General features: G+C 50.8%; 2 protein-coding genes and 1 long non-coding RNA gene across 4 annotated transcripts; 2 read left to right on the forward strand and 1 right to left on the reverse strand.

The window, feature by feature from the left end:
- Positions 1 to 15,478: 15,478 nt before the first annotated feature.
- Positions 15,479 to 25,555, forward strand: FMOD (fibromodulin). 2 transcript variants are annotated; one of them, XM_016214837.2, is made up of 4 exons: positions 15,479 to 15,688; positions 17,002 to 17,031; positions 18,333 to 19,320; positions 23,790 to 25,555. In XM_016214837.2, exons 3-4 carry the CDS (start codon positions 18,342 to 18,344, stop codon positions 23,939 to 23,941), a joined length of 1,131 nt encoding a protein of 376 aa, XP_016070323.1. In that variant the 5' UTR covers positions 15,479 to 15,688; positions 17,002 to 17,031; positions 18,333 to 18,341; the 3' UTR covers positions 23,942 to 25,555. The 2 variants fall into 2 exon arrangements, with proteins under 2 accessions (XP_016070323.1, XP_016070317.1); XM_016214831.2 differs by lacking the exon at positions 17,002 to 17,031.
- Positions 25,556 to 48,674: 23,119 nt separating this feature from the next.
- Positions 48,675 to 52,343, reverse strand: BTG2 (BTG anti-proliferation factor 2). The gene is made up of 2 exons (XM_016215711.2): positions 52,105 to 52,343; positions 48,675 to 51,100 (listed from the first exon to the last, which is right to left on the reverse strand). Exons 1-2 carry the CDS (start codon positions 52,256 to 52,258, stop codon positions 50,766 to 50,768), a joined length of 489 nt encoding a protein of 162 aa, XP_016071197.1. The 5' UTR covers positions 52,259 to 52,343; the 3' UTR covers positions 48,675 to 50,765.
- Positions 52,344 to 54,067: 1,724 nt separating this feature from the next.
- LOC148090946 (uncharacterized) lies at positions 54,068 to 57,009 on the forward strand. Its single transcript, XR_015716101.1, has 3 exons — positions 54,068 to 54,198; positions 55,925 to 56,161; positions 56,232 to 57,009. It is a non-coding gene; the product is annotated as an uncharacterized LOC148090946 (long non-coding RNA).
- Positions 57,010 to 70,141: the final 13,132 nt, after the last annotated feature.

Below are 70,141 nucleotides of genomic sequence, written 5' to 3' on the forward strand. Positions count from 1 at the left end.
GGTGTCTTTGGAAGGTCAGCTGGAGTTGGAGTGGGTGTGGGCCACAGGAACACTCAGGGCAAGCCACACTGGGGCCATGTTGGTAGGTTGGTTGGAGGTGGAGCAGGCAAAGGCCAAGGAAAGTTCTGGGGGCGAACTATGCTGGGGACATCTTGGCAGGCTGACTGGAGCTGTAGTTGGAGTGGGCTTGGTCTGCAGGGATTCCTGAGGACAAATCATGCCAGGGCCACTTTGAAAAGTTGGTTGGAGATATAGTTGGAAAGGGCTCAGGCCAAGGGGAGTCCCAGGGGCAAGCTATGCTGGTGCTGGGAGCAGTGGCTGGAGAGTGTGTAGGACACAATGAATCCTAGGAGCAAGCCGAAGAACTAGTGTGGGTCTGGGGCCCGGGGTACACTGGGATGACGTTGGCCAGCCTGCTAGAGCACCTGGACTGTGCTCCTGCCTATGAGTCCAAGGTGGAAGAGGAGTGCAACAAATTGTGCTCTCCAATCCCTCTGACACCAGAGAAAGTTCCCATAGTTCCCCTCCCATTTGGTAGATGCTGTAGGGCTAGTAAATACATTTCCTTCCCGTACACTCTAGATGCCCTGCTTTTTCACTGAGCTGCAGGGCAGGCAAACCTGCTTACAAGCTCTTCAGTGATCCCTCCCTACTGCAGGTTGGTGTGTTGTGGGCGCAGTTCCCATGGTACCATGTCTCCATCTGTCCTATTCATTTATGTGTGGTCTCTCTCTTTCGTTCGTTGTGCAAAAGCTGTTCAGTCAGCCCTCAGTTCTTCTTCAGGGGGGATTGCTCTGTCTGTAGGTGTAGTTTCAATGTGTTTGTGGGAGGAGATGAGTTCAGGGTCTTCCTACACCACCATCTTGGACTGAACTCCTGGGAACTTCTCATGAATGCAAATTCTCTCTCTATCCCAGACTAGCTGAATTAGAGATTCTGGAGATAAGGCCCAGCAACCTGTGTTTTGACAACTCTCCAGGTGATTCTGACGCACACAAAAGTCTGAGAACCAGATGATTGTAAGATAGATTCAGGTTTGGGAGCCATTAACCCAAGGGTATTTCCAGAATACTGATTCCCACTGTGGGTCCTTTGGGCACATCCAGGGCAGCCCAAGTGGTGGGGAGTGAACACTGGACATCTTTAGTCTTCTCTAGGGGACAAGCCTGTTGAAAGAGAGGAGCTGAAATAGACAACTTCTCAACACTGTTGCTATATGTGGCAGCAGTTTCTGCTAAGCCAGCCAAAACCATTTCTGAAAGGTTCTATTCAAAGTTGTTAGATGAGCAAACACGACTGCTTTTCTCCCCCCTCCTGCACCTGGAGTTGTAACCAGAAATCTTGGCAGCTATGGTTGTGGCCCCAGGAAGTCACTGGGGCTAAAGAAGATCAATCCCCACCTGCTGGGGAGCTGGACTTCTGGGAAGGAGATGGCCAGTGGGCTCAACAGAGGGAATGTTTCCCAGAAATTGGGCCAATTCCTTGAAGTGGGAAAACCAATCCCTTGTCTGCATCCCCGGCATAGTGTTTACATTTAGAAGGTGCCTGAAGGGTGGGCTGTGCTGAACACTCACCAGATGGTCTCTGGGGGTTTCTCTGTCTGAGGAAGACACATGGACAGGCCGACCACCCACAAACAGTCTAACATTGAAACCAAGATGGAAACTTATATCATGGCCAGGTCAGGGCACTTTGGGGCTGGAGCTGTGGCCCTCTATTGCTGCAGACAGAGCGGAGGTTTGAATTTGTCCTGTCCTTGGTGGCACACATTACACGACCAAGGCAGTGCTCTGTGCTGAACTGGCCACTGCACAGAGGGAGTTACACAGCTGTGTACCCTGTCTCAGGGGCCTAGCACATTTAATCATCCACAGGGCAGTGCAAGTCCTAGTCCTGGTTTCAACTACAGTTTATTTTCTTCTCCTACTTTCCTTTGATTCATTCTGAGCCCAGGGATCAACCCTCTGGTATTTTTAAAATCCCCACCCTCCCCCACAACCCACAGTATGGTTGTTGACTTTGTGCTAAATTTGAACCCCCAAAGGAGCAGCATACACTCCATCACCACTAATGTTTTAGAAAACCATTCTTACCAACAGTGGGACTGAGTCACCTTCATGCTCTTTCCCAGACTCAATCTCCTTATCTGCAAAATAGGGATGACATTGTCAACCGCACAATGCCCTCCCCTGACATTATAGGCATTTGACAAAGTCTAACGTCCACTTACTTTCTCCTTTAGACTGGAGAAGCCAGTGCCCAGGACCACAAAATGGTAGAGGTGGAGCCGAGCTCAGAGTCTCTGTCTCTCCACCCAGAATTTCATCTTAGTGAATTGAATTGTGTGCCCCCAAAAGATACGCTGACATCCTAACCCCTGCTACCTGTGAATGTGGCCTTAGTTGAAAACGGGGTCTTTGTAGATATAATGAAGTTAAAATACAGTTGTATTAGAGTAGAGTGGGCCATAAATCTGATGACTCATATCTTTATAAAGAAAAGAGAGGGAGGTTTAAACAGAGACACACAACATAGAAGGCCATGTAGCGATGGAGGCAGAGTGGGGGTGATGCAGCCACATCCCAAGAGATGCCAAGGGTTGCTTGGAGCCACCAAAAGGTGGGCAGAAGCAAGGAAGTGTTCGTCCCTAGAACCCTCAGAGGAACGGTGGCCCTGCCTTGATTTTAGACTTCTAGTCTATAGAACTGTGGGAAAATAACATTTCTGTTGTTTTAAACCACCTAGCTTGTGATAATTTGTTCCAGGAGCCTTAGGAAATTCATATCCCCATCCTGTCCCACAGCCCAGAGCATGGCTGTTCACCTTTCCTTGGCTGGCCTGGGTCCCATCAGCCGCCTCTGCTCTCTTGCTGATCTTTACTTTTCTCTGGATCTCCCTAAAATAAAGTGATATTTTACATGTAGATCGTGCTTTATAGTTTACAGGTCATCGACAATATCCAAGTTTTCACTCAACTCTCACAGCCACCCTGAGTTTTGTTTAACCCCAATTTATAGAGGTGGAAACAGGTCTAGAGAGTTAAATTGAGTATCCTATGATCTCATGACAAATAGTGGAAGAGCCAAGACTGAATTCAAATATTCTGACTCTTAAGCCAGGGTTCTTTTTCTTTATATTTTTTATTATAAAATATAATAACACACATACATAAAAATGCACAAAATACAAAGGTATAGCTCAAGGAAAGCAATACCCACATAACCACCATGAAGGAATAGAACAATGCCAACCTCCCAGGTTCTCCTCTGCCAACACTCCCCCTTTCCCTTTACCCCAAGGTGACACTGTTGCCAGACCAGTGATCTTCTCACTGGACTGCAAATTCCATTCCGACTTTTGTGTCATTAAGAATCAATGGAGGCTTCATTAAAAAGACAGAAAACTGGGTACTAGGAAGTCCTCCAAATCTCAGGAGCTCTCTGAAGCTAGGGCTGCCTAAGGCTCTCCTCCATCCTTCCCTTTAAAGGAAAAAAACAACAACAACAACTCGCAGCTGGTCTTGATGTTTTCGGAACCATAAAAGTTGGGAGTGGCTGCCACTTTTTTGAAGCAGGAAAACCACAGACTTTTAACAAGAAAGGAGCAAGCAGAAGAAGGCAGAAGGGAAGGCCCAAGGGCTGGGATCATCATGGGTTAAAGAAACAAAGCAATAATCACCAAGTCCCCCCGGGAAAGCCTGTCTGCCACTTCTCCTCCCTCTTCCCATCAGGTCAGAGTCATGCTCGGAGACAGGGGTGAACCACATGGCTTCTTGAATCCTTCCAGCCCGAGTTTGCTGGCCCTCTCTTCTCCAGCAACCTGTGTTCCTGTTCTTGATATTATGGGGTAGGGTGGCAGCAGGGGAGAAAAAGAGAATAGGGGCTAGTCAGAAAGCTCCAGCCAGGAATTTGAGCTGTCTCTTCCTGCCCAACTCTGGAAAGTCACTCACTTCCTCTGGGCTACGGGTCCGGCCTAAGTCCTAGGGCATGAGTCAAGTTCTGCTGGGGTGATAGTGAGTTAACACTAATGCAGATGTGAAGTGTTCAGTTGGGCTCCCAGGTGAGAAGAGACAAGCAGATGGATCTTTCCATAGTGGGACAGACTCTGGGTTATAACCCCCCCCCAAGGGTCAGTGCAGCTATTTCTGTAGGTGGACATCAAGGCAGGAAAACCAGGGGCTCTGGAGGGACAACAGGAGGTCAGGGTGAGTGACAGCTCAGCCAGCTGTTAGTTACAATCAGCGCCACTCTACCTGCTGTCAGGGCTGCTGCTGTGTGGTCAAGACCTTAGGAGAAGATAGGACAGTGCAGAGGGCTGGGAGAGCCGAGTGGAAGCGCTCTCTGTTCAGTTGTCTGTCTCTTAATCTTGGGCCAGGGCAGGCCCCTGAGCCCCAGGGGAAATTCATGCTATTAGAATTGTTTTCTGGGGAAAAGCTGTAGCTTGAGTTCTTGAAATCTATTCCAAGAAGATTGGCTTTATGTACTAGAAATTGGAAGCCCTCAATTTAGTTCTGATTCTACTGCCTATAGTGTGCCTGCGCAAGTCACTTCCACTCTCTGAGCCTCAGTTTCTGCAACTGATAATAACATTTTAAAATTTATCAAGCACATATTATGTGCTAGGTAATGAACTAGATGCTTAATATGTGTTCTATCTAATATTGTCCCTGTCTATAACACCCTGTGAGGATCAAATAAAAAATGTATTTCCTCGAAAAGTAAAACATAGAGTTACCATATGGCTCAGCAATTCCACCCCCAGGTATATGACCAAAAGAATTGAAAGTAGGTACTCGAACAAAATGTTCATGGATGTTCATAACAACATATTCACAATAGTCAAAAGGTGGAAACAACCCAAATGCCATCTATGGATGAGTAGATAAACAAATTGTGATTTATACATCCAATGGGATATTTCTTTCCCATAAAAAACGATGAAATCTTGATACATGCTACAATTTGGATAAACCCAAAGACATCCTAAGCAAAAGAAGCCAGAGAAACAGAATCACATATTGCATGATTTTTTAATATGAAATATTCAGAATAGGTAAATCCATAGAGATAGAAAGCAGGTTAGTGTTTGCCAGGGACTAGGGGGGAGGAAAGAATAAGGAATGGTTAATGCGTGAGGGGTATTCTTCTGGGGTGACAAAGATCTTCTGAAACAGAGTGGTGGTGGCTGCGCAACATTGTGGGTGCGCTAAGAGACACCGACTGTACTCTTTAAACGGCTAACTGTATATCATGGGAATTTCATCTCAATAAAATACCTGTGCATGTCTTTGCGATGTGAAGAATCACCGGTGCATGGGACTCCTGGCCAGCTTGCTCCTCTAAAATGGGAAGGAATAGGGCGGCCTGCCTTGACTTCCCTCTAGCTTACTGCAGCCACATTCCACACGTACGGTTGGCTTCAGCTCCCTGGGCCCGTGTGGCTGCATGTGTTCCCTTGCATAGCTGATGTGCCCGCAGGCCGAGCAGCAGTTCGCATGTGGAGCACTGTCCCTCTGTAGTGAGTGCGGGGAGCTCCTAATTTACCCCCCTCCGGGAGTAATGGGTAAATACCTCGCGTGCCTGTTAACGCTGAGCCTCTCGTGCACAGCAGTGCCCATCGAGACTAAGGAAGGGTGAGGTCAGAGCGAGCAGCAGGCCGGCCAAGTGGGAGGCTGTGGGGCAGCTGCCACATGCAACATGCAGGCAAGATTTCCCTTTAGCTAACAAATGACGCACCACACTCACTCGGGCCTCCTCCCAAGATGATCTCCAAGCACTTAAAGGGTATTATTTTCCTTGAGGGGGGCCCCTGGACAGGCAAGGGCCAGGATGGAAGCGGGAGCCTGTGGGGCTGGATGTGCACCACGGGGAAAGGAGACGGGTGGCTGAATCGTTACTGCTCTGGCACTCGGGGTTGGTACTCAGGCCTCCTTCACTGCTGGGCCTGGGTTTATTACTTTGCATGAAGATCCCACTAAGCTGGGTAGAGAGAGCACCTAAGAGTCTTAGGTGTTATGAGCTCCCCAGGAAAAGGCTACTTTCTTACCCTGTCAAGAGCTGGAGGGACCACCAGCTCTCCATCCATCCCCTGCTCTAACCTCCAGGACACACAGGGGTTTAGCGGGCCCCCTGGTTACCAACCTTGGATGAGCTGCCTTACTGCCCCTGAGGCTACCTACAAAATGATCCTAGATGAGTGGAGCCGGGTGGCGTCCCTGAAACTTAAAGAAGTGACTTCATGCCACTGGGCTTCTCTGCCCTGGTTGGGTTGGCACAGCAGTTACCACACACACTGCCAGGGGCCCTGCCAGCTGCACTCAAGGTCCCCACTACCTGGTGGCCAAGACCACTCAGCTCCCGGATGCCGCAGGCCTTAGGTAATGGCTCCTTAGTGTTTCCTTGCATTTCCCCCAGACTTGGGAAGCCCTGGGACTTCAGGAGAAGCTGCTGGCAGCCCCAAGGACAGCTCCTAACCCATGGCTGCCATGTGGTTGGCCCTTCGTCCAGGTACAAACAACAATCCGAATGAGGTTTTGTGGGAAGGGAGAGGGGCCAGCATAAGCCAGGCAAACTGCTTGCACCCATTGCCCTGCCCAATGTGCGCATGTGTACACACACACACACACACACACACACACACACACACTCACACACACACACACTCACTTCCACAAGAGGCAAAATATCAGTACTCATCAAAGAGGGGTGAATACTGAGGAGAGGGGGTTTGTCAGAAGGGAGTCCTCTGTAGCTGGAGAAGCATCCAGCTTAAAAAGGAAAAAAGAAACAAAATCCAACTTTCCTTTACCCCCAACCAGCTAGTGCTCTCTTCCCATCCCCCTTGCTACATTAAATTAGAAGAGGGTCTCACATGCACGGGGGATGATGCTAATTAGAGCATCAACTTTGTGCCTGAACCCCAGTCACTTTCTCCTGACAACATCCTCACATGGCTCAGAGCCTCCTCCAGGTCCCGGCCCTGCTGCAGACACGGGCCTCCAAGAACAACAACACTACTAGGCAAGAACATCTCCCAGCTACTAACCTTGCAGTTCTTCATTCCCTTTCAGCTAATGGCTCTTGTTCATGTCAAATTCCACTAACTGGTGACACCGGCTCCTCTCCTCCAAAAAATCCACAGTAGCCTACTAAGGACCGAGGTTTCCTAACTCAGGGGCCCCCTCTTGCTCCTGACCCTCACAGCAGCTCCTCCCCTCCTCTCTTCCTCTTCGTGTCTGGGGCTCTCTTCTTTCCTGTTGAGACAAGGTAAATGCTACATGTCTGGCAGCTGTCACCTCCATGCAACTGATTACGCCTTCGCTGAACACCTACGATGACCTGGGGAAGCTGCTCTTCAGCAATGTCAGCGTAAACCAGGGCCAAAGTCAAAGAAAACTAGGCAAGAACACAGAAAAAGAGAGAAAGCATGAAAAGACACATTGCCTCTGTCTTCTTCAACTTGGTTTTCATGGAAGCCCCGCCCTTAGGAAGAAGAGACGGGGAGGTCAGGTCTGGGCAGCAGGTCAGGTGACATCCCACAACCCCGGACTCCCGTGAAGACTCGGAAACAGATCGTCTGTGGTTGGGCTTCCTGGGAGAGCTTTTCCCAACTAGCATTCCTAGCTGGCTCCTTCAGACAAGCATGGGTTGTAACATAGGTCTCAGAGCAAAGGCTGAGTGCCTTTGGTGCTGCTCTCATCTGCCTTTGATGACGGGGGAGCCTTAGCAGCCGGACAAACGTGAATGATGAAGGGTTAATGCTGCCTATGAGAAGCCTGGGAAACCTCCTTCAGTGTATTTCCCTAAAAGGGATCACTGACAACAACGACTCCAGGTGACCCTCAGGCAGGTGGTGCAGTTGAAAGAGCCCTGACTTTGGTCTCCAGTTTACTTCATTCGTTAGTTCCTTTGTTCATCTATTCATCTATTTATCCATCCACCCATCCATCCACCCATCCACCCATCCACCCACCCATCCATCCATCCACCCACCCACCCACTCATCCATGCATCCATCCATCCATCCATCCATCCATCCATCCATCCATCCATCCATCCATCCATCCATTCTTTCATCCATCCATCCATCTATCCATCCATCCACCCATCCATCCATCCATCCATCCATCCATCCATCCATCCATCCATCCATCCATCCATTCTTTCATCCATCCATCCATCTATCCATCCACCCATCCATCCATCCATACTGTATGTCAGATGCTGGGCTTGTGTTTAAAACTTAGATCATCTCTTAAACCTCAGTCTATCTTATGTGTTAAACTGAGATAATTGTAGCTGTGCTTCAGGTTTTATGAAGATTGGATGAAATGATGTCTGTGGAGGACCCAGCCCAGAGCTTTAAAAACTGTAAATTTCCCTCTGTTTCCTTCTTCCAGTTCTCCATAAAGAAGCCCTCCCACTTCTAATCCTGTGCCCCATGGCCCAGCTATCCCCTCGAACCAGAGCACATTTGCTCCTGGAAGATGCCGTTTTGTTGAAGTTGGTAAAATAGGGAGCTGCAGGAAGGTGGGGCAATGGATTAGGAGAGGGGGGCAGGGCTGGATGTGGCCAGACAGAAATGCCTCAGGAGCAACGTTTGGGAACTCCTCCTGAGGCTGGCTGCTGGCAGGGGGGTGGGGGAGGAAGCAAATTCTCTCACAAGGGTGTGTTTCGTAGAGCGGCTGGGGATCTAAGAAACCTCCATAGCCAGGTAGGGGGAGGGGATGAATCTTTCTGTACCTTTCTGTATCTTGATTGAAGATGAAAACAATTTCTGTTCTTGCAAATCCCCTTAGGAATACAGCCTCATGGGGATTGGAAAAGGAATTTGTTTCTTTATAAAGCTTACTAAGCAGCCTGGCTGGGAGCCACTTGGCAACCAGGTTCTCTAGCAGGAAAGTGTGGAAAAGCAACAGTGCCCTCCCCCCGCCCCCACCACCAATGCTACAGCAACAGGCATAGGGGGCTGGCTCTGAGGGCTCCTGCCTCGGGTGACCCCGCAGCAAGGGTGCGAGGGTGCATCTTGAGATGCTCAGGGGTGGCTCCCCCAGACATCCCTCCCTGACAGAGGGGTTTGCCGGCCTAAGTGAATGGCTTGCACCTTGCTGTTCAAGTGGGGGTCGCAGGGTTCGCAAAGGCCCAGGGAAGCGTGGTGTATCTGGAGCACCATTGCTACCCAAGGAGCTTTTGTGGGGAGGGGGGTAAGCCAGGGATTTCTATCGAAATAAATGTGAATGCTTTATGGAACAAAATGCAAAATTCATATATTTTTATATCAAATGTGAGATGTAAGCTTGAGTAGGCTACTTTGGATTCTGCTCCAGGGGGAGGGTACATGTTCACCCTTCTCTCCTTTTCTGGGTTCTTCATAAAGAAAAGTTTGAAAAGCCCCCTTTTTTGGAGCTAGATGTTTTCCTGATGACCTCTGTTTTAAAGGTCATCATGTCCACCTCTTTGTTTTCAGATAGCACTCTCAAACCTGGCTACACACTAAAATCATCAATCAATCAATAAAAAGATGACAGGACCCATCGGCAGAGATTCGGTTTCATTTATCTGGTGTTGGGCCTGGGCCTGCGCCTGAGTCTTTCCAAAGTCTTCCTGGTGGTTTTCATGTGCAGCCAGGGCTGAGAACCACTCCTCTAAACGAGGGCTGTACTGTCAGAGTTCTAGGCCCTTTGAGCCTGCTAATTCCCCAGCTCTGTTTTTTCCTATGAGTGTCAGGTAGTCTGTTTTCTTTCCAAGCTGCCACCACCCACATTCCTACTAAAATCATCTTCCCTCCCACCTTCCCATAGAAAAGGACATAGATCCTTCTTTGTAGCCCACCAACCAGTTCTTGAACACCCAAGGTGAGGGGAGAAAGTGACATTTTATAAGTGCCTCCCACGTGCCAGGTGTTATGCTAGATACTTACAAATGCTTTAAAGCTACCCAATGAACTAGGTGTTAACCATCCCATTCTACAGACAAGAAATCTGAGGACCAAAGAAACCAAAGAACATGCTCTAGATTTCTAGGATTCAAAACCATTCTGTCTCAAAATCCAGGCCTGTTCCGGGTCACCAATGACAGTACATTGCCTTTCCTTTTTTTCTTTTTGTTAATCTTCACCCGAGGGTATTTTTTTCCCATTGATTTTTAGAGAGAGTGGAACGAGGGAGGGAGGGAGGGAGGGAGAGAGGGAGAGAACATTGATGTGAGAGAGACACATCAACTGGTCGCCTCCAGCACATGCCCAACCGGGGCCCGGGATCAAACTGCAACCCAGGGATGTTCCCTTGACTGGAAATCAAACCCGTGACCCTTCAGTGTACTGCCCGACTCTCTAACCACTGAACCACACTGGCCGGGGCTACATTGTTAAACTATTGCTTTACTACAGGGACACAGAGGTGAGCAGACAACACAATGAACTTGGGTTCAAAACATCTCACACATTACTGGATCTATCCCTGGTCTTTCCCAAACTCTTCCAGAACTGGATCCATGAGCTTAGACCTTTCGGTGGCTCCTGGGCAAGCCACTAGTTCTTACTTTGAGGAACCAGCCCTGACCTACCCCAGATAAGAGCTAAGCTCTCTCCTCAGCCCGAGGGGATTCAGAATGGTTCTACTGGTTGGGTAGTGGTCTTGTTCTACCCTCTCCCCACCCCAAACCTGATTCTTAAACCCTGTCTGACAGGAGCAGGAGCACCTTCTCTTGAGAGCTGTTTTTTCTTGGCTCCTAGATCCTGACCTTTCCATGACCCCCTGGGTAAATAACACATTTCCCTACCTATCTCCCAAATATATTTTCCATGTCTGTAGAGGATTCAGCACTGGGATTGCAGTCACCTCTCTTGCACTTCTTGGGTGATTTGGTAATCTCAGCCAATAAAAGTCCCATCTCTACCCTTGACTAGTTTATCTCTGATTGGTTTAAGTTACTAATGTAAATTTACTACCCTCTTGTAAAATCATCTTCTTCACCTTTAATTTATTCAACTAATGTTCAGAAAAAGCCTAACGCATGCCAAGCACTTGGCCAGCATTGTGCTAACTAATGGAGACACAATGACATTGCGTCTCTCCTCAGGGAGCTTACTCTCCTAAATAACCAAAGGTGGCTGCCATTTATTGAAGAGCCACTATTCCTTATCTCATTTAGTCCTACCAATGTCTCGTGAGGTCAGGGTTCTTGCCTCACTTTACAAATAAGGATGCTGAGTCTCAACGGTGATTAAATGATTAGCCCAAAATCATGGAGATAACAATGGTAGAGCTGGAATTTGAGCATACATCTGTGTTCCAGCCATGCTTTCTCATTTACCCTGGCAGTTCTATATAGCATAATAGTTAAAAACTCAGACTCTAGAACAGACTTAACGTTTAGAATCCCAGCTCTGCCACTTAATTGCTATGCAATCTTGAACAAATGAACTAGGCTTTCTAAACTCTTATTTCTCATCTTTAAAAATAAGATATGGAAAATACTTATCTCATAGGTTGTGGTGAGAATCTCAGAACTTGGAACATGAAATCTTCTTCCTATTGCATTTGAAAGAAAAGAAGGCTTCATCTCAGCTCCAGCATCTTTGTCTTATCCTTATGGGAAGAGGAAACTACCTATGGTGAGGACTTCTAATGACCCCTCCATGCCAAGGCAATAAGGAAAGCATCTACCTTGGAAAATTTGGGACACCATTGTTGGGTGCCAGTGTAGCCAAGACTTTCCACTGAAACATCAGACTAGTAAAAAAATCCCTCTCTGGCATCAAGAGTTTTCAGGGTGAGCAGCAGTGCAGCCTGGATTGTATCACCACGATCATCTTCCTACTGACCTCTTTACATTCAATCAAGAAATCTCTTCGGATGAATTTTTACTCTTACCCTCCATTCCCTGGTTGTTTGGGATCAGAGGCTGTGATATAAAAACAGGGGCTGTTGGGTATTATGCGGGATGAAGAGGAAGGGGTTGGCCCCGCAAGAGCATTCCTGTATCTTTGTTGGTGGAAAATGGAATCAGAAGGCACTTCGTCGCTTCTGGACAGGATGGGTCCAATGTGAGAGACAATCAGCTTTGCCTAGTACTTTTTGGGTAGGGAGAAAATAGCAGTGGCCTGTACCACTGGAAAGTCTAATTGGCCTGAAGGCCTGAGGGCTTTTCTGGCCTGGCTGATGGTGGTTCCACCCAGCATTGGGTACTGAATACAAGCATACCCTGTGGGGAGCCAAACATACAATTCATTGCTTAACTTTTTACTAAGCACCAAGCATTATATGCCCAGCTGGGGACCGGGGCTCCAGATATGAATGGCATAACCTCTCTCTTTAATTTGCTTCCAGTCTAATGACTTCGTAGAGCTGGCTTGAAACCTCGCAGAAAGCACCAGTGTCCTAAATGAACCTCCTTCATATGTAGACTCCTTTGGCAACCTGCGAGATGTCAGTATGTCCTACTTGGTTTCCCATATGGAAGCAAAGCTTTGAGGGCCTAGGTTCGGAAAGCAGGCAAAAAGAGCAGCAGAGGTCAAATGGAAGAACTTTTTAAAAGTGGAAGGTTCCCTGGAACTCAGACTCCTGACCTGATCCTAAGCTTCACTTTCTTACTCCTAAGCCTACCTAGAAATAGGACAGATGACAAAGACCGGGTGAAAATCTCATTGCTTTAGAAATGGTTAATAAACCACATGGAAATACTGTCTTCGATAGAGCTTATTTGGAACCCAGTCAATATTTGTTCCCATGAATTTCATTGTTAGTAAATGCAGTATTATTCAGCCTGCTGGAATTTTTAAAAAATAAACATCTGTACTGAGTGGGTGGATTTGCCAGAATGATGTAGGCCCATCTTAGAAGTGTGTCTCAGACCTAGTTGCCAGAACTGGTGCTTTCTATTGAAAAGTGACTGTTTTCTGGACTCAAAATTGACGATAAAGTTATCTATGCATTGTTTACAGCCATCTTCAAGTTAAGGTCACTCGGCCTCACGCATGAGCTCAGAGTGTGCTGCAATTACATAAGCTTTATTTTGAGCAGGCATTATACTGAAGCCTCCTTTGTGTCCCCAACACTTAGGACCATTCCAGGTACAAGTATAGATCATCATATTTATTAAATTGAAATGAAATATGTGTGGGGTCAGGAAGAAAAGTCCTGTATCCCATCCCCTCTCACCTTTACACTCACCTGGTCTTTAGTCATCAGTCCTATTTCAAGGTAGGCTTGGGAATAAGAAAGGAAAGATTGGGATCTGGTCAGGAGGCTGAGTTCCAGGGGACCTTCCACTGTTAAAACTGACCTCAGTTTCAAGCAGACTGGCTCCATATTAGTTAGCCCAGGTCACCACACACACACACCCTCCTCTGACCTTTTGCTGTGGGAAAGTGCATGGGCTTTGGAGTCATGAGCTCTAGTTTCAAATTCTTGTTTCACCACTTTCTAGCTAGTCATTTTACATCTCTGAACCCCTATTTCCAATGCAAAGTACCTGCTGTGATCATTAAATGAGATAACGTAAGCAAACCACCTACTTTATAGTAAGTGGTCAGCAAAGGCCCGTTCATTATGTTTAATCTCTTTAAAGTCCTAAGAAGATTGAGTCCCTGACAAGGAGTTTTCTAACAGCTCAAACCTTTTGGAGTAACCACAAGTGCTATCTGCCTGGCACCTCTAAATTCCTCAAGTTCTAATTTGAGGCTTTCCCAATTTTTTAAAAATAAGGACTATTTCAAATTTGACCCTGTGCACTGTTAATAGAAATGTAGAATGGTGCATCTACTGTGGAAAACAGTACAGTGGTTTAAAAAATTAAAAATAGAATTGCCATATGATCCAGCAATTCCACTTCTGAGCATATATCTTAAATAATTAAAAGTAGAGTCTCTAAGAGATATTTGTACACCCATGTTCACTGCAGCATTAGTAACAATAGTGAAGAGGTGGAAGCAAACCAAATGTCCATCAACAGGTAAATGAATTTTTTAAATGTGGTATATTTATACAATAAGATAGTGTAAGAAGGAAATTCTGACATATGCTACAACATGGATGAAACTTGAGAGCATTAAGCTAAATGAAATAAAACAGACACAAAAATATAAATACTATATGATTGAACATATATGAGCAATCTAGAGTAGTTAAATTAATAGAAACAGAAAGTAGAATGGTGATTGTCAGGGACTGGGAGTGGGAGGTGGGTGAGAAATGGGGAATTTTTGTTTAGTGCATATAGAGTTTCAGTTTTGAAAAATGAAAAAGTTCTGGAGACTAGTGACACAGCAATGCAAATATATTTAACACCTCTGAACTGTACACTCAAAATGGTTAAGAGGGTAAGTTTTATGTTATATGTAATTTAACACAATTAAAAAATTTTTTGAAAGGAGTTGTTTCTTGGATGTGAGGTCATTAGTTGATGAGAGCATTTAAGACACGTGATCTAAATTCTAAGATTCCAAAATGTTATCTTCCAACCCCCAAACTCCAAATTCAGACTCATATACCTGTATGAGTACATCTCCACTGGAATGCCTAACAGGTAACTCAGCACATCCAAAGCATACTTTGGTTTTCCACCCAAGTCTGTTCCTCCCCATCTTTCCAATGTCGGGAAATAGAGCTACCACCCACCCAGAGGCTCAAACTGAAAATCTAGGACTCATTCTTGACTTCCCTGACTCCTCCTGTCAGGTTCATCTTCAGGACTTGTCAGTGCCTTGTCTAGAAATACATTAGCCTTCTTCCACTGCACTGGGCCAATCTGCCCTCACCTCTTAAGGAGGCTGCGCTGGCGCCTCCTGCTTCCACCTTGTCTCCCTTTCCCTACATGGCAGTCTTTCTCATGTGCCTTTAGAAACGTGAATCAGACCCCGTTGCTTCTCATGAGTGGTTTAAATGACAACATGTCTTTTTTAAAATAAAAACTAAACCCATCCCATGGCCTAAAAGCCCCTTCCTGGTCTAGCTCCTGCTTGCTCCTCTGGCCTCATCTTCCCCTTGCTCGGGGCGTCCACACCTGTAAAATGGGTACAGCAGCAACCAGCTCTCCCACATAGTGAACATCAGCTGTGCGCTAGGCCAGGCACCTCACACACAGCATTTCATATTGTCCTGGTTCAACCCAACAAGGTAAGTGCGAGGAGCCCCAAGATTAAATGAAAGTGTCTGGCGCTAGCACACAGCAAGCTGGAGCCAGGGAGGGTGAACACTAGCTCTGCGGGGGGAGGGAGACACGCAGGTTGCTGAAAGAGTTAATTAAGATGCCTCTTCCCAATTCCCGGCCCTCTCATCCCGGCATCTGCCCTTGTGGGTTTAATGAAAAATCCAGGCACTTCGCAAGAGCCTGTACAAATAACTTCTAGGGCGCCACTAACTCATTCAGCAGAAAGACCCAGGGCTGCCAATGCTTCAGGGAAGACAGTGAGTGGAAAGAGGTGGGTTTTTAGCGGCGGGCAGCAGAATTTGCGCGGTCGGATGTGAGCTCCGCCCCTGCAGCAGAGCTGAGAAAGCCAGGATCCCGGCTCCTCGGCCCCTCTCTTCACAATATTTGATTAGGAATTTGGGGGCGGGACCCTGGCCTGGCACAGGCCCGGACACTCTCAGTAGACACCTCACTCCTTCTTTCTCTCACAGACACTTCCTTCAACGCAAGGAGTCCACAGACAGAGGGACGCGGTGACTCTCTGAAAGGTTCAACTCCAGGTAAGTGTGGTCATTTTACTTGTTGCTGTGTCTTGTTCCATAAAGAAAAGAAAGGAAAGGAGCTGGGGAGCGGGAGGGGGCTGCAGGGAGGACTCGATCCTCCCTCTCCCTCTCTGGGCCATGACCCCAGGATGCCTGAGGGAGCCAAGGGGAAGTAGAAAGAAGGGGTTCCAACATACTGCTTTTGTCCTGCAGCTCCTTTCTGATCATTGGGGGGACCTCCGGTTCTCAGGCACGAGAAAGCAAAAGGAAGCCAGCTCTGCCCTGCTACTCACAAATGCCACCCCTTTGCCCTGTCCCCCCAGTCTCTCATAGAGAGCGGTTGTGGACCTAAACGCTGCTGTGGGAGGAGGGCAGTTTTGTGTATTGTGTCTGAGTGTCTGAGTGTGTGTGTGTGTGTGTGTGTGTGTGTGTGTGTGTGTTGCTGAGGTGAAAGGGAGAGAGAGAAGTGTTGGGAGTTGACCATGTCTAGGGAACTGTAAAGTGGGGGTCCAGTCCAGGAAGGGGGTGGCTTCTGGCTTGAGCTCCTCCACTCTGATAGGAGGGAGGGATGGTTCTCTAGAGAGGAGAAATGAAAGAACAGCAGCAGCTCCTGAGTAGGCTTCCCCAGTTCACAGAGTGGTAGTCCTGGGAACTTTCCACCTCACAGAACTCTGAGCACAAGAGGGTCTCCAGCATTAGGAGGTAATTTCAGAGTAGACAATGCTGGAGCAACATTGCTAAGAGATGGGGCTAGGACAAGAGGAGGCATGAGGTCCCCACCAACCCTGTCAGCAGTCAGGGCTCCTAAGGGGAGGCCAAAGTGGGCAGGATGCAAGCCCCTGGAAAGCTGAGTCTTGAAGAGGAAGATGGCTCTTGTCTGCCAAGGTACCCAGTCTGGAAGGAGAAATGGAGACAGAGGCTCACTGTGCCAGCCTCCAGACAGCCACCTTGGTCCTGCAGCAGCCCAGAGCTGTGCATGGAAAAATGCGCTGTTGGCAGTGGGCCGCTCCATCAGTCTTCACTCCTGGCCAGAGCCAGGGTCCAGCCAGCGTGCCCAGGCAATGGGCAATTGGGTTGGCTTCTCAGAAACACTGTGCACTCTTTGTCTGAGGCTTCAGGCTGCTTGAGAGTGAGCCAGGGTGGGTGCCTTTCCTCTGCAGCCCAGAGGCTGATGGAATGAAGCTGGCCTAAGAGAACTGCTTTCAGGGAACAAAGAGGTCTGGGAGGGGTGATGACCACAAAGTGACTATATTGTCACAGTCAGGGTCCTCCCCATCAGTTCATTGAATTTGATGCTGGCTTTTAGACTTCTTTCTTTCTCCTGTCCACAGTTGCCAACCTCAGCAAGGCCCAAATGCAAGGTGAGAAACATATATGACTTTTCCAGGACCAAAAAATTTCTAAGGCTTCCCTATCCAAGGGTGACACTCGAACCTCTGGACAGTGCCCATTGCTCACAGGGGTATGCAGCACTTTGGCTGTAGGTATTCAGAGCAGAGTACTCAGGCCTGATATGTCACCCTCTGGCCCCTCATCTCCCATACCTTCACCTTCCCTCTCAGATGATACTAAGCCCACATTTCTCTCCAGGCCTCCTGTTCTCATCTCACTAGCACATAAGCTCAAAGGCAACGGGCTGATGCCAGTGTGGGGGTCTTGATATGGAGCTTGTAATCCAGATGTCTCCACAGGGAGCTTGGGATGAGAGGGGGGCACCAGAACTCCATTCTAAAGTCACGTTCCCTTGGGCCCATCTGAGAGTCTTCAATTCCTATTCCTTTTTGGTGTTCCTCAATTCATTTATCTTGGCCCCATGTGGCTCTTGCGTAATGTCCCTGGTGGAGCATGAAGAGAGCTGATACTTCTCTAGACAGCACAGAGGACAGCCAGTGGACTGACTCAGACTCTATGCACTCAGTGCCATTCCTGGGGCTAGTGTCCCCATTCTGGAGGGGATCTGTAACTGTCATATAAAAACCCACTGCCTGCCAAGTTGCATGTGTAGCCACAAACGGCTAACCCAAGAGTATTCTCACCCAGTAGACTATTCTAGATGCTGGCACTTTAGAGGGTAGTTCAAGCTTCATGGTGGCTGCAGAGGGATTACACCCCTCCCCAAAGACTCAAAATCAGAAACCCTCAGCCTGCCCAAGAGACCAAAACATCTTTCAGAAGTAGTTCAGATCTTCCCCTTTGAGGTCTCAAGCCACTCTGGAGGTTTCCCAAAGACGTGGAAAGAGCCACAGGGCTTTTTCCTTAGACTCTCGGAAAGTATTTTCCCTGGGGAGTCCAAGTTGGATGTGAATTCAGACTGAAGAGCTCCCACCCCGCAAGGATTGCTATGGGCTCTCCAGCTGCCCCAACAGAACCTTCAGTTTGCAATGCATCTGTCCGTCCAAAAAAATGCAGCACCCCCTATTCAAGTTTCTTCTGATCTCAAAGACTCTGCTTCTGTGACTCTATGACCAGGGGAAATTTTACCTAGCTCCTCTCAGATAGCCAAGGTCCAGCTGGGATGAGGCATGGAGGAAGTGAGAGCAAGGCTCCTATTTTCAGGTGTTTGGCACTAAATTAGATCTGCCCAAAGCCTAAGGCTCACCCACTCTGCCTCCTTAGAGTCTCACTTATGCCTGCTTGCTCTGTTCTCTCTTCCTTTCTGCAGAGAGACAAAATGCAGTGGGCCTCTGTCTTGCTGCTGGCAGGGCTCTGCTCCCTCTCCTGGGCCCAGTATGATGAAGACCCCCACTGGTGGTTCCACTACCTCCGCAGCCAGCAATCCACCTACTACGATCCCTATGAACCTTACCCTTATGAGCCCTATGAGCCTTACCCCTATGGGGTGGAGGAAGGTCCAGCCTATGCCTATGGCTCTCCACCCCCATCAGATCCCCGAGATTGCCCCCAGGAGTGTGACTGCCCACCTAACTTTCCCACGGCCATGTACTGCGACAACCGCAACCTGAAATATCTGCCCTTCGTGCCCTCCCGCATGAAGTATGTCTACTTCCAGAACAACCAGATCTCTTCCATCCAGGAAGGAGTCTTCGACAATGCCACCGGGCTGCTCTGGATTGCTCTCCACGGCAACCAGATCAGCAGCGAGAAGGTGGGCAAGAAGGTGTTCTCTAAGCTGAGGCACCTGGAGAGGCTGTACCTGGACCATAACAACCTGACCCGGATGCCCGGCCCACTGCCTCGATCCCTGAGGGAACTCCATCTTGACCACAACCAGATCTCGCGGGTCCCCAACAATGCCCTGGAGGGGCTGGAGAACCTCACAGCTTTGTACCTTCAACACAACGAGATCCAGGAAGTGGGCAGTGCGCTGAGGGGCCTCAGGTCTTTGATCTTGCTGGACCTGAGTTACAACCACCTTCGGAGGGTGCCTGATGGACTGCCCTCAGCCCTTGAGCAGCTGTATCTGGAGCACAACAACGTCTACTCAGTCCCAGACAGCTACTTCCGGGGGTCACCCAAACTGTTGTATGTGCGGTTGTCCCACAACAGTCTCACCAACAATGGCCTGGCCTCCAACACCTTCAATTCCAGCAGCATCCTTGAGCTTGACCTCTCCTACAACCAGCTGCAGAAGATCCCCCCAGTCAACACCAATCTGGAGAACCTCTACCTCCAAGGCAATAGGATCAATGGTGAGACCTTGGCAAGGGGCATGGGGAGTGGCTGTCCATTTCATTGGAAAGACCCTATTCTGAGGGCTAGTGGCAACACAAAAGAAATAGTAGTAGGGTAGCTAGAGAGCACAAATAAAGCAACCTGAAAACCAAGCCTTGCACTTACGCTAAACAGCAGGGTCAATAAAATTCAGTGGGGGTGGGCTGGTAAGAAGACCTCCCAGAAGTAAGTTTCAGTCTAGGTCTTGAGAGATAAGTAAGTGGGCATGGGCTAGAGGAGCTCAGGACAAAGCCATTCTGGGAAGACGAATTGCCACTAACAAATGAACCAGTCATGGAACAGGTCTCCTGTAGGGGACAGCCAGGAAATTCATGTCTGAAAGGAAGGGGTCATGTACTGAGGAGCAGTGAGATATGAGTCTGGAAAGGTTCGGGAGGGGGTTTAAGTAGAACTTCTAGGACCCCTTCTGGGAGGAAGGCGGGTTAAGAAACCGGGGCATCTGCACCTACTCGCTGGCCCAGAAGAGGATGAGCTCTGTTCCCACACGACCTATTCCTGCCTCTGCAGCTGGCCTTGTGCTGGGGGTTTGCTTGTTTTCAAACATAACAGCTCTTGGACAAGAATGTGCAGCCTCTCGGAGCTGAACTCAGTACTTGTTCTAGTCAGTTCTCCCCCGAGTTCGAGGAGTCCCTGGACAGGGCAGAGGTCCCCCTTGAATAACATGAGCCTGACCACCCCAAAGCCCTGGAGTGGTGGCCAAGGACACCAGGCTTCTTGTTTTCCAAGCACTTCTCTGCAGATGCCTAAAGGAACCAAAAGAGCTGCCTCTCTGCCTCTAAGAACTAACATATTCATTTCAGATTGGATTGTCTAGTTGCTTTTCAGCTCCTGCTCAGAGTCTTTCGTTCAGAATGTGCTTACATTACTCTGGGCCTCTGACATCCTAATCCTCGCTGGGAGGTCCTGAACCAGCATCTAACCTCCCTCCCTCTGTCAGCAAAGCCCCCCTCTCCCTAGGGAGAGAAAAACTCATTAATGACCACTAACAGAGGGCTTTGAAGTCGAGCCTGCTGAGAGCCAGCAGCACCTATAGGGACTGAGTAGTCACCCTGTTTCTCTTTTTCTCCCTGTGCTCAGGGAATAGATCAGTCATTTGGCAAGATGTTAATGAGCTAGACAGCCCTCCGAGAGACAGAGGTACCAGTCCCAGAGGTTGACAGTGGGGCTAGAAAGGTGACAGGGTGTCTGGTCCTCCAGTTTGAAATGCAAGACACCATCATGTGCAATGCAAACTGTTTTGTCTTTAAAGTTTCTTTTCTCGTTCCAAGTGGGACAGCTCTCAGACGTCTCTAAGACGTTGCCTGCCTCAAAGGGTTTGGCATTTACCCATAGCTGTCCATCATTCCACTAGCTCTCCATCGTCTCACCCAGAAGTCACCACTACTTACCTGCCACCCGTTCTGAACCCAGGAGGACTGTCACATCAGAAATGTCATATTCTATGCTGCATTTCATCAGAGTTTGACCTTGAAAATGTGACAGCAAAGCGCAGCTGGCGTGGGAGAGAACCCATTTGTTACTGCCTAACTGTGCAATCAGAGAAACCTGGGGTGGAAGTGGCTCATCACAGCATCTGTCATCACTCTGCCCTCATGGAGAACCACATCTGCTGCTCAAATATTAGGTGGCCCACCCTTCCCAAAAGCTCTGACAAAGACACAATTACTTTAGTAAAGCGTCCCAAGGTCTTGCAAGAAAGTTCTCCCTTAAGTCAAAAAACCTAAAAATTTTCCGTGTCTACCCTAAATCCCTTCCTACAATTTCAGCCAAATCCTTTGTCCCATTATCAGTCTCTCTCCTAGTCTTCTCTTTGGCAAAATAATACCAGTTCCTTATTTTTCTTAATTAGTGAATTAATGCATGGAAAGTCCTTGGTGCCTGGCCTGGCACATAGTTGAAAAAGTAATGCACAATTACTATTATTATTGGCTTTTCTTCTCACTGCCACTTTGAAGTCAACAGACATAGTTCTGTTTTATTTTACCTTGTGCATTGCAAAGATGGGGAAACTGAGACACAGAGAAGAAAAAACAGTCTCTCCCGGTCACCCAGACTATGTAATATTGCACCCTGAACCCCTGCTCTAATTGTCCAAGGGCCTGGAGCAGCCGCCTCTGGCTGAGGATGGGAGGAGTATCTCTCCCACTCAGATCACCAGCAGGGAAGACAGTTGCCCAAGCTCAGCCCCTCTCCTAGGGCGAATGACAGAAAGGTCCCTGCACAGGCAGGCAGGGGCCAGGGGTGGGGGGTGCAGGCGGGATTGAGGCAGCCGCCTGTGGAAGGAGCCGACAGAAGGGCGGGAACTAAAGGGTGTGCGAGGAAAGGCCTGACCTCGCCCGCCTCTTCCTTCTCCCACTAGCATCTCCCTCAGACTTTCCAGCCTGGCAACGGCAAGGGAACACAACTCGGACTGTATTCAGTAGCTTTGGGATCCAGTGGAGCGGGGCGGGTTCAGCGGGAGGAATTTGGAAAGACTTATGTCAGTTTTTAATCTGGGCTGGAAAGTGTCCTCAGAGTCTCCAAGCAGAAGAGCCCTGTGCTGTGAATGAGCTTGGAGAAGAAACACAGGGGGGCGCACAGTACCCAACACATGGGTAGAATCTACATACACTGTGTGGCCAGCAGCCCCCCAAGTACCCCCATATTTATTATGGGCAGATTTGGGATCCAGGATTTGAACAGATGGTCTGAGGGCTCCAGATTCAATCCTAGGACCTCCAGCGTAGCCCCAAATAGGGTTGGAAACGATACTTACACGGGGCCACTCTACATCTCCCCAGCCCCCCACCCCACCCCACCCCATTGCTTCCGTGCCGACACCGTGCACCCAGCCCCCGGCCTTTGCTCTGCCCCCGACCTGCCCACTCAGAGGCCACTTGGTCTATTACCCAGAGCACTTAGATTTTCTCTCCCTAGTGCTTTGCTCTATTACCCAAAGCACTTCAGATGTCTCACCTCCCCACTGCGCCCAGAGTCTCATTACGCTTTGGCGAGGGTTTTCCCGCTTCCGTTTACAGTGCAAGTTAACTGGCTGCAGCCTCACCTCATCTCCTCTGGGTCAGTTCTTAACAGGCTGAAAACTAGTGTTTGTGCTAATTTAAAAGCACGCTCTTCGCCTGCCTGGGAGCTCTCTATACCGTCTTCCTCGCCGCCTCCTTTTGCACCGCATAACCGCGCCCTCCCCCGCGCCCTCCCCCGCGCCCTCCCCCGCGCCCTCCCCCGCGCCCTCCCCCGCGCCCTCCCCCGCGCCCTCCCCCGCGCCCTCCCCCGCGGCCCCTGGGAACCCCTCCCTGCGCTCCCGCAGCCCGGCAGCTGCCCGCACGGCTCCCGACCCCCGCAAGCTGACAGCGCCCCTGGTGGACGCAAAAGGCGGGCTCCGGGTGGGCTGGCGGCTGCAGCCCCGAGCGCGCCGCGGGGTTCCCCCCCCCGCCCGCCAGGCCCCGCCTCGACGGTCGCTGGGGGAGCCCCGGGGGCCTCGGAGCTTTTCAGTGGTGGCTTTTGTTGTCCCTGCAGGATTTTTAACTGAGCTCTTGCTTTTCTCCTTTCAGGCGCCTGGCCAGTAGACTCTAGACAGAGGTGGTTGATTTGTCTTAAGAGGGCAACCAGAGGGATGGGGGCGGGGGCAAGGCAGCAGAAGGATTTGTTAAAACCAAACAACTGCCGTACCTATTAGGGTTACGTGGCTTGGCAGGAAAGCTTCAAAAGGGGGAAAGTCTTTTGAGATTTTTAAAGAAGAGATAAACCGTAATCATTAGAAGTGCAGGAGCAGGGGGGTTGTGTGCTTGACTTTGGAGGTTCACGGCAGCCTCCTTCGTCCGTGAATTGTCCTCTCCGTGAGCCTCGGAGCCCTGCTCACTCCCCGGCGGTGCTGGGAATGGAGGGGCACAGCCCCCCAAGCTCGGGCACGCAGACACAGTCTCTCCGCCCAGGAGTTCTCACTTTCGTTCCCTGCCACTTTCTCTGTCTGCAAAGTGGCCGGAGATAGTCCAGATGGAAGTCCCTCCATTTCCCTTGACTTCCATCTCAAAGCAGTTTGCAAGGCCCTCTGGGAAGCTCCCCACACCTCTGAGCTGCTAGGGTTGGCCTTTGAGCTCCGTCTGCCCCCCCCCACCCCCCCCCGCGCACGGATGGGAAGAGACCAGGTCCTGGCTGGAAGAACAGTCACGGGCGTCGCAGGGTCTGCAGAGCACAGGCCAGGCTGGGGACGGGGCAGGAGGCGGAGCAGACGGCGGAGATCCAGGCCGCCCTGGTCGCGCCCCCTAGGGGTGCGAGTCGGTATGACGCCCAATCCTGGAGAACGCTTGGGGCGCTCAGCCAGGTTCCAGCCCGGGCACCGAGCAGTTTCACAGGCTGCCTGGCCTCGCTGTGGATCCGGGTCCCGGATCCGGGCTCCTCCCACCCACTGCCGCCCCTCTTGTCCCCACAGAGTTCTCCATCAGCAGCTTCTGCACCGTGGTGGACGTCATGAACTTCTCAAAGCTGCAGGTGCTGCGCCTGGACGGCAACGAGATCCAGCGGAACGCGATGCCCGAGGACGCGCCGCTCTGCCTGCGCCAGGCCAGCCTCATCGAGATCTGAGCGGCCTCGCCCTGGGCGCGGGGCCCAGGGCCCCTCGCCCCACTGCATTTGGCTTGATGGTTTGGTTTGGCTTTTGCTGGAAGGTCTGGGACAGACCATGTGACAGAACTCCACGCGCCCCCTGTAGCCTTCTTCCCTGTGGGCAGGGTCGGGTGGGAGGAGGGACACGGCCCAGCTCTAGTTTCCAGGACAGAAGTGGCGGCAGAGGGAGTAATCCCCGACAGTCCCAACGTCAGAACTCTCACTGCCCTTAGGTTCTTCCCGCTGATCTGGTGTCATGAACTTTAAAAGTTGCTTGGTCACAGTACACAGCCTGCTTTCCCACCGAGCCCGGACTCTGAGCAGCGCTGGGCAGCGCGCCCATGTCCGGGGCTGGTCATGCCGCTCCCCTGGGCTGGCGCGCATTGCTGCTCAGAATATACCTCTAGTCCACCTGCCTCCTCCTAACTGCCCCCAGCCACTCAGCTTGCTGCACAGCCAGCTCTTCTATGCCTGAGGCAGAGACAGGAGGCCCCAAGGCACTCGGGCACCTGCCACCAGAGAACCCACACTGGTGTCTGAAATTGGAGGTCACCAAGAGTCACCCCTATGCCTCCCTAACCTCACTCCTTGAAAGCCACCAGAGGAGGTCACCAGTATGATGACAATATTCAGGGCCTGATGTGGGAGGAGACAACCAACCTTAGGCTTAGATCAATGGATGGGGCTGTACCTTAGCAGCCGGGCAGTTTTTCGAAGGTAGATCAGACTTCAAAAGAGGGGAGTCAGACTAGGCTGCACTGATGGGGCTCCCCAGTAGTTCTGTTCCTGCCCTGCACTTTCCACATTGGCAGCAGCTCCCTACTTGGGTCTTTATCCTCAAAGGGGAGACCATGTGGTTCTCAGAGCATTAGAGAGGTAGTTTGGCTCTTGCTCCTCTTATCCAAGCAGGAAGATCTCCATCCTGATGGGAGAGACAGACTCCAACTAGCCCTGGACTTGCCTGCTAGCTCAAGGAGGAGGCTGTGGTTCTCCTGCATTAATTGATTTGTGCCAAGGCCACAGTTCTGTAGTACCAGCTCTGGCTGGAGATGCTCACTGGGCCCATGAAGCCCAGGCCAGGCAGCCAACTCTTTCCTGTGCTGAGCATAAAACCCTCTGCTTTCGCATCTCTGAGCTACACCCTCATTACTGAGGATGCCTGTTGCTTTATAGCTTGGCTGGAGAGCATTGACTTCTCCCCATTTCTGAAAGGTAATGTTGCCTGGGGCCTAACATTCCTTCTCTTTGGGGCATCATGGGGATGGAGCCATCTGGGAAGCCCAGGGAGAGAGAGAGAGCCCTAGCTTGGCCCTTGCCCAGATGCCATTGTGTCCTTGATGCTGTGTGTGTTTCTCAAGAAGCGAAGGGGGGATCTTTGGACTATGTTCGTGGCTCCAGACCCTGAAATCCACAAAAGCCAAACCAGCTCATTTCAACCAAGGAGCTCTGGTGTGAGGGGCAAAGCTGCCCCCGCCCCAGGGCTCTTCAGAAAGCATCTGCATGTGAACACCATCATGCCTCTATAAAGGATCCTTATATAGGAAAAGCATGAGTGGTGGCTAACCTGACTAATAAAGGTATTCTACAACTGCATCTGCAAGAATGGAGTCATTAAAGGCAGGCACTTTAAGAGGACCTAGTAGGGTCATATAAGCCTCAGACCGAAAGAGCCCACTTTCTCATCTATTCTGCTTGGGCAGATGTAGCTAAAGGGGAAAAAAAAAAAAAAAATCACCTGTATAAAATCTCTAGGAAGCATACTTTGTTCACTGGAAGTTCTTGAAGTCTAACTTCAATCTCTCTAGCTACACATTTCCTTCCACTCGGTCCCCAAGAGATAAAGAACTGGTTTTTTCAAGCATTCTGGGTCTCACTGGTCCTGAGTATTCTTGTCTTAACCTCTCCTGCCCTCTAGCGGCAACGTGCAGAAGTGGGGCAGTCAAGCACTGCAAAGCCCCGTTGGGCCTGGAAGAGAAAAATAAGCGTCAGTTCTTTCACTCATCCTTTTCGACCAGCACATTTCTTGAAAGCCTTTCAGTGTCAGATGTTGTGCTAGGTGCTTAGCAACTGTTATAAAGTTAAAAGGGCAGACTAGGATTTCACTTTCAGGACAATCCACTGTTCTCTAATAGAGAAACAACTGATATTTATGGAGCACTACTATATTCTGAGAAATTCTGTGCCAAGTGTGTTACCAATGTTATAGCCCTATCTGAATCCAGAGTAAACTATTTTGATTCTAAATCCCTGGAGCAAGAATTAGGCAGGGATGTGAGTGTATAAAAGATCAGAAGGAAATCATGACTGGAAGCACAGGCCCTTCTGCAAGGACAGAACATTCAGCACATCCTGAGGGAGGTGGAGACATGGACACATAGGCAGGGATGCAGCCAAGCTACAAGAAAGAGTCCTTTGCCTCTAAATTTTTTTAAATTCTCACCCTAGGATATTTAGAGAGAAGAAGAGAGAGATGTGGGGGGAGGGGGGTAGAGAAACAATGATCAGTTGTCTCTCCTACACGCCCCAACCAAGAATAGAACCCACAACCCAGGTATGTGCTCTGACCAGGAAGCAAACCCACAACCTTTTGATGTGCCAACTGAGCCACCCGACCAGGGCTCTGCTTTTAAATTTTGTTTCTTAGTGGCTCCCATGAGTATCCCAACCAAGACAGAGCAGGGGGAGGAATGGGAGCCAGGCCCAGCCCTGCTGCACGCTGCCCTCCTTTCCAAACCCGGTGCTTCTCTAGAGGGTAGGCAGAGTGGATTGACGGTGCCTTAGGCTCCATTGGCTCTTTTCCTTTAGGTACCATTTGATCAGTACTTATGTGCTGCGTGCTTTCCTTATTTACCTCATTAGCATTCCTAACCATCCTATGCTAGAGGTATTATTATTTTCACTATTTTACAGATGAGGAAACTGAGGCACAAAGAGGCTGAGGTCACCCAGGAAGGAAGCATCGAGGCCAGGGTCTGACCCCAGGCCCTTTGTTTCCCCGGCCTGTCAGTCTTGCTACACTGTTCCTACTGTGTGACCCCGGAGAGCCCTGTGTTACTGGTGTAAGTAGGACCTCTAGGAGTATGGAGATGCTTGGTAGTAATGGGGTGTCACAGTGGAAGAGACCATCTGACTTTATTGTTCATGGATGTAAGTCCATTCTGCTCGTATTCACAGTCCCTTTATGAATTTTCCAATTCAAATTCACTCTTCATTAATGAATGTTTACTCAGTGCCCTTGGGCAGGCACTGGGGATGCTGCAGAGAAAAAAAGCAAACGGTCCCTGCCCTCAGGGGTTTTACAGCCTAGTGCGATGATAAATGATGAACAACAGCAAGAAAAACCACCCTGAGGAGAAGGAGCTGTGAGCACAGATCTAGTCGAGGATTGTCAAGGAGCCTGGCCTAGAGTGGAGGCTCAGGCGCAGGGACCCAGATGCGGAGCGAGAGTGTAGCTAAGCAGGTGAGGTGACGGGAGGGGCAGTGCAGCCCAGGTAATAGCATGTATTAACGCCCTAATGCAAGAGGAAGCTTCGAGACACTGAAAGACAGAGAAAATGGCAGGAGCACAGAGACCAAGGAAGAGATTTTTAAGTGATGAGCCTGGACTTGTAGGCAGGGGTAAAACCACCTATTGCCTTTGTTCTCTAGTTTCAGACACAAGTGCCAAGACACTACCAACATCCCCAGCCTGCTGTGCTAAGGCCTGTGTTGTAAGCAGTCTCCCAGTTCTATCTTCCAGCCACTAGTGGGCAGCATCTTGCTTCGCACCATCAGAGGCTTTCTGAAACTGAAAAGGCTCCCAGTTCTCCCAAACCTGCTCTGGTTAGCGCCCAGCCCCACGGGCACGGACCAAAAATCAAGACCCCAGAAGGCAGGGTGTAAGCGGGGGTCTTGACCTTGTGTGCAGTGAACCCCTTTGACAGTCTGGTGAAGCCTACAGACCTCTTTTCTAAAAGTTTTCAAAGGCATATAATAAAATATATAGTTTTTTCAAAAGAAACCAATTACATTTAAATAGTTATAAAATATATAAATGTTTACATAGGAAATATTTTAAATAACAAGATCTAGCAACAGTCATTTCGAATTGCTGATGACCATAAATGGCGTTTCTAAGTGTTTTCAGTAATTCATATGACATAAAAATACCTGTGATTTCAGTTGGTGATGAAGCCTCAGGTACTGCTAACACGGTTGTTCTTTGCTACCTTCATAATTGACAGGCATATTAATTTTCAGTTAGTTGTATGAGAAATAAAAATAGGGTCTTCTCATCCAAATTCAGGAATTCCTGTAAGTTAACCCATGAAAAGACAGGCAGAAACCTGGACCATAGAGAAAAGGCAAGAAGAGAAGACAAGTCATGGTCTTCTCTCTCTGAGTGCAGCTCAGCCACTCAACAAATTTTAACTGCACGCAAAACTCCGAGCCAGACAATGTATCACTAGTTGATAAATTTAGGATATGAAAGAATGAACACAGAGCTCTCGAGGTACTTGCTGTGGAGTTTGCCCAGAGAATAATAAAAATATGCAATTTGCCTTAGCTGCTTAAGAGACACAGTTGATTAAAGCCCATGAGACAGTTTGATGTGTCAACAGAAACATGTGGACAAAATGTCCCTTCATTCTTTCTGAAGAGGAAGGAATGATGAGGGCTGGGGTGGCCAGCAAAGCTGCAAGAGCAGCCCCAAGCACCCTCTCCCTGGGGGGCCCGAAACCCCTCTTTCATTTTTAGCTCAGCCATGGTACAGGGTCCACAGCTAAAGGGTGTCATCAGGAGACTAAGTATCCTGTGTAGACCCCCTCACACTCTCCCAGAAAGAATTCTGCCTCAGACAGACTGATGGAGGCTTTCACCACCGACTGAGCCTCTAGGTGACCCAGGGAACCATGTGTGCCCAATGGAAGCAAACACATTGCTCAACCCCATGGCAGCGTGAGTTTCCAGAGCAGTGATCCTTCCTGGAAACTAGGCCATGCCCTGGGGACAGAGCCCACATGTGGTTTGAGCAGGACTGACAGAGGTCGACCAAGTCCTTGGCTTCCCCACGTAGTTCAGGGAGCAGAAAAGGGGGGGACAGTGGCACAGAAAGGCTGGACTGGGCAGAAGAAGCGAGCAGACCTTGCCCTGTCATACAGGGCTCCAACAAAAATTGCAAACGTAAACGTAAATGCACTGTTTCCACCTACGTATCCGGGTTGCCAGCTACACTTAGAAAAGAAAGAATTACACTTGACCCAGTTTAAGAAATAATAACAGGAAATGGGTCAGAGTCCCAAGAGAAGATAATGGGACCCACCTACATAAGCAGAAGCATTAAGAAGCAGTAGGGTTCATCCTGAACCCTCCTAAAACCCACCAGCAGAGAACATCTACCCCAATAAGCCCCACGTCTCCTCCACAGATGTCATACAGAGCCATGGGCCTTGGCAAAATAAGGCTCTGGAGACAAGAGGGGACAGTAACAGATGCATGCCACTGGTGCCAGGTTTGGCCTGTAGTTCTAGAGGCAGATCTGAGTCAGATACTAGAGCCAACAATTGCAGTTTGCACAAGAAGGTGTGGGAAAAGCTGTTTCAAGGAAGAAGCCACAGAGCCCAGATCTGCTCCAAGCCCAGGAGGAAAGGTGAGTCAGGATCAGGTGGGGGTATCATTGTGGCAACACGGGAGTGGGCTCAGTGCATCCCTGATGGCTTCAGCCCCGGCCGAGTGTCAGCTGGTGCTTCCTGGCCCATCCTTACATGTGGTACCTTAAAAGTATGAAAAGTGCCCTGGCAGGTGTGGCTCAGTTGATTGGAGCATTGTTCCGTACGCCAAAAGACGGCGGGTTTGATTCCCAGTCAGGGCACATAACCAGGTTGTGGGTTCGATTCCCAGCGCCTGGTCAGAGCACATACCTGTGTTGTGGGTTCGATCCCTGGCGGGGGCACATATGGAAGGCAACCAATCGATATTTCTCTCTCACTTCGATGCTTCTCTCTCTCTCTCCCCCCGCCCCTTCCTCTCTCTTTAAAAATCCATTTAAAAAGCACATATCCTCAGGTGAGGATTGAAAAAACACAAACATTTGTGTCCTCAGAAATCTAAGACATGCAATCAATAAGGACTATTTGGAAGTCAGACCATCAGATAGAAGGAGGGGTTGTGTCAGTCCCAAATCTCTAGCAACAGAAATTGAATTGAGCTGATTTAATTAGAAAAGGCCTTGATGTCTTTATCTGTTTGTTGGCTCCTTAAGGAAGGGGGTGTCGTATCACGTGGCTCACAGACTCTGGGAGGGCTCTAGAACCAGGTTTGAGGGCGTGCAGCCAAAACAGTGCCTGAGACCCCGTCCATGCAGACCTACAGCCGCCGCTGGCAGGGCACGGACACCACCGGCTCCACCGGCACCACCAGCAGCAGACGGCGGGTCACGGGGAGCTCCGCTCCTGCCTGGAGCCTGGTGTGTGGGCCACGGCCGCCCTGTCCTCACCAGAGGGCATTCCGCAGACCCCTTCTCTTGCACTCTGCCTAACCAATGGCAGAGCCTCCTCTGGGGAAATCTGAGGAAGAAGGTTCAGGAAGCTCACTGGCTCCCACGCCTGCCTCCACCGCTCCGCGGAGCTGAGTAGCAGGCGCCCGGTGGGTGCAGGGTGCCCTTGAATGAATCAGGCCTGCTGCATACAGATGCCTCCTTCCTCTGAACCTGGAAATACTTCGTTCTGGCTCACACTGCTTTGAGCCTGCTTTCAAGCCTACAGAACCCATCCGTAGGAGTTTCCCAGGGCTGCCGTAACGAAGTACTACAAACTGGGTGGCAGAAAACAAGTTTGAAGCTTTACTTTTTCTCTCGCAGTTCTGGAAGCCAGAAGTCCAAGATCCAGGTGCCAGGAGGGCCTCGCTTCCTCTGAAGTTTTCAGGAAAGAATCCTCCCTGGCCTCTCGCAGCTTCTGGTGGCTCCTGGTGTTCTTTGGCTTGTGGCCACATCACTCCATTCTCCGCCTGCCCGTCTTCACCCGACTGTCTTCTCTCTGTGTCCTCTCCTTTTCTTATCAGGACACTAGTCATTGAATTTAGGAACCATCCTAATTCATTATTATCTCATCTTGATGTTTAACTAATTTCATGTACAAAGACCAAATAAGGTCATACTTTAACTGTCTGAGTGGACGTGAATTTGGGGGGACACTGGTTAGTTCATTGTACCATCTAAAGGGGACTTCCCTAAGGCAGACTAGAAGAGCTTCATCTAGGACAGGGGTGAGGAACCCAGCCCGTGGGCCGTATAGGGCCAGGGAAGTCATTTGGTCTGGCCCTGCCAAGGCAACCGCAGGCAGGACTTGAAATTCAATAAATCTAGGAACTTTTTTCATAGCTAATTTTTAAGCTGATAGTTTTGTATGGCCCACAAATGATGTTATAAATATCCAAATGGCCCTTGGCAGAAAAAAAGTTTCCCCACCCCTGATCTAAGATGCCAGACAGATGTTTCCAGGGGCTTGGGCACAAACCAGACTCAGGTCCTGCCATCCGGTGGATAACATCCTGACAACGGCAAAAACAGTCCAAGGTAGACATCGCATAAGCACCAAAGCAAACGAGAGCAAGAGAAGGGAGGCATCCTTCTGGGTAGGTGCAGATGGAAAACGATTCGTGTTAACCCCCGAGCCTATATTGTTCCTTTTAAAATTCATTATGTAATATTTCAAACCTACAACAAAGCACAGAAAACAACACCACAAAGACCCATGTGTTTAATGTCTGGATTTACCAAATGCTACCGTTGTCATTTTTGCTTTAGAGAAATTTTTAAGAAAACAAAACTTTGCAATGCATTTCAGCTTCCATTTTACCTCTTCCCTCTCCCGTCGCTTCCTCTCCAGAGAAGCTCTCTCTGAGGTTTGTGTGTTTCATCATCTTATTACCTCTTTTGTGTCCATAAACTAAGCAGAGAGTTGTTTGTGCCTGTAAACTGCATATAGTGGTACTTCATGTATCACTCTGCTTCTTTCACTGCCTATTGTGTTCAAGGCTTGGCCACATTGATCCTTGTAGTTCTGGTTCATTCATTCTAACTACTGTATGCATACATCTAAATTGATTTCTCTAGTCTCCTTTGGGAGGGACTAAAATCTCAAATAACTAAGGTTATGTTCAACATTTTACTGTTAGAAATAAACAATGCAGTGGACACTCTTTTACCTGTCTCTTTGGGCTTGCATCTGAAAGTCTGTCTAGTGCCAGGGTTTCTCAACGGCAGTGCTATTGGCATTTGGGTCTGGATAATTCTTCGTTGGGCAGGGGTGGGGGGGACAGAGTAGACTGTTTAGCAACATCCCTCACTGTTACTCACTAGATGCCAGTAGCACCGTGCCTGCTCCAGTCAAAATTAAAAGTGTCTCCAGTGTTGGCAAATGTTCCCTGGGGGCAAAGCACTGCCAGTTAAGAACCCTGGTGTTTATGTCCAGGAGGGAGCTGCCAGCTATGAAGTATGAACAGTTTACCTTTACCTGCTGCTGTCAAACTGCTCCCCACGGAGTTGTACAAACGTACTCGTGCCCACAGTAGATGAGAGCCCCCGTGTCCCCATGTCCCCACAATGCCAAATATTGCTTCAGAACAGAATAATTTCGACAATCTGATTGGGTGAGACTAGGTTTGATTTTTATTTTGATTGGCACCTTTAATTTTCAAACAGTACTGACCTATTCCTTCTTAGTATTTATGCCGAGCCTTCATTCGCAATCCCAAAAAAGGAGAGGACCTAAATCTGCCAGCCAAACACTGGGATCTGAGGCCAGACTCGGCCAGCCAGGCACGCAGCGATGGAACTGACCCTCCACCAAGAAGGCTGGGGGTGTTTCCAAATGAGGGCACAGCCCTCTCCCTGTGCTGTGGGAAAAGGTGAGCACCTTGCATCTCTTCTAGTCTATTTGGTGGGGGAGGGAGGCAAAGGAAGAAATTAGAAGGGGCACACTAGCACCTTCTTCCTGTTGTGGACGGGGGGTGGGGTGGACTTTCTTGCCCAGAACAGGATCAGTGGGGACAACAGCAGCCCTAGTGTTCCCCCAGGGCCCACCCCAGAGCAGCCACTGCAGCTACAATAGCTGTGATGGCTTTGTAAGCGAGGGCAGTGGGCAGGGGCAGGCGAGGAAGCATCAGGAACAGGTACCGACATGACTGTGGGTGACAGGCTGCAGCAAAAGTGAGCAGGAGAGGAGGCCCCAGGGAATGCACTGGCATCTCCCCAGGCCCTGAGGAGTCTGTGAGACCCTGTGCTCCTCCAAAGCTGGAAAGGGAGAGGTCAGAGGCCAGCAGGCGTGCTGGTCAGAGTGGGGCCCACCCACCATTGGCCCTGTCACGTCACCAGGTTATCCTTTCTTTGCCGAATAGAGGGGGGTGCGGTGGGAAACCACGGCTATAAACCCACGGTCAGTAAGTGCCACACATCAATGTTTCATGTGTCAGCTGAGCAACCAGGTTAGATTGTAAATTCTTTAAAGGTAGAGATCATGTCATATGATTCCTCCATATACCCCACAACAGGTAGCACAGAGCTGGCTTCATAAGTTTTTAATAACACCTGCTGGGTCATATTTTGGGGGGCCCAATGAAAATACTGGCATGCGGTAGATTTAATAGCCCATTACCCCCCCACCACCACACACATGCACACACACACCTTTTTTCTTTTTGTCAAAAAATATGAAGTACTCTCAATTGTATAACCTTATTTCTCTTCCTAAAATATCTATACGGTAAGGACACAGGTATGATTCACCCATTTTACAGGTAGGGTAATTGAGACCGACCACTTTTGGCTTAACCCTAAAGGCACAGACTCACCACTGAAACCCAGGTCTATTGGCTTCCCACTGAACCGCACACCAAGGTCTTTGTGCTCCTTACCCTCCTCCCTGTCCCCATCATCTGACACCATGGAGGGCCTCAGATACGTCATTGCTTTTGTTCTTAACAACAAAACATCAACTAAGGCTCCCTTCTGACATCAGCAGGGCCCAGCAGGTAATAGAAACAGGCAGCTGGCAGGGGCCTGTGAGCACCGGATTGCCAGTCTCTGCGTTCATGGAAGAGAATTTATGTGCCAATGTGTAGAGTTATTGAGGAAGACAGAAGGCAAAAGAGATGAGTCTCTCTCTGGGTAACAAAAAAGGACTTCAGGAGTTTGGGGAAAACAATCCCATCGTGGAGTTAATGTGGGTATATGGAGAGATTAGATAGGACACTCCACAAATCCATGAAAAAAGGAGAATGTTAAATCCTATTAAAATAGAATTTACTATAAATCCTCAGATGCAGCTGTTCTAAAATTTTCAAGAGGAAGGAATTTGAAGAAAGTCCCTGAAGAATCTTGTCTTGCCAAGAGACTTCTCCCAAGGTAAAATCCAAGAGCTAAGAGCAGGACACACGCTAAGGCTGGGAACTATCAGGCTGTCCTAAGTTTCATTCTGAGTCTTATATTGCTTTACTGATAGGAATGTTAATAGAATCAAGTGTTCCCCCCAGCACCAACAGTGAAGGGCTGAGATTAAATATGGGAAAGGAATAGTCATTCCTTTGTTATTAATACTTAAAGTAATATCATTTATCAATCAGCGTTGCATGCCAGGCATTTTGTCACAGGAATGCCAGGAGGTAGGTGCTGTTCTCATTAGCCTTTATCACAGACAGAAACTGAGGTTCAGAGAGGTTAAGTAACTGCTCAAGGTTACACAGCCAGCCAGCGGCAGGGCTGGAGTGAAGGCCTGGTCACTGTTTATAGAGTCCTGCTCTGGATGCTCATGTGCCAGGTTCTGTGAGTCTACGTGTGCATCAAGGTGGGGGGACGAAGCTATTCAGGACACTTTCCCTTACAAAGCTTTGGGTCGCTGTCCCCTGAAAACGCGTCTTCTGTTAGAGAAGGCTGGTGCCACGGGCCAGTGCAGTGACCGGGACGGTTGATTTGGTTTTTAGAGGGAGGGTGAGCGGTAATGCGACCAAAGAGGGGTGTGAGCACACACAGACAAGAAGAAAACGAAGAGGGCGCTAGTCACAAACTTGGGGACATACATGCCCCCAATTCAGAGGGATTTGGGAGAGAGGACGGGTAGGGGCTGCAGGTTCAGAAACCCGGACCTCTAGAATAGCTCCGGAATGGCTGGGCCGCGCCATTCTCACTGCGGGGGGGGGGGGGGCTGAGAAACCGGGGACCACCGAGTTTTTAGGGACCGAGACGCTCCAGCAGCAGGTGGCGGGCGGGAGGGGCTCCTCGTCCCGGCGGCCTCGGGGAGCCGAGCCAAGCCGCGCCCCAGCGCCAGGGAGGCCGTTCATTGGTCCGCCCTCCCCCAGGCCAGCCAATCAGCAGCTTGTTGCTAAGGCGGGGCTCTCCGCGAAGACGCAGCGAGGAACTGGCCTCGGAGGTCCCCGCCCGCGGCTCCGCGGGCACTGACGTGGCGGGGGCCCCGCTGGCCTGGGGCCCCTCCCTCGAACCGCATCCGGAGGGGAGGCCGTGGGCACCTGCCGCCGCAGCCCGCGGTGGGTCCCCTCACCCTCGGCCGAAAGGCGTCGCCGTTGTCACCAGGCTCGTTGAGGACGGAGAGCCGCTGCCCTGGAAGCAGCAGAAACAGCCCCCGCCCTCCCAGGTGCGGGCCACCGGACGGCGGAGACGGCTCGCGGGGCAGTGGGCGTCCCGCGGCGGCGGGTGGCCGCCTCCTGCGGTGACCGTGAGGCTTGGGAGGGACTGGCGACCACGGAAAAGCCCCAGGAAGCAGAAGAGTCCAATCCCAAGGCTCCTCACCACTTGCGTTGGTCGTTCCATCCGTAAAATGGGGCGAAGGACAGTGGCCGCATGTCCACAGGCGGGGTCTGGGCCCGAGGGTGTCGGGGCCCGAGGACCCGAGCTGTGGGGCAGCCCGATGAAGGTGGAACCGGGGGCAGGCGGGGAACGGGGGCACCGAACAGGGCTAGTCTTAGGAACGCAAAGACCGCGTTTCCAACCACAGCTCATTACAAATGGGCGCAGGGGTGGAAACCAACCCACCCCCACCCCCGGCAAAATTCTCCTTTGGCCTCACACTCAATTACCAAATGCCCGGTTCAGTTTCCACCGTGCGATCTGTACTAATGCCTCGGGATCCGGTAACGGTGATAATACTAATGTTTAATAGCACGTAGGGTGAGCTCACCAAGAGCCAGGCCCTCCCCTAAGCGCTTCGCGGGTTAGCCGCCTCCACGGCGCTGAGTGGGAACTACCTCTTCCCTTCATCCGATAGGTGAGAAACTGAGGCATGGAGAAGTGCAGTAAGCTACCGGAGGCGGCAGAGCTGGGCTTGAACCCCGGTGGCAGGCTTCGGCCTAGGGGCCCTGCCTGACCCTGTGCGGCCCTTCCTGCAACGCTGCCTGAGAAACAGGCTTAGAATGGGCTGCCTGTTGGAGCAGCCGGTGCCTGAAAGAACAGAACCTCCATTACCTGCCTTTTCAGTTCTTCCCACAGACTCATTGTGTGGTCTCACCAAATAAAATGAAAACCAGATTAAAATGGTGAATTTTATGTTATATGAGTTTTAGCATCCCTAAGTGCCAGAGGACAGGTGAAGGGTGACACCCCCCCCTCGCCCCCCGCCCTCCTGGTGTCCTGGCTTTATCATCTCCAAAATGGATCTCGCTTAGGGCAGACACTAACGTTGAAGTTGGGGAGCGTGGACTGCCACCCTGCCACCAGCTGGTGTAGGGAAAGGCCTTCTGCAGGGTCTGCTTGGGTCTGGGGGTCAGCCCCTCTTTTATTTCCATCCCCCATCCTCTGGTTCATCTCTTCCTACTTCCTCATGCCCATCCCCCCTCACCCTGCAACCTTTCCCAGCTCCTTGAGCACACCATCTGCCTATGCTCCCCCTTCCCCAGGGATTTAGCTCCTTTTATTGAGACCTTTAAATAATTAAATGCCCCAAAGCCTCCCCCACACTGACCCCAGCCCCTGGCCTGGGGTGCTATTCAAAGACCAGGAGCTGGGCTGGAGGGCTGCCAGCCCCGCCACCTCTATTCAGCTCTTCTTTTCCTGCTCAGCTGCCTGGCAGCTAATGGGCCTTTTCTCTTGCTTTGGCCCCTCTGCCTGCCAGGCCACAGAAACCAAACAAAAAGAGAAGAGCTGTAAAGAACTGATGGGGGTGAGGAGGGAAGAAGACCCCAGACCCACCTGAACTGGGACAGAGATGGGGACAGAGAGGTCCAGAGCAGCTTGTCCTGGTCTCCATCCTTGTGGAGGAGCTGGGGCCATTCTCTCTAACCCTGGGAGCTGTTTGGAGGGGGGGGGGGGGAGTGTGAAATGAGGAGAGGGCTGGAGGTTGTCAATCACTTGGGTGTTTTGGGGCGTGGGCAGCTTCCTCATGCAAATGATCCCAGTGAGTCACTGAAAGTTTGGTGTAGACACAAAGAAGCTGCTCTGTCACCCGCTGCTTCCCTTCACCGCCTGTGGCAACACCCCCTCCTCCCCAGCCAACTAAACAAAAGGCTGAAGCCCAGCGGTGCCCAAGTGAATGGGCCAGACCCTCCCTGGTGACGTCCCACCAGACAGATGGCAACAGTTGCTCCACACTAGTTGCAGGCCTCCTTTCATCCATCTCCCAGTCGTAAAGCAGAGTGGCCCCAATCCCTCCAGAGCCCATTGGCTTCTCAGAGCCAGCCCAGGGACAGAAGAGGTGGGGGGAGGCTGCGGAGGAGTGGGAGATGAGAGGGGAACTGACGCTGGATGTTTGGCTGGAAAACAAAAAGGTTGTTTAAAGCCCGGGCACTGGGGCCAGCCTGCCCATCTGTCCTCGTTTGGAGGGCGGGGAAGAGGGGGGCACTCGGCCCCATGCTCCTCCTGGGCTTGCGGCCAGCTCTGCAGAGCCAGGGCCCCTGGGAGGGGAGACCTCGATCTGGGGCAACAGAGCGATGCTGCGTAGTTTGGGGCTCTGTGCTTTGAGGTTCTCCTTAGGCAAAAATCCCTTGACTTGAGTATTGTTTTACTTCTTCAGAAATAGGGTTAAATGGAAAAGTCCCAGGCCTTGGGGACAGGTGGAGAAGAGTGTGATCTGGGCCCTCTGCCCTCAAAATAGCTCACCTGTGTCCCCAAACATGAGAGAGCCAGGTGGAAAGGAGTGGACCAGGAGTGTACCCACTTCCACTTTCATCTCACCATCTGCTTGATGTGTAATTCTGGGCAAGGAGCCTGGGCTGTCTGAGTCCCAGTTTCCTCTCTGTAAATTGGGTGTAAAATCACCCACCACCTCTACTCCCAGCTTGTGGAAAGTAAGCTGACTTCCACCTGGTGCTCTGTAAATGGAGAAGCTGTACAAATATATAGCTTCACTCTCAATTCCCCCACGTCCATACTTCCCAGGAGGTACAGTGGGCATGGCACCATAAACATTTTCCAAAGTACTTCACGTCTATTAGTCCACGAGGCAGCTGAGACCAGAAAGGTCTAGGGCAATGCATAGATCTTTGTTTTTGTAGAGAAGGGATGGAGGTTTCCCTCCCCCTGTCCCCTTTCCCTCCTCAGTCTCCTTAATCTCCCATTTTGTCTCCCTCCTCCAGCTGCCTTGCAACGGCAGCCCAGACTGATTTGGGAGGGATAGTGGGAACTCTGGGTTAAGGTGCTAAGAGGTCTCAATAAATTTAGTGGGGGAAAAGGAACATTCCCTATGTCTTTAGTTACAATTATTAGGCCACAGGCAGGCATTCTTCTGGGCTCAACTCCCTGCCCCCTCGCTTTCTGCAGAAGGGCTGGGCTGGTGGTGCTGGGTGAGGAAGTGGGGGGAGGGAGGAATGGAGTGGCTGCCCAGGGAACCAGGACCAAAGCCCCTCCCGCCTGGCTTCATGCCCAGTTGTTCCTCCCACCCACTGGCCTCCAGTTTGTGTTGGCCAAGGTGCCCATGCTCAGAGCTGGGTTGGGTTTCTTCTCTCTGGCCTAAGATAGCAAGGGCATTTCTCAAAACATCCTTCTTTGCCAATTTTTGTTCAAGCTAACCTCACCCATCTCTGATCATTTCCATTTGTCTAGCAACCGTCTGAGCGTTTATGTATACTGTATTGTTTCGTGTAACTCCATTAGTTTGCATGCAATCCCATGTTGTCAATGTTTTATGTACTCTCATATGTAATTATCCCTCCTTTGGACTGACAACACCCTGAGGACAAAAACCCAGTTCTCCTGTCTTTGCTCTACTCCCTACCCTGAGTGTCTCACAAGGACCTTTCTCTGGACATAAGAGGGCCCTTACTCCAGGATACCCATTACCTACTGGGCAGTCAGAGGCTAAAAACGCAAAACTGCAAAAATATCTTCTAAGCTGCTACGTGCAGCTGGCCCTGTACTAGTGCCCAGACACAGACCCTGGGCTCCAAGGCCAGCACTAATCCCCTGCAATCCCTCACATTCACATACAATTATAATTATAACAAGTGCTTTTACATCCTGCTCCACCCACCAGGGTATCTTTGAATCTCATCCCAGGACACAATTTGTGTTCCATTTTTTGTTTTTCCACCTGGGACCTGCCATGGGAAAAGCCTATTGGTCAGCAGTGACTGTGACAGGGAGATTATTTTCCTTTTGTGAAAACAAAAGAAGCCACTGAGACCTAAGCCTCCACCCTGAGCGGTAAGACAGGAAGTGGGTCACAATGAACACGGGCTGGGAAACTAGCCACCGAGCGTAAAGCAATCCATCTGGCTGGTCCATCTCTATTGAATCAGGATTCGTCAACTGGAAAGAGGCAAAGGGGAAGGGGGTAGAGGGACACTCAAGTGTCTGGACTGAACTACCTGGTCCTCCAACCCTTCTTGCTGTCAGATTTATACTCAGGTATTTTCTTAGACTCAGGTGCTATGGCGGATATTGAGCAATATCAGGGTGATAGCTAGAATCTTATGTTCAAGTTAAAATATGACACATGAACAAAAAAGAAATCCATGAAAGACATACATACACAAAACACCATATACATCAATGAGGGTAGGAGGAGTGATTACTATAAGAATTCTGAAGGTTTTTATAAAATCACTTAAGACTGGGATGAATGTCAAGGATTTCACAGACGAGAGGCAACCTGAGCTTGTACATAAAATATGTGTAAGACTAGATTCCAGACTTGTTATCTTTTGCAGACTATGGAATGTGAACTGGAACACCCATTCTTGGAAAGACCCTGGAATACAGAAGGCCCAAGGGCTGGGGTGACAGAGAAATAGAAGAACCCCTGATTCCAGTTTTGCCTTATTATTTTTTCCTCTGTTTACTCAGCCAGTCCTGGATTGGAGTCTGATTCTGCCACTTACCAGCAGTGTGCTGCAGGTAATTTGTTTAACTTTCCCTGAGCTTTCCTCTCCTCATCTGTATTCTAAGGCTAATAGCAACCCCATAGAGTCACTCCGAGGGTGTAATAGGATTGCGTACGTGGTGAGTGCTCACCGGTGCTGTTTTATTGTGTTCCTCTCTTAGCAGATCACAAACGGAAAGACAGAACGGGACTAAAGAGGTAACATTCTCACTCATTCATCTGTGATATTGTTGGGAACCTGTTTCATGCCAGGCCCTGTGCAAGCCCCAGAGATAATATGTAGCATCAAAACAGAGAGCCAGCGGCCTACCAGGGAGGCACAGAAATAATCACGCAGATGAGTGGATCATTTGAACTGAAACCGAGAAACTTGAACCGAAAAGACTGCCCTGCCTTCCTGGGAAGGGTGGCCAGAGAGAAACCCAAGACTGTGTTTGTCTTTGCACCAGAGGGCTGGGGTTGGGGAGGCCTGGAGAAGTTGGGGGCTGCCGCAGCTTCAGGGCTGAGGGAAGGACATGGAGGCTTCACCATGATGGCCACTGTCCACTCCTGGCTTTTGCCTGGAGAGCCAACTGCCATTTCGCATAGGGATTAGAGTCCAGGGTAACCAGGCCTTTGCCCTGACCCCACCCCTCTCCCCTGGGGAAAGGGATTGGGGTGCGACCCTTCTGGACATCTCACTGGTGAAATGACCCCTGGCCTGACCCAAGCGAAGCCCCCGTCCTGCCCTGCTGAGTAGCCTTCCTCCCTGTGCTGCCGCAGTGGACTCGCTGGGAAAGGCAGGTGTCGGGAGGCAGCTGCTGCTCTGGTGGGGTCTCTCGGGCTACAGGAGTGCCCTGCTTCCCCCACACAGGCTGCCATTGGCTCACAGGAAGCCAAAACAGACTCCCGCTGCCCACCCTCCACCACCCAGCCAGAAAACAAACACAGTACAGGAAACACCTGGAGCGGCAGGCAGCTGGCGAGGAGACGCTCTGCCCAAGAGAAGAAAGGGTTTTCGGGGAGTAGTTAGGCTGGTGAGGAGCGGGGAGGGGCTCAGGCACTTAATCACACTCTTCTTGGCACCCACCAGCTGCTGGGAACGAACAGCTGAGTCGCTCAAATGTACCATCTCTCCCACCCTTGTCCCAACCCCCACCCCGAAGCCCCACACAGTAAAGGGATCATTTCCCTCCAGCACCAGCTTCCCTAGAGCCAGGACGAAAACACTCCTAAAAGAAAGGCTCCTAGAGGGCTTTGCCTCTGCACCCCCCTTCCTTCCACGGCCTCCTCATTCTCACCAGAGAGTCTGATCCTCTTTAAACCATGGAAATTTAAACCCACGGTCCAGGCATGAAGGCAGAATCCTTACCCTGGGCATCAGCCTGTTACACAAAAGCTTATTCCAAAGATAAGTCTTCATTCATGTCCCAATAAGATCTGTGTCCATACATGCCTCCTCTGCTTATTGTTTTAGGATGTTGTGGCTCGGGCTGAACAGACTTAACCAAGTAGACCAAGTGAGGCCTCCAGCCAGGGCCTCGTCTGTCGGTGCGTGTGGATGCAGGGAGGCTCGGCTCGCAGGGCTCCCTCACCACTTCTTAGAAAACTCCAAAAGGGGCGCTTTCCCTTTTAGGTCTGGAGCGGGAAGACTGAAGGGGACAGCGAGGAGAGGACACTTGCCCTACGGCCACGTTCGGGCCCGCCACGGTTTACTCAACCCTTATCTTGTCACTCAGCAGCTAGTGTACTCAGACTTCTCTGGGTCAAGTTGTGGACAGCACATGGGGGTATAAAAAGAAGTGGCATCCATGGTTCCTGCTATGGAGGCTCATGTGGGGACGTGCAGGAGCTTGCAGAGCCACCAGACAACAACTAAAGTCAGTGCCTGAAGATGTGCTGACTGTATTTGTCATGAAAGTGTGATCAGTAATAACCATGTATACACATCATTAAGAAACTCTGGAGTAAGAAATATGTGATGCCCTGGCCGGTGGCTCAGTGGGTTGGGCACCGTCCCGTGCACCTAGGGGTTGCCGGTTGCATTCCGGTCAGGGCACGTGCCCGGGGCGCAGGCTTGATCCCTGGTGCAGGAGGCAGCCGGCCCGTGTTTCCGTCTCACATTGATGTTCCTTTCTCTCTCTCCCCCTCTCCTTCCTCTCTCTCTAAAAATCAATAAAAATAATTTAAAAAATGAAATATGTGATAAAAGTGTGAGCCGTTTTAAAATACTTGTATAAATGTTGAAAAGCCCTCAGGTAAGAATGTTTATAAAGAGAACAAGTGCAATTTTTCAGAGAAGGCACCCTGAAGAGGCAGCAGGGAAAGGGGGAAAGCATAAACTGGGGAGGCAGGCACGCCTGCGTCTAAACCTGTGTCCCCTGCCTCCCCCTGCGCTTTGCTTTCCTCGCCTGTGAGCCCCAGGCAGCGATGTCTCGCAGTGTGCTCCTGTGCACGAGAGTCTGTGCGCAAGGCACCAGGCAAAGTGCCTGGCAATGGTGAGTGTTCAGCACACACTAGGTGCTCATATGCTGGAAAAAGTCTGTCAAAGTACTTTTACAAGTAGTTTGGGGCCATGAAAGTTGGCAGAGTAGAGAAATCTGCAAATGTGGGCACAGCTAGAAGGAAAGGTGAGCGGGAGAGAACTGACAAGCTGAGGGGTCCTGGCGTGGTTAGTTTGGGGTTGGAAAGATTGGGAGAGCCTTGTTGTCTTAGGGATTCCAAATAGTAAAGAAAGGCAGCAGGGAGGGAAAGACATGATGAAAATGGAATTTTTGGTTTCCCAGGCTGGCTGTTGTGGAATTTCGAGAGTGACGGGGCAGGTCCAGAATGCTAGCCAGAAATGGAACAGAAAAATCAGAGCTTTTCTTGTTCCACCTAGAAATGGAAATGGAATGGTGAGAGGTGATTTAGCCAAGTGGCTCATTTTACGTGAGAAAACGGTAGAGGCTCACAGGAGGAAGGGACTAGTCCTGGATGTCAGACATTTATTACTAGTTATTGTCAGGCCTGAAGCTAGGCCCTCTATTTCCCAATTCCTAAGCCAGAGCCGTTTCCACCACCCCGCAGGGGCCTCCTGGGGACAGGATCAGTGTTCAGTAGCTGTGGAGTCTTTTTCCTGCCACCTCCGTCAGAGTGCCTTCCTGACGCATCCAGCCTTTTTCTCTCCCTTCGATTACCTTCTGGATAAACCTACTTAGCAAGTTAATTGATAACTGAAGTTTTCTCTTCGTCTAGGCCTAAAGTGTGTCCGCCCCTCTCTAAGTTACATTTACATTTCAAAAGCAGGTACTTGAAGACTTAGCAGCCTGCAGGACTTAAAGGAGTGTTTTCTTAAGAAGGCACAATCCACGGGTTGGCTATTGTAAGCTGGGACTCCTCACTGGCAGATCCTGAATGGACCTGATTTTTTTTCTTCCACCTGATCTAAATCCCTTTCATCTGTTAGCTTCTTATTTTTGGTAACTTTGACATTCATTCAACCAATATTCACTAACACCCACAAAGTACCAGACACTGCTTGGCAAGGTCCTGGGCCCACGTTGTAGCTAAGATTCGAAGTTATAAGGACAAGGGCAGAGGAAAGAACTGAGTACCATGGGAACACACAGGGGCAGGGGGAGATGTCACTGGACAGATGCCTGGAAGAGATGGTCTGAATATTGAGAGATGAGTTATCCAGGCAAAAGTTGATGGGGAGCAGGGAATTCCTCGAGCAGAGGCCCAGAGGCTGCAGTCCCAGGCACAGGTTAATGGGCACCAGTTGAGTGAGGGTGGGGAGAGCTGCTTCCAGTTGAATCCTCGCAGGGGAAGCAGAGGTCCCCCGTGTGCCCTTGGTTCTATCAGGAACGTGCTGGGTGCTGCTTCCTGAGGCCATAGCCGTGGTCACGGCTCCTATTGATGAGCTTGATGCACTCACTCCTACTGCATCTGGACTGGGAGGGAGAATATGTGGGTGGTGATCTGGGTTTTTCTTCCTAACCAGCTGTGTGAGTTTGGACAAGCCCCTCGATTTTCCTGTCTCAAATTAGGGGGTTGGATGAAATGACTTCTATTCCTTTCTTCAGCTTTTGGTTCTAAATCATCTCCATTATCCTGGCAATCACTGTAGGGTGATTAGCACAATGATGATTATTTTCAGTTAGTTGAACTGAAAAGTTTTTGGGGTCGGGAAGCACAGTAAGTGATAATCTTCTCTTGTTCGCATCACATTCCTGCCTGACAAGGTTTCAGTGTCCAAGAGTGAGTCCTGAGGCAGCTGCAAAGAGGGGAGGCACTCAGGCTCTGCTGTGAGGCTGCCGAGGGGATCTCATCTGCTCTCCCACCTCCCCATTGGCTGTGCAGCCTGGGTCAAGTCACTTTACCAACCAAGCCTCCATTTCCCCACTTGTAAAAGTGAATTAAAAATAGAATCCAGCCCGGCTGGTGTGGCTCGGTTGGTTGAGAGCTGTACCACGCACCAGGAGCTCACCAGTTCCATTCCTGGTCAGGGCACGTGCCCAGGTTGCTGGCTCGATCCCTAGGAGGGGGCGTGCAAGAGGCAGCCCATCAATGTTTCAATCTCTCCCTCTCCCTTCCTCTCTCTGAAATCAGTAAAAGCATTTTTTTTTAAAAAAAAAGTCGAATCCATCTCACAATGTTGTTATGAGGATCAAATGAGATCAATAAACTACTTAGAATTGGTGCTTTTCACATTTAAGCACTCAATAAATGAGAATTGTGGTTTTATGTAGAAGTTAACCTCACCTCTTCAAGGGGCTCCAGGTTGGCCCTAAGATGCACAAGGACACTGGCATCCTGATAACTGGAAGGAAACAATGGCTGAGGCAATGGTTCCTACCAGTGCCTCTGAAAATGGCTACAGTTAACGCCGTCCAAGCAAGTCCAGGTCCTCTCCCATAGGAAGATGTCTTTCAATCCTTCGTTTAAAATTCTTCACAGTCTCACCCTAGCTGGTTTGGCTCAGTGATTAGAGCATCTGCCCGTGGACTGAAGGATCCCAGGTTTGATTCTGGCCAAGGGCACACACCTCAGTTGCAGGCTCATTCCCCGCACCGGTCAAGGCAGGTGAGGGAGGCAGCCAATCGATGTGTCTCCCTCACATCAATGTTTCTCTCTCTCTCCCTCCCTCTCCCGTCCACTCTCTCTGAAAAGCAATGGAAAAAATATCCTCGGGTGAAGATTAAAAATAAAATGAAATAAAATGTGATCCTCATTACAAAAATTCTGTTAAAAAAATCAAAAATAAAAAAATCTTCACAGTCCCAAAGGCCACCCTAGTGTCATAGGTAGCCCATAACAGGCACTACAAGAACCGACTGAATGAATGAATGAATGAATGAACTCATGTCTGACCTCTGTCACTCTTGCTGAAATGTGTGGTGTCCTTGCCAGACAGCTCATCTCATTGGCACAGAGCAGCTTTGACCTGCTGGCTCCATGGTCTGCTCGTGGATTAATACAAACTGAGATACATGCTCATTCACACACACAGTGGGAGGGAAAGGGATTTTCCAGTAACAACTTTGCTTACCTCCACTCTGCCCACCTGTGGGATCACACCCACGTGCTCTCCCTTCCCAGAAGAGAGAGAAATGAGGAGCTGGAGAAGGGCAAGCCTGATGAGTTCTGGAGAGTTCTGACTTTCTCTCCACATCATTTCTTTACAGAACTGGCAAGAAAAACGTTTGAGCTCAATCTAAGAAGCTACCACGGCCCTGGATAACAAGCTTAGCAAACGAGTGTATCCCAGATGTGCAGCCAGTCCTATCCCCTGCTTTATAGGAGCCTGGTTCTCTGGGCCCATCAGCTCCAAGTCATTTTGTTCCCAGCTGACACCCGGCTCTACCACTCCCCACCTCCAGTCCCACTGACAAGGGTGGGCCCTAATTCAACCCTTGTCCAGTAAACCCGACAGGCTGCCGGGAGCAGATCAGATAAGAAGGGTGTAGCAGGGCCAGCTGAAGCAAAGGTGGCTTTATTTACCACCAGCAGCAAGGAGGGGCCACTTAAAGTTCAGTGAGCACCAGGGGATAGAGGTGTGTCAGGAAATCAGAGAGTGAGGATGGCTGGGCAGAGGCTGTGCTCAGCTCGGAGAGCAAGCCCAAGCCTCGTCTGAACCCCAACCCCACCCCACCCTGCTCCTTAGCTCTAGTTCACTGTCATTCTGGGAGACCAGTGATAATAGGTATTGTGATTTTTCAAGAGGAACCTGAAATGTACTTTTATTTGACATCTCCCTAAATACTAAGGATGGTAACTATTTTTTTTTAAATGTTAAACACTTTTTTTAAAGTACTTATGTTCATAGGCCCTCATTTTGTTAACTATGATGCACCTGGGAATGTGGGGGTTTCTGACCTGCCCCCCACATATCAGGAGTGAGGCTCTGCATTAAACATATCAATAGTAGGCCGTCACCATGGCCACGGTCTCAGGAAGGGGCACCCAGCACGTTCCTGATAGAACCAAGGGCACACGGGGGACCTCTGCTTCCCCTGCAAGGATTCAACTGGAAGCAGCTCTCCCCACCCTCACTCAACCGGTGCCCATTAACCTGTGCCTGGGACTGCAGCCTCTGGGCCTCTGCTCGAGGAATTCCCTGCTCCCCTTTCTGCCCACCCACTTTTGCCTGGATAACTCATCTCTCAAGATTCAGACCATCTCTTCCAGGCACCTGCCCAGTGACATCTCCCCTGCCCCTGTGTGTTCCCATGATTCTCAGTTCTTTCCTCTGCCCTTGTCCTTACGCCTCTCTAGTGTGCCATGCTTTGTCGGTGCTGACACTGGCCTGGAAGCTGGGAGGCCTATCTTCCCTCACCAAAGGTTACTAAATGATCAGATGTCAGACTCACTGAGTGGGTTTCTTCCTCCTGGAGCTTGTTTGTTGCAGCATCATGGACCGCCCCACCCAAACCTCATTATCAGGAGCTAGGACGGCTCTTAATCTGCAGCTCCCAGGACCTCATCTCCACTCTCTGGGAGGACACTATCATCCAGAAACAGCTGACTGAGCACAGGTCTCCCCGTGTGCAGTCAGACTGGCCCTGTTTACCAACTGGGGAAGCTGGGGGCAGAATGACAGACTAATGCTCAGTCCTTGACACAGAAAGCTGCCACCTGCAACTCTGTAGGCAGTTCCTGTCCCCAGCCCCTGTACCTCAGCTGGCCAGGTGGCACTCTCCACCCCTGCTGAACTTGGTCAGATCTAAAGCAAATAACACATTGCTTGATCACAGAACCCTTTCATGTAAATTGAGGGACTATTAGTCTGCCAAGAGCAACCCCAAGACAAATCTGCCATTCTGCAGTTTCCCTGGCTTGGAGACAGGAGTGTGTGATGATGACCCCTTAACCTCTAGACATGCTTCCATGAATTTCAGGCTTTCCACTAAATGAAATATCCTTCATGAATGGGGCCTATTAGGAAACAAGATAGATGCTGACTTTGTACCAAACAAGAGAGAGCACTCTTGGATGGGCAAAAATTCAATCTTAACAATGAGTCCTCTCATCCAAAAAAGTAGGTCCTTATAAATGAGTGCCTGTTATCTGTACTAGGAGCTACAAATGAACATGGGAACATTCCTTTAAATACCAATTCCTTGACACAAGTGGGTCCCCATAACCAATTCTATTTATGATAGATGAGCTGGCTTCCCCCATCCCCATATCCTGGCTCACCTACCCTCCCAGCCCATCATACAGAGCCTCCAGGGCCACCTGCCACCTAGGTCAAACTACGTGTTTGTTGATTAGGGTCATGGAGGTGTGAAATGAACTTGTGTGTATGTGGCGGGAATGGATCCCACTGTTCATGAATCAACATGTTTAAAATTTAAAGACAGCACCTATGGCCAAGGAAAAAAAAAAAACTAGCTCAGGTCAACAATGTACTTGTGACTTCAGTGGAAACTCCTGAGGCCCAACTGTTCTTGTCTAATAAGACAAGAATGGTAGGCAGCAAACGGTAGCTCCAGAGAGGACAGGAGAACCTGTACCAGGAATTTCTAACAATCCTGTCCCAAGCTGGGATCTTGGTGTCCCTGTTCACCATCTAGTCTGTGAGAAGACAGGCTGTGTGTCTTAATCACCTATAATATTTCCAGTGCCCAGAACTTACTGACAGTACATTCTTGCTGAACGGAACAGGGCGTGAATACAACTAAGGCCTAGGAAGAACAGGATGCTAAGGTGAATCCTCACATCTAGCATTTTCACAGGGAATGGTTAGAATGTGCATTAGGGGAAATAAATAAGGAGCTACTTCCTAGAGAAGAGGGGATGCTTGGAAATGTCCCCACCATAGATTTTTCTTTTATCTAGCCACATGCTATAGGTTTTCTGAGTGTAACTGAAGACACAAAGAAAGGATCTGGATCTGAGAAAGACACCCAAATCAGTGATGTAGAATTTTCTCTACACCACACAACTTCATCTGCTACAGTTTTATTAAAGTAACAAAAAAAGTGTACATTTGTCCATAAAGCTGTACATTCTTCCATATAAAAACACTATTGTACAATTAGTAACCTTTGTCTTTTCTTTCAGAATAGCTTACAAACGTACTATTTAATTTTACCTAACAGGAGAGACAGGCCTGCTCAACAGTCCAGCTCTGGGCATTTTGTCTTTAAAGTGAACATCAAAAAGAAGAGAAGAGAGAAAAGATTAAGCATGAGACCATAAGGCTGCTTCTAGAAAGGCAGGACCTGTTTGCAATATGCAACAACGTAATCTTCAGTGATTCACAGCTTTGTTTCAACCCACAGGCCAGAAAATAAGCTCTTGGGTCTGTGGGCCGGAAGTCACTTTTAAAGCAATCAGGAGTGGGAGCAGGGTCTGGGAAAACAGCTTGGACCTGGAGAGTTGAAAAGGGGTAGAACAGGCAGGAATGGGTTGGGAGAGTGTTTGGTAAATAGCACCTCTGAGTTAGAATTGAGTAGTTAAGAAACCCAGGAAGGGGGAATTCAGTGGGGAGGGGACTTTAGGGGTTGGGGAGGAAGGTTCCTCGCTAAGGGTGAATAGCAGGAGGGTAGCCAGGCTGACAAGATGTTCTAGCTATGTCCCTTTTAAGGTGATTCAGGTTTGGGAAACTCAAGGCCTTCTGAGGACCCCTCACTAATGTCACTGAGAAACCAAAGGTAGTTTTCCACTTTTCTCCAACCCAGAACAGTAAATATTGCACAAGTCTACAGACAAATTTGGATTGCACTGAGAGAGACAGCAACCTCTCCCAGAGGTGCTCTGAGCACCAGGGAGAAAAACAATGCCCAATGTTTGGTTTTTAGTGTCAGCCCTACAAGGACGCCAAGTAATCCTACAGAACTTGGGCTTTCCTGGTTCAGCCAAGGGATACCTGCAAGGCTGAGCAGCCAGCCACAGTTCCAAGGGCAGAGGGAGAGATGGCTCCCTCAGTCCACCAGAGCACCAGGGGGTTCTGAGGGCGTTCTCCACACCCTCCTGGGACTAGGAGGCCATATTGCACAGTGACTGAGAACTCTTGTTCTAGAAAATAGGGTAGCTCCATGATCCAACCAGAGGGGAGAGGAGTGGGGAGATTTAGAGAGGAGTGTTGTGCTTTTAAAAAGAAGGCAGTGATAAAGGACTTGAAGTTCCCTGTAGCTTTTGAGCCACCTCTCAAAGGGATAACGGCAGCAGCAATAGGACTTTCATGTGGTTCCAAAAAGAAGGGTTTTGTAACCACCCAGTGGATACTCTTTGGGTTCTAAAATTCCATTGCAAATCACCCCCAAGTTATTGGCCACACTGACACGCAGAGCAGCATATTGCAAAGCAAAGGTTTTTGTGCAGAGTACCCTTCCATCCCAACCCCAGTAACCTCCAACCCTGCCTTACTCCCCTGACCCTCACAAAACAAAAGGGGAAGCAACATCTGGGAAGCAACATCTACAGGCCCCTGAGGATAGAATTAGAAACAAGTGATGATTTTAAGAAAAGCTGCTTGGGACAGAAGGAATCTCTGCCCAGGATCTCATCAGGAAAATAAAAGTGAAGATTAGGCAACACGAGTTAAGTCTAGGCTTGAATGCCCCTGAGGTCAGGGATGCAGGTGTCCTGGTTGGGGGAGTGAGAGGCTAGAATCAGCCTCACCCCCATCCCCACCCCCAACAGGGCAGATCCTATCTCTCATTCACAGCTGCTAACCATGCTTGCTCCCTCTCACATTTTCTTGAGGTGCTGGCCAAGCTTCTCCCACCTCACCTTGGTCAGGCCCACCCCTAACCGCTCCCCCCTCCCATAGGCAGACACTGGTTCCTAGATTCAAGCGCACAACAGTTCTCTCCAAAGGCACCTGGGGAGGCTGCTTCCAAGCAGCACCTTTTAAGGATTTTTTTCTTAAAAAAAAATCTTTAGGTTTTTTTTTCTCCCCTTTTCTTAAAAAAATAATATATATAAATAGCTCTTCATTTAAAATACAGTTCCCCAGGTTGAGGTATGCTGTGGCCTGTTGTCACGGCAGGATGAGTACAGTAGAGTGCCAGGTGGGGGTGGCAGGGGAGCTAACTGGAGACGGCCATCACGTAGTTCTTCGAGGGGCTGCTCCTGCCCAGCAGCATTTGGTTCTTGCAGGTGAGGAGCCCGTAGGAGGCGACCAGCGGGGCCTCCTCATACAGGACGCAGATGGAGCCATCCTCCCCTATTCGGTAGGATACCTCGTAGGGATCCACCCACAGGGTGAGCTCTCGAGGCAGCAGCCGGTGCAGCTGGGGCTGGCTGAGTCCGATCTGGCTGGCCACCTTGCTGATGATGGGGTCCATCTTGTGGTTGATACGGATGCACCGGTAGCCAGAGCCCTTGGATGGCTTCTCAGGAAACCAGTGGTGTTTGTAGTGCTCTGTGGGGACAGGACAAAGGGAAGACGCCTTGGTTAGAGCAGCTGGACCAGGGGCGGTACAAGTGCAAGGGGAGATGAAGGGATAAAGCAGAGGAAGCCACCGGGTGATTTTAAGTCAACAAGGTGGTTTGTCATGACTTCTAGTTTCAAACCCAGGAGGACAATCATCCTGGAGGCTGGATCCACAGCAAACTGCTGCACCTCCCACCCTGGGCCACAGAGGTTCCCTCCTTCAAAAGTCAGAGACCCTTAGCAACTCTCTGGCTAAGGAGTCAAAAGGGGCTGCTTTAATGGAACATAGGATGCTCCTCAGAAGGCGGGACGTGTGTGGGCACATCCAGAGAGGCTGCCGCTGCCCAGCGCCACCAGCCAAGGGGCGAAAAACAGCCGGGTCTGTCTCCAGCCCGCAGCTGCTTCTCTGCTGTCCACCTCCCGTCGGGAGCAGCCCACGGCGCCCCACAGGCCCCCGCAGCGCGGACGGTGGCAGGAGGCTGGGGGGGGGCACAAAAGGAGCCGGGTTCCCACTTGGAGCCCACAGCCCGCCCGGGACAGCGCCGCGCGCTCGCCGGAAGAGCCGGGGCTGGGGCGCCGGTGGCCGAGCCGGCTGGGGGGCGTCTTCCTCTCCCCAGAGTCCTCTCGCCGGCAGGGCTCTGTCCCCCGCAGCGTCCTGGGGCGTCTCAGAGCCCAGCGGGGGAGATCGGCTCGCACTCAGACCCGCAGGGACCCCCTCTTCCAGGGCATAAGCCGGGGAGTCAGAATCGCACTCCAGGACTAGACTCTGTGCCCGCAGCGCTCCCCAAGAATCACGGGGGGCCGAGACCTGCGCGCAGGGCCGGGAAGGGAGACGTGAGCGGGGGAGCGGGGACCTGCGGGCCGCCCGGGCTGGAGGGAAACCGAGTCCGAGTTGCCGGCGCGAGGAGCCCCCGCCGAGAGGAAGGCTGCCCCGGGCAGGGCGGGGGAGAGCCCGGAGGCGCGGCGCGCCTGGATCCACGGCGGGCGCTCACCTGTGAGTGCCTCCTGGAGAGCCCCGCTGAACACCTTCAGCCTCTGCTCGCTCACGCAGCCGCGGGTCCTCAGGAGGCTGGAGAGGAAGCCCACGGCGGCGGCGATCTCGGGGAGCATGCTCGTCCTCTTCCCGGCCCAGCCGGCCTGGCTCATGTCGTGCGCGGCTCGGGGGCGGCAGCGGGAGCCGTGAGAGGTCTCTGGGGGTCGCGCAGCTGCCGGCGACGCGCGCGCTCAGCCGCGGCTGGGGCTCTACGGGGACTGCGCCCCGGCGGCGCCTTTCATAGGCAGCCGGGAGGCGGGGCATCCGCTGGCCTCGCCCATTGGTCGCCGCCAGCGGATGGGGGCGGGGCCTGAGCCCTCGCGCTCGGCTCTCGCTCCCGGGGCCGCCCCGGCCGCCTCCTGCGCGCTGAGGTCACTGCCCGCTGACGTCAGTGCTGGGAACCTGAGCCGGCGGCGGCGGGAGGCGGAGGCGGCGGGAGGCGGAGGCGGCGGGAGGCGGGAGGCGGCGGGAGGCGGGAGGCGGCGGGAGGCGGGAGGCGGAGGCGGCGGGAGGCGGAGGCGGCGGGAGGCGGAGGCGGCGGGAGGCGGAGGCGGCGGGAGGCGGAGGCGGCGGGAGGCGGGAGGCGGCGGGAGGCGGAGGCGGCGGGAGGCGGGAGGCGGGAGGGGGCGCGAGTCCGGCGGCGGCGGCGGCCCCGGAGGCGGGCGGGGCGGGCTCGCGCCGGCCGGGAGGCCCCGACCCCCCCTCCGCGCGTCCTCCGCGCCGCGGGCTGAAGCTGCGCGCGTCCGGGAGCCGTCGACGACACCGTCCGGCCCAGCGGTCCCCTGCTCGGACTCCCGCGTTTCCAGCCGCCAGGGGCGGAATCGGTCACCCGGACCCTGTCGCCGTTTCACCGCTTTGCCCTGTTTCCTAAGTAACCGGCGGGACTGGGCTCCCCTTGCGCTCGGGCGGCGGGGTGCCTCCTGCTCGCTGCCCAGCCCCGCCCTGCCCGCGGCGGGCTCCGGCCCGGGAACCCCCGGGGCTCACCCAGTGGGTGGGCGGGTGGCAGTCTGCAAGGCTTTTCTGGCCCCTCAAGATATTTTTCTAGTTCTAGCTTTCCTTCTAAAGGCCACCATTTTTGAATAAGTGAGCGGTCTGTTCTCAGCTGTGCATTTTGCCGCCCGCTCCCCGTTTCTCGCCCCCCCGCCCCCGCGGTGGACTGAAGCCCCGGGGCCTCGGGCCCCTCCCGCGCGCCTGCCCAGGGCCGGGCCTTCCTGGCCTCTGGGTCACTTCTAACCGGCGTCCAGCGGCTGGCACACGTCTGTGTGAAATGAGTCAAACCCAGTGGCTTCTGTAAATTCTTCTTTTTCTTGAACTCTGGGCCCTGCTGATCACCTTTTTTTTGGGGGGGGAGGCTCCCCTCCTTTTCCTTGATAGGTACACAGGCTTCTCAGCCTCCGTGGCTGGCCACGTCTGCCCTGGGTGGGTGTCCCCCTGCCCCTGTCCCCTCCCTGTGCCCACTGCCCTTCCCTTTCCGCTCCCTTATTTCCTCAGCCAGGTCCTGTGCGTGTCCCTTCTGATGCCTCCTTTTTGACAGCTGACTTCACATCCACACGGTCTGTCCTCCTGCCCCTTCATCGGCCTCCCCGGCTCCCTGTGCTGTGGTCCCTCCCCGTGGCTGTCCAGCGGCCGGCTCAGTGTCAGTCCAGGGCCACCTCTCTTCCCCAAAGCCAGCTCCTTCTTTTTTTAATATGTCTTTATTGATTTCAGAGAGAGGAAAGGAGAGGGAGAGAGAGAGATAGAAACATCAGTGATGAGAGAGTCATTGATCAGCTGCAGCCCACAACCCGGGCATGTGCCCTGACCGGGAATCGAACCCTGATCGCCTGGATCCTAGGTCGAGGCTTAACTGCTGAGCCACGCCTGGCCGGCACCAGCTCCTTCTTGATCCCCACTGCATCAGAGATACCACCCTCTCCCCAGTTACTCCACCCACAAAACTCCCTCTCTTTTTTGGCTTCTCCTCGTACTTTGCTCCCCAGATCCAGCCCCAAGACGTGTTGCTTCTTCATATCTAGATAATTGCAGTGGAATCTTTCCATTCGCCCTTCCCACGGTGAGCAGAGTCCCGCATTCACTTCCTCTTCTTTTGCCGAGGTCATCTGAGATACCTCTCTCCCCCATCTATCTATTGCATTACGTCTGGACTCCTTTGCCTAATAGTTAAGATCTTTCATAATCTGGCTTCATCTGCCTTTTTAGGCTTCTGTCACTTTGTACCCCAGGGTCACTCTCCTTACTGTTCTCTAAGCATCACACCAGCTTTGCACCCCTGAACCCTCACCATTCTGCCCATGGTCCCCACCGCTGCCCTGTAACAGGCCCCCAATCCATGCATGCCTGAATGTGCCTGGCCCTGCGGTACTGTAGCTCCTGTCATAATCTCTTAGCTCCCTCCCTGCCTCCTTCCCACTTCTCCCGATCCTCCACACTCCTGAAGGCATAGCTTAAGCTTGGTCTTCCACCTTGAAAACCTGCCCTGCCCATTTTTCCACTACAGAATTAACGTTAGCGGTACTTGTCAGTGATCTTTGAAGAAGTTGACATCTATCTCATCTCCACAGTTTGCAAGCTGCTTGAAAACAGGTTACTATGCTCATATATCCTACATTTCCAGGACAATTCAGGTTTCAAATACTCTGCTCCACTGCTTCACACACTCATCAAAATGCCCTAGAATTCTCGTATTTGGCATTGAACACATCTCCTAGCTGGCCTCTTCACTGGCTCCTTCCCAAACCTAGGTCAGGCCATAAAGATGCTCATTTCTGCTTGTTGAGGGGAATTGGAAACAAGATGACCTAGAGAGCATCAAACCGAAGAGCCCCGGTGTCAGCAAGACCAGAATTGAAATAAAAATCAAACACCAAGGAAGTCGGGAAAACAAGAAAGGTATAGCCAGGTGTACAGTATCATTCAGCACCTAAATACTGAAAACACTTAAATCTTCCTGGGTGTGCGGTTGACAGGGATCTGGTATCTAAGTCTTGCTTTAGTCCAGAATTGATGAAAAAAATATTTTGACAGGACTTCACTTGTTTGTGTGTTTTTGTGTGTGTGTTTTGTTTGTTTGTTTGTGGGGTTTTGCCTCAGGAGATAGAACTGTGTCCTTATGTAGATTTTTATATCATGTACCAAGTCACACAGCTGGTTCTCAAAAAGCCAGGACTGGGACCACATCTGCTGACTTCAAATTAGACCATGGAGCTCCTGTGCTATTGTTACCGTGGCCCATGGCCCCATGTGGTTCTACAGAGCTGGTATTCCAGAGGATGATGCAATGAACTGGGGGGAGATAGTGTGCATTTTGGAGACAGGAGCAGGAGGCCTTATCCCTCCCCTTGCCTTTCCCTCTACTCCCAGTCAGGAGCAATGAGAGCACTGTATGTTACCCTCGTCTTTCCCAGCATCCTGTTGGGTCTGCAGGACCTTGGCTTGATTGCCAAGGTTACCTCCCACTCTCCTGACCATGTGTAGAAACCTGATGTTGAGTGAAGCCCAAGTGCAGGCAGAGGCTGAGTGGAGATATTCTAGGAGGATGACATCAGCTCACTCCAACACTGCACAGTGTGTAATTTTTGTAGGTCTGTGTATGTGTGTGTGTGAGAGAGAGATAGAGCAGTAGATATATATTTGAGTGAGTGTACATACTTAAATGTGTGTATGTGTGCTCTGATGTTTGTGGATAGGAGGGATTGTGGATATGTGTTTGCAGAAGTTAACATGCACTAGAACATATATATATTATTTTTAAATATATTTTTTGTTAAATTGATTTTTAGAGAAAGAGGAGGGGAGAGGCATAGAGACATAGAAACATCGATGAGAGAGAAACATCATCAGTGGGCCGCCTCCTGCACTCCCCCTCCTGGAGACTGAGCCTGAAACCTGAGCATGTGCCCTGACCGGGAGCCAAACTGTGACCGCTGGGTTCCTGGGTAGACAACACTGAGCCACACCTGGCCGGGTGCCCTGTTATATACTGAAGAATATCACTGTCAAGTGTGGTATTTTGATAGGTGTGTATTTTGGCAGGGAGAGTACATTTTGCCCGAGTGTAGATGCTAATGTGACCTTTCTTCTTTTCAGACCTCATTGGTGACAGCCTTGCTGGGCTGCCCAGAGCTGATAAGAAGCATTGCCCAGGGAGCACCAGGCATCTCTTCCTACCTTCCGAATTGGGGTGGAAAGACTGCTGAATGTACTCTAACCCTTTGCAAGCATTGTTGGGCAATGTCCAGAGCATCTTTTAGGCTTCCCTATCATCTCTGCACAAAATTGTACTTTTCAAGATTGGCTGTAGGACAAGCAGTCTGGGAGTTATTCTTTAGAATGAGGAACAGGGATCCAAGACAGAAGACAATGACATTGTCCCTAAAATCTGTTCATGAAGAGTGTAAGGGATATTAGCTATATTACAAATCTCTGTCTTTAAGCCCCTCGCCCCACTCCAAAGTGAACTGAAACGGGGACAGCAATAGATAATGCAAAGATGATTGGGGGTGAGGGACGTGGAAAACCATACATCTGGACTAAAGGAAGGGTTGGTAAAATATAAATAGGCAGAGGGCTTTCAATAATTTTTAAGTCCCAAAGAACCAGTTCTGAGAAACTGTCAAGGGCTGGAGAACAGTCTGAAAGCTAAAAAGTAATCCATCCCTTCAGTTGCTCTGAAGATAGAAGCAAAAAGTAGATTCAGTTATACAAAAAGCACCTAAGCAGCAGAACTTCCTGATAGGAAAGTGAGCATCTGGAATGTGCTAAACACACCACCTGCTCCGGCCAGGCCTAAGACTCTCCGAGGTGCAGGGCATCTTTACATGGGAATGAACATGGCCAGAGAGGGGTTGGGGTGAAGGCTGCAGGCTCCTCCCCAAGGTGCATCTAGCCTGGAGAGCAGCAGAACCTCAGTGGCTGCTTACACAATTTCCAGGTCATGAGCAGAAATAGCTGTGACAGATGCAGGCTCCATTTGCTCCCACCTACATGGAAGGCCATCAAATATCCAGTGGCTAAAAAAATCAGGGCCTAGGCCCTGGTTTTACCCACAGGCAAGCTTAGGAACCTGGGAGGATCCTAGTTCTCCATGGCACAGCCACTGGATTTCTTCTCAAGTTGCTCAACTCTCTCCTGAACCTCATCTGTGTGGCTCCGATGTCACAAATTGGAAGCCTGTGAGGCAGAGCTGACTCAATCACAGATATAGATTGTTTGTTTGAGCTGGATAGTGTTTAAACATTTTAAAAATTAGTTGTCAGTGCTTATGAAATGTCATATTTTAAAAATGTAGAATTATGATTTTAAAAACCAGAATATCTATTAACACGGGTCCCGTATGTCTGCCTAGCAATGACTGGCACCTAAGACAGGAGTATGTCCTCTAGTTTGCGACATTCCCCACCACCCTTTATCGATCCTTGATAAAACCAAGTGGTACTTACTGTTTATCGTGGACATATGTTGGGTTTTTAAAATTATACTTAATACTCATTTTCATGACCTGTCTTGACTCTGGAGATATTTGAATTTGCAACTCCTGACATACAATAAATCTCAAACCATTATCTCTAACCCCAGATTTGCTACTGAGCTCCTAACTATTTTTTTTTCTTCCCAATTGAGAACTGGACATATTTGAAATATTTTTCTGGTATTTTAATCTCAATATATAACAAATCAAGAAAAGCCAGCAGCTGTCCCATCCCCATTGTATCCCCTACAACTGCAAACTTTTCTTCCTTCTTCCCCATGTGTGATTTCTTTCTTTTGATAGCATTGCCATTCTTTTTCTAGTCACCAGGCCCACAACCTGGCAGGCATCTTTACCCCTACCCCTAACAATCAGTTGCCGAGGCCTAGAGAATCTGTATTTGCAGTATCTTTCCTGTTTTTGCCTCTTGCCATGGGCATTGCCTTCCCTGCCCAGTCCTTCTGTCCTCTCTAGACTATTGCTATGGATACTGATTGGTATTCTGCCCTCCAGTCTCTCTTCGCTTCAATCCATGCTGAAGACTGATTGCCAGAGGAATTTTCTTTACTAAAATTCTAATTTTGTTACTTTTGGTATATAAAAGCCTCCAATGGCTTCCCATTGCCTACAGCATTAATTAAAATCTCTCACCCAGCCTTCAAGTTCCTATACCATACGACTGCTCAGGACAGTAATTCAAATTACCTGGGGAATTTGGTAAAAATTCAGGTTAAATAGTTCTCCCTGAGACTCTGATTCAGTAGTGAGGTGGGGTCCAGGCATCTTATTTGTAATGAAAACCCAAGCCATTCTGACACAGGGACCTGTGGACCCCACTCAGCTCACACGGTCTTAGAGGCACACAGTTGCCAGACATATCTGTCCAGGCACCGGGAGCTGTCCCATCCCCACTGTATCCCCTACAATGATTCCCCCACCCAGCCTCCCCTACCAGCAGCAGCACCTGATTCACAACTAGGCTGAATGGGTGGGGAGCAGGCCCACAGAAAGGGTGGGACAAGCAAGGCCTTGACCCCCAGCCAGATTTCTGAAGGCAGCCCCTTGCCCTCTCAGAGAGAACTTCAGTAACCTGAAGAGCACACAGCAGTCCCTCTGAACACAATACCTCTTTGATCTCAATATATATTAGTCATTTAGACATACTTGCTTTTGTTAACTAACCTGGATTCTAATCCTGAATCTGCCACCTATGACAAGGCAAATCATTAATCTCTCTTATTCTTACCTTTAAAATGGGGACAATATGTTCTTCACAGTTATTAAGTAGATAAGTAATAATATATAGAGAGTGCCTAGCACAATGCCTAAACATCATAGAAGCTCAATAAACTATAGTTCTTATTATTGTCAACTGCCAGAGGCGGGGTTTTCAAAAATCACCTACACAGAATTTCTAATTTTTCAGATGAAATAAAGGAGGCCATGAGATGGGAATAGATGTCCAAAGTCACACAACTCCTTAGTGGCAGGGTGAAGGCTAGAAGATGCATCTTGACCTCAGTCTAGTGCTCTTTCCATCACACCAGACTCCTGTCTTGTGGCACTAGCTTCATTCATTCACTTGCTCAGGAAATATTTATCAAGTTCCCCTGGTTGCCTGGCCGGGCATGGCTCAGCGGTTGAGCATCCACCTGGGATCCAGGCGATCAGAGCTCGATTCCCGGTCAGGGCACATGCCCGGGTTGTGGGCTTGATCCCCAGTTGGGGGCGTGCAGGAGGCAGCCGATCAATGACTCTCATTATTGATGTTTCCTCTCTCTGAAATCAATAAAGATATATTTTTTTTAAAAAAGTTCCCCTGGTTGTCCAGCTCTGGAGTTATAGTGGTGGGTTTTGGAGCACCTGCCTGGGGTGGGTTTGGAGGCTGAGAGCAGAAAGGTCACTTGGTGACAAGGAGTCAGAAGACCGCGTGCGTACCCAATGGGCAGTGTGAGCTCAGTGGCTCACAAGCTGTGGATGTTTCCTCAGGTGGTGGCAGGAGTTAGGGGTGGAGAGACAGGCTGTGGGCCTTGTGGGGGCAAGATCTTGGGTCAATGAGAGGGCGTGACAAAATGAACTTCAGAGAAGGCAATGGGAGTGATGGCTGGGAATAGGTCATGCAAAGCAAGGAAGACTGCCCTGCCCCGTGAGCCTGAGGGATGTGGGGGTGACTGAGAAGCAAGCTCTCCTTGTGAGACCCTCAGGGAACAGCCTGTGTTAGTTAAGTGAGGAGATGGAGAAATGCATGGAGGGGAGAGGATATAGGGGGTTTTGCTGGATCCAAAGAAGGCTGAGGAAAGGATTTTGAAGGGAGGGTGGTGGGAGTCAGATTGGTGGAGCATATACACATCTGTGGGGATAAGAGCATTTGTCCTTCAGACAGTCACCAGTGTGTAAGGAGAAGGGGTCAGGATGTAGTTCTGACTGGCCTTGGAGACAACTGAACCCAGGAGGGAGGCTCAGCCACAGAGACCTGACACTGCGTGTTGGAGGAGTCGGGGGCAGGGTGCTGCCACTTTTGCTCCCAGGGGCCAGCCAGGAAACCTCAGGGTGACTCTGTGGCTAGAAGGGTCTAGGTGTCCAGGCTCCTGGACTCATACAGACTCACTCTCCTTCCACCAGGAGGGAGAACTGGAAAGGGTCACTAATTCATTAGACTTGTAACAGGCTAACTGTATGACAGGCCCCATCTAGGGAGGGAATCTTTTCCCCCAAAGACAGCTATTTCCTGACGGTTGCTTCTCAGCTTCTGTGCCCTACTTACCCACTAGTGTCCACAGAGAGAGGAACATCCTGGTTTTCCTCCCCTCCTTTGCCATCCTGGCCCTGTGGTAAGGGCAGGGCAAAGGAAGGCAGAGGGCTGAGGCTGTGTTAGAGAGATAGAGAAAGTGAATAAGAGATGAGGTAGGAACTGGGGGAGGGGAGAGGCGTGGACAGATGGCCAGACCAGTATTTGGTTACAAAGGTCCACAGTGATGTGTTTTTGCTTTTGTGACTCCCTAGGTGTATCATAGGGTGGAAATTATCTGTTAAGTTCTATTGTCTGGGAGGCCTCCCAAGAATGTAACCTCCCACACCTGCACTCTCCAGGCCTTCTCCAGTGGTCCTAGAAGGTGTGACTGAAAGTGCCAGAAACTCAACAGGGGACACATGGCCTTGGGGCAGTAGCAGATCTGAAGCTGAATTTATTGCCTCTTTCCCAAACTTAGAGGACAGACATGTTGTAAACCCTCCTCATCCTCACTCCCAGGGGCACAGGATAAAAACCCTTCATCTCTAGACAGAAAACAAGAGAAGAGGCCCCCAGACTGTGGGAGTTTTCCCAGATGTTTTGGCAGAGCCATAATAGGGCTGGGCCTCCTGGGTTGAGTGTCTGGACCTGGCAGGAGGCTGGTCTCATAGCTGTGACAGCCAGAGACGATCCTGGTGTGGGGGCCAAAGTGTGGAGAAAGACAAACTCCAGAAAGAGGGAAGAATCTGAAGAATAGGTATTGCAGTTTCCCACCTCTGGCCTCCTGGCTCTGGGCTCAAGGTATTGTTCAACTGCACCGTGGCTCAGAGCTAAGACGGCCAAGCATCTGATCCATAGAGTTGAGAGGAAGGAGCCTGGTGGCCAGCCGCCTCTGAGTCTCAGTTTGCTTACCTGTAACAAGAGAGTGATCTACTGTGTCCCTTCCTTAATCTGTGATCTACAGTCCACACTGATGACCCCTGGGCTCCCAGTAGAATATGTGATCATCAGCCATATTACAGATCTCTTGATTTGGAGACAGATATACAGGAGACCTACTTCCTGAGCTGATACTCCATATTCAATTAGGGGCCCAGTCCTGTCAGTCATCCTTGTGAAATATCTTCTACTCAGCATCCCTAAAGCTACCTGCCCTCAGATCTTTCTTGGACAATTACAAGAGTTTCCTAAATGATCTCTTTGCCTTGACTGCTCCCCTTCACGCCCTTCCGAGTCCATACTCTGTTGTCAGAGCTCCTTCTAACCAGAGATTTATCTTGTCTCTCTCCTGCTTAGAAGTCTTTGAAGGCTTCCTACAGGAGGAAGTTTAAATTCATACTGAGGTTTCAAGGATTTTATAATCTGACCCAACCTCTACAGTTAATCTCATTCTCAGAGTTTCTCAAACACACATTTTATACTTTGATACCATTGTGACTTTGTTCATATTATTTGCTCTGCATAGAGTTCTGTTAGTCCACTTCTTTGCCCATCCCAAAGCCTACTCATCCTTCAAGACCTGGCTTCTGTGTTGCCTCCTGTGTGAAGCCTTACTGGATCTACACACATACACCTTCCAATTCCCATTGCAATTAATCACTTTCTCCTTTGTTTATAACTCTATAAACTCATATTCTGGTATTAAAGTTCACTGTGTAGACCTGTGAGGTTGGGATTTATAAAAGGCAGAGATCAGGTTATACATCTGTACTTCATTGTCTACCATAAAGTTTGGCCCTGAGCACAGAGTAGGTGTTCAGTGAACCTTTACTGAATTTGGTTAAATCGATTATCTCCATGCAAGTGATATAGAAAGAGAGAAAAAATTATTCTTCCCTATTAGTGAAGGAAAAAGTAACAGATAGAATGACAGACATGTAAGAAAAGACACTGAAGGGGCTGGGGTGGGGAGAGGGTGGGGAAGGGTGGCAAAGATTTGGAATCTTACTGCCTCCAACCTCTCCATTAAGAATAAGGTTGGTGGGGAGGAGTCTCTCTACAGATTAAGAATGGGGGTCTGAGCTGCTTTTATCAGCCTTGCTCTGAGGATGACTGACCCAGATGACTCATAAGTTTTTGAATTAGCTTGTAATCTACTTGTTCTAGTGTGAAGGTTAGAGCACGAGTGTTAAAGCCATACTGCCCAGGTTCAAATCCTAGCTGTGTTATTTAAGCAAGCTACTAAACTCTCTGTACTTAGTTTCTTTATCTGTACTCTGAGGCTAATAGTAGTTCTTGCCTCAGAGTTGTTGGTAATTGAGTTTCCAGTACTTAGATTGGCACCCAGCACATTAATAGTGGTCAGCACATGGTAACTTTTATTACTTATATACTTTGCTTCTTTCCAAGAAGAATTTGAGACAGCTTAAAATTTTAAACCACATATAAAAGAGGATAATTATATATTTCATTAAAGATCAGAAACCAATTAGTAGTATGAGGGAGAGAGACAATAATAGGCATTTGCTGTGTTTGGATTAGTTACTTCATTGACCCCCCTACATTTATCTCTGTGCTTCCAGGAAGCCAAGGCAAAAAAGGAATACATGCATTATATAGCTTTCATTGTGAAATGTAAGAAAGTATTCAAATTAGCCTGTTAAAATAACACACACACTGAACTCAAGGAGGAATTTATGGTGTGAACTGCAATGTTGGAATATTGGAGCCACAGTAATCTAAAGTTATTCTCAGTTGGCATTTAGTATCATCCTCAATTAGGTTTAATGAGAGGTCATAATGACAATGGGAGTAATCAGGGTCAGGATGATAGCTGAGAAAATAGCAATCAACATCCTTTCCATGCCTCTCTCTCTTTCTTTTTAATCCTAACCTGAGGATGTTTTTTATTCATTTGAGAGAGAGAGAGACATCGGTAAGTTGCCTCGCTCCCATATGCACCCCAACTAGGGATCAAACCTGCAACCCGGGCATGTGCCCTGACCTGGAATCAAACCCGAAACTTTTTGGTGCATGGGAAGATGCTCCAACCAACTGAGCCACCAGGCCAGGGCCATGTTTCTATGCTCAACTCAGGGCCTTCTTCCCTTCTTCTTGGCTCAGGAAACTCCCTTGAGGTCAGTCCTGCTGAGTCAGGCAAAGGGTCTGGTGGCCCCACGTGTTTTCAGCTGCCTCCCTCCTGCATTAAAGTTGTGTGGAAGCCAGGTGGGCTCCATGTCAAAAGCTCCTAAGGTGAGTGGAGAGATGAATGTTCTGAGATAGGTTTGAGGGTTTGGGGAAGGTGGGGCCCCCAAATTTGAGCAGAATGATCTTAGTGGCAATGTGGAAGCTCCTAGAAAGATACTCCCGACTCCTTCTGAATTCAAAAAAGAGTCTGTTTTAAATAAATATTCTTATGGCCTGGCTTAGGAAGAGGAATTGTGCCTAAGAACTTACACACATGAGCTTTGGACCCATCTCAGAAGTGTGGGGGAGGGTTAGAGCTGAATTACCGTGCAAGAGAAAACAGGAGGAATCTCCATTTGTGCGATTGAGGAGCGCAACAAAAAAAAGGGGGAAGTGGTAGAAGAGAGAGCTAAGAGCTTGAGTAACACTGAAGTGGTGTGGGACTGGGGCTGGAGCCAGTGTTACAGAGGAGACAGAGGGAATTTAAAAAAAATGTTTTTATTGATTAGACGAGAAAGAAAGGGAGAGGGCGAGATATAAACATTGATGAGAGAGATACATTGATCAGCTGCCTCCTGCACCCCCTCCCCACTGGGGATCCCAGACATGTGCCCTGACTGGGAATTGAAACTTCGACCTCTTGGTGTATGGGTGGACGCTCAACCACTGAGCCACACTAGCTGGGCCAGAGGGAATTTTTAAGAACGGAAACTTCCAACACTCCATTTTGAAGCTGTATGCATTTTGCAGTATTAACCTCTCCATAGACCCAAGCCATTGGTAAGGCCTTGATGCATATAAAGACCTTGTACAGAGTTCACTTGCAAGGAAAAGGGTTGAAATCCACAGCTCACAACAGCAAGGGCACTCATGGAGCAGCAGGAAGATTCCTAAACTCATCGGACTTGAGAAAAACAGGAACTCAAGGCCGGAGGCAATGATGAAAAGGAAAGTCCTCCCCACCCTCCATCAGCACACCAGAGGAATTGTAAAATTTTGAGGAAGAACATATGATCTCCCATAGATCTTAGGCTGAATCTCTGAACCAGTTTTAGCCAGTGCCTTAGGAGCAGGTGACCTCAGCTGACAGATTAGCCATTGGGAACATGACCTTAGGTGTCACCCTCACTTGCCTTACCTGTAATGAGGACAGCCACCTCCAAAGGGAGGGTACCTGCAACCACCCCGCAGGTCCTCCCTGGCAGGGAGGGGGTTCCATGGGGATCACTGAAGTCCCAGCCCGGGAGTGGGGAGGAAGAGTGGGAGAGTGAGCCCTGGAAAGGCTCTCCTCCTCTGGCTCTCACCAGGACCCACTGCTGTTTGTTATTTATGGGTCATAAATCAATCACTTGACCCCAGGATGTGGACATCTTTTGTCTTCCTCATTTTTGAAAGATCAAAAGGACACTTGGTGCCTACCCAAGGGGTACCTCCAAGGGGTGGAGGGTGGGGGCTTTTCGGTCCGGTTTGGAGAGAAATAGTCCCTGCCCTCAGGAAATTCCAGGCACAGGAGGAGGAAGCAGGCACACAGAGGACATACACGCAAAGCAGGCGGCACACAAAGTCATGGGAGCAGGTGAGCCCTGGGCAAACACGCTCTGAAACGAAGGAAGAGGCTGGGTGCAGACACCAGCAGTCAGCTGGAGCCCCAGCAGGGAACAGCCTGCGGGGCTGGGAGTTCTGAGCCTGGACTGGATTGGGAAGGTGGAGGTCTGATTAGGAGGGACAGAAAACAGACAGGCCTGTGCAGTATATCATACCGAATGCGACACACACAGGACTCTCACCCGCTGGCTTTTAGCAGTCCTGGTTTCACCCGGCTTGGTTTACCGGGAAGGGTGATCTCAAGCCGGTTCAGCACGTGCTCGCTCCCTGAGGCCCAACGGCCGTCCACAGTCAGGGGCACGGAGGGAGGCCAACGGCAGGCGACGCTGCTTGCAAAGCTTAGGCTTTCCCGCAGGGCCAAGGAGCATTCCCGAGCCCGGGGGGGGGGGGGTCTGGAAGCCGGGTGACATCTGCGACCCTGCTGTCCCTTTCCTCAGAAGGGGCACCTAGCACCTGCGACCACCCATGATCGCGCGCAGCCCTTCACCTTACCAGGGCGGTTTACACCAAGCGGGAGGCTCCTCTGAGCCTCACCCCGCCGCAGGCAAGTATCCCCTGTAACTCATGCACAAGGAAACCGAGGCCGAAGCCATCACGAGGCGTGGCTGTCCTCACACTGCCCGCCGCTGGCCCCTGGCCTTGGCCTTCGGGACCCGGCGCACTGAAGGGCTGTCTGAGCGCATCTGTACTTCTGTCCAGCTCCGATCCCGCAGGGAGGAACCAGAGAGGGAGGGTGCAGGGAGATGGCATTTGCTAGGCTGCCCACGCGGCCGCCAGCCCCGGGAGGAGCCCGGAAGGCCACGTCCTCCCCCCGCGCCGGCTCAGCCCGGCCCCGACCCGGGGCCTGCCGCTCGGGCCAGGCCCGGCTACCGACCGCGGGCAGCGCCCCGCCCACGCCGCCTCCGGGCCGCGCCATATAAGGGCCGCGCTTCCGCCTGCGGCCGTGACGTCCCGAGGTCACGTCAGCGGCGCGCAGGGAGGGGCGGGGCTGTCGGACGTAAACAAGTGACCTCGTTAGGAGCGGAAGGGGGGGAAGGAGGAAGGGGGGAAGGGGAACGGGGAGGGGGAGGGGAGGAGGGAGAGGAGGGGGAGGGGAGGAGGGAGGGGGGAGGGGGAGAAGGGGAACGGGGAGAAGGGGAACGGGGGGAACGGGGGGAGGGGAACGGGGAGGGGGAGGGTAAGGGGAAGAAGGGGAACAGGGAGAAGGGGGAACGGGGAGGGGGGAAGGGAGAGAAAGAACGGGGAGAAGGGGGAGAAAGGGAGGGGGAGGAGGAGAGGGAGGGGGAGGGAGGGGAGGGAGAACGGAGGGTGGGCGGGAGGATGGAGGATGGAGGGGCATGGGGAAGGGGGGGTAGGAGGGAAGGAAGGGAAGGCAGGGGGAAGGGCTCGTGTTTGCCCCCCACCCCCAGCGCGGGGCCAACCCCGAGCGTCTGTGTCTCCCTGACTTGGGGTCGCCCGCGCGAGCGCTTCTGCCCCGCCCGTAGGCGGTAGGTCGGTGCGGGGCGGGCTTGTGTCTGCACGTCCAGGTGTGTTACAGCCCCCGTCTGCAGGTGTCGGGGTGTATTTCACCCTACAGCCATGAGCTCTATTTTCACTCGGGAGACGGACGAGGAACTTTGCGGGGGGTGGTTAAAGACGCCCACGTGTGTCCATTTTTTCCTCCTTAAACGTACAAACGAGAAGACCCGCTTGGCTCTGTGCTTCCAGAGACCCCCGGAAGGTCTCCCTGGAAGACGGGCGCCCCTTCTTACCAGGCTGCCTGCCGCCGCTGCCCCGGCCAGGACCAGGGACGAGGGCTGGCCTCGGGGCCGGCAGAGAAGCCTGGAAAGAACGGAGTCGGGAGGCCTCGCGCCAGCAGAGGCCAGGGAACAGAAAAGGAAGAGAAGCCGCAAGGAGAGGAGCTCAGGCTCACATTTCACCCCGTTTCTTCGTGGAGACTTGGGGGGGGGGGCGCTCATCCCTGAGCCCAGCAGAGCTCAGGGGAAGCCTGTTGGAGGGCGGCCCTGGAGGCCGGCCTTGGCATGCCTGAAATTGTGTGTGCCTGTGGGGAAGGGAGCAGTGAGGAGTAAAAGGATTCCAAGATTAAGGGTGACGGGTGCATTGCAGAGGGTGTGAGAGAAATAAACTAGGGCACAGATGGGACCAGTCAGAGCCCAACCAGAGGCTCAGGCCTGTGGTGTGTCGAATGGAACTTGGCTGCCGGCCTGGGGGAGGAGCTCAGGCATAGGGAAAGTCCCCAGGGCCTCCAAGACACTCCCTTTACACCCACGGTGCTAACCCCTTCTCCCTCCCCTATCTGACCCACTTCCTCTCTCTACTTCCCCTGGTAGATAATTGTCAGGGTGAAAACCTCACCCACCCCAAGCTGTAGGCACAGTGAGGGGAGGGGCTGGAAAGAGAGGGTGGCTCTCCTTGGGAGGGGCCTGCCCGGATGCTGCCAGTTTGCCTTGGCTATGGACACCTTCCTCGGGCCTAGGCTCAGGACGGTTGGTCAAAATGGTTTTAAGCTTGGGAATTTAAGAGGTTGCAGAACAGAGGACTTCTTCCTGGGGAGCCAGCTTCCTGGGGCTGGATGATGCCAAAGGTATTAAATGAAAACAAAGGGTCAGCATCCCTGTTCCAGCTGGGAGGTGCTTTTCCAGTGGCTAGGAGTGGGTGCTTTGGAGTCTTAGTTCTGCCAGTTGCTGTGAGGTCTCAGGCTAGTTCCTAACCTCTCTGAATCGCAATCTCCTTGCCTGAAAATAGAAATAAAAGTTTAGTAGTAACAGTGGTCAGAGAAGTGCTCTCCAGGACGCCACATGGAAAGTTAGCCAGAATCATCAAGTGTTCCAAGTGTGCCTTTGGGGGTTCCCAGCCCTCAGCTTCCTCTTCCCTCTAAGGTACCTCATCGCCTTAGCCCCTCCTTCTCCACCCTGATCCCAGCCTGGCCTTAAAGAAAGAGCAGTGGGCACGGAAACACGAGATGGGCGTTTACATCCCAGCGGCACCCTCACCTGTGCTTCAGTTTCCTTATCACCGATATGGGGAAAATACTTTCTGGCTGGCTTCCCTTACTGGGGATGGAGGGAATGAAAGTGTGTGAAAATACTTGAAAACTGCCCCCACTCCCAGTTCATCGCTGGGAAGTCTCCCTTCTCAGCCTCACCTTTAACTTGTCATCCAATCCCCTCCCCCCCCCCCCGGGGGTTTACAGCAGCGGGGGACTTGTCCGCAGCTCTGTTGATGGCTGTCCTTTGACCTCACAGTTTTCAATAGGCTAACTGAATTCCCTGATGGACAACCCCTCAGGGCAGGAGCCGTCAATTTTATTGCCTGACCACAGTGCCAAGCCCAGGGCAGGGCACATCGTAGGGGCTCAGTGAAGGCTTGTTCCCATTTGTCCACAAGTCCTGGTGATAGGCCAGCAGGAGGTGGCTCCCACAGAATTTGGGGAAGCAGGCTTCTGTCCTCTGGGAGGAAGGGGATGGAGAAGGGGGGCGGAAGGAAGGAGGGAGGGGAGCCTGTCCTGGCGCTTTTCAGACTCAAGGATTCCTGCTGTTCTCATCACACAAAAGCTGAGATCACTCCCATCTCCACAGGGTGACACTGTGCTGACTGGTTTCAGGGCTAGAGGACACCTCTGAAAGCTCTAGCCCCTGCCACTACACTCCAAGGAAGTCCTTCTGTGACAAGTTCCACTTCCTCACAGCCAGAGCACTAACCCCTCCCTGCAATCTCCCCACCTCCCTTCACAGGCAACCCAGTTACCTCTGCTGTCCTGCCTTTGGTTGGTGTAAAGATGACAGACAGGCTTATCTCACCTTACCTCTGGTGACTAGAGATCTGGGCACACAGGCTCCCCTCAGGCTCAACCCTGCTCCCGGCACAGTGGCAGCCCCTAGGCCTACCCTTCTCCCTGGGGCTCTGCTTTGTCACTGAGCCGCACCTGCCCTCCCCTCCGTGGGAGATCTGTGCACAGCTCAGCCTGAGTGCCCCGGACGCTCCTGCTACTTACTGTCTTGGCCACTAGCTCTCATCAAGTGGCCCCTGCACACTCACTTCTTACCCCGTGACAGAGACTGCAGTGGACCTTGGGCAAGGCTGGGAGGAAGCTGGGTCTGTAGAAGAAACTCAAGATTTTCTCTTCGTGAGGCTGACCCTCTGAGGAGAGAGTAGTTGAGACTTCCTCAGGCAAGCTGCCACCCAAAGGGAAGTCAGAAGTCCTGAGCTCAGGGCCACTCACAAACCTCTCTGAGCATCAGTTTCCCCATCTGAGAAATGAGTGTGGCGAAGCCCGCTTACAGAGTGCCATCAGGACAAAATGAGATGCGGCTGTGAAGGGGCATTGTAAATAGGGCCACCACACCTGCTGTTTCCGCCTGCCGCCCGACAGACCACCAGCTGCCGTCTCCCTGCTTGGGCAGCTAACTGCACCCCAGCCTGCTTCCTCAGAGCTAGCTTATTCAAATTGTGCCACAGAGAGGTGCACCTGGGTTTGGGGGCATGGAAAAGCACTTCCAGTTTTTTCAAAGGTTTGTGTGCTCCCCTGCCCCTGCCCCTTCCTAGCATCAGGAGAGGATACGCTTGCTCCCTGTTGATCCATGGCTGGTAATTCTCTGTTTTCCACGCACAGGGAAACAATAAATGTACTGAATCCTAGTGTGTACTTGGGAGAGAGCGCACAGCTAGACAGCTTCTTGGGGCAAAACTTTAATTTTATCACCTAGGACTTTGTAGACAAATCATTCTGGTGATAGATGGGTTTTGTGTATTTTCCTCTTGTGAGACAAGCTAATTTTGGATTCATTGGGCATTCAAAAGGCAACTGCCTGCAGGAGGAGCCAGAGAACAGAGCAGAGCCAAGCCCTGAGGAGAGGGGCTGGGGACATCTGTCTTTTCAGAGGACAAAGGGCTCAGGTTTTCAGCTCTCAGCAGGCTGTCCTTCCCAGGCCAGCTGGCCTCTCGCAGGTGTGGCAGAGGGCAGACATGCCAGGCCGCTTTCCACCTGAAAACTGCCTGGCATTGGCCACTCTCAATGGGCAGATGAACTTTTGAGGTGGGAAACCCTGGCCAGATAAATGCCCTGCT

This window comes from Miniopterus natalensis, chromosome 19, assembly GCF_054644295.1.
Source record: "Miniopterus natalensis isolate mMinNat1 chromosome 19, mMinNat1.hap1, whole genome shotgun sequence".
Classification (NCBI taxonomy): Eukaryota; Metazoa; Chordata; class Mammalia; order Chiroptera; family Miniopteridae; genus Miniopterus; species Miniopterus natalensis.

What these genes read in the sequence shown, in the direction of transcription:
- FMOD (XM_016214837.2), top strand. Translation starts at nt 18,342, where the DNA reads ATGCAGTGGGCCTCTGTCTTGCTGCTGGCAGGGCTCTGCTCCCTCTCC. An exon ending in CCAAGGCAATAGGATCAATG is followed by an intron (nt 19,321 to 23,789) that starts GTGAGACCTTGG and finishes TTGTCCCCACAG; the next exon opens with AGTTCTCCATCAGCAGCTTC.
- BTG2 (XM_016215711.2), bottom strand. Translation starts at nt 52,258, where the DNA reads ATGAGCCAGGCCGGCTGGGCCGGGAAGAGGACGAGCATGCTCCCCGAG. An exon ending in TCTCCAGGAGGCACTCACAG is followed by an intron (nt 51,101 to 52,104) that starts GTGAGCGCCCGC and finishes CTGTCCCCACAG; the next exon opens with AGCACTACAAACACCACTGG.